Below are 72089 nucleotides of genomic sequence, written 5' to 3' on the forward strand. Positions count from 1 at the left end.
CACACCCCTCTGGTAGAGAGTACACACACACACACCCCTGGTAGAGAGTACACACACACACACAACACGGAGTAGAGAGTACACACCCCCTGGTAGAGAGTACACACACACCCCTGGTAGAGAGTACACACACACACCCCTGGTAGAGAGTACACACACACACCCCCCTGGTAGAGAGTACACACACACACAACACGGGGTAGAGAGTACACACCCCCTGGTAGAGAGTACACACACACACACACACCCCTGGTAGAGAGTACACACACACCCCTGGTAGAGAGTACACACACACCCCCCTGGTAGAGAGTACACGCATTGGGGTGCTGGAGTTGAAAGTAAAGACGTACCTCTTACAGCGGTATGCCTCTTATAACGCCTTTACAACGCTCTTTTGGAAGCTAGTGGGGGGCGTGCCTCTGCCCATATATGGCAGATAGGGGGAGGAGCGTGTCTCTGCCCATATATGGAAGATAATGGGGGGGGGGGGCATGCTTCTTCCCATATATGGAAGATAGTGGGGCGGGCCTCTGCCCATATATGGGAGATAGTGGGGGGGCGTGCCTCTTCCCATATATGGAAGATAGTGGGGCGGGACTCTGCCCATATATGGAAGATAGAGGGGCGTGCCTCTGTATCGGTTGCTGCTCACAGTCGATCCGACAGCCACGTCAGGGGGTCGATTCCACCGAGGGGTTTAATCGCCGCATCGATTCCACTGGCAGGCGATCCATGGATCGAGTCATCCCATTGGCTGGTGCTGAGCTTCCCGCAGAAACGTGCGTTTAGGATGAGCACGTAACTTATTGTATGAATTTTCGTGTCGTTATCGTTAAAAGTGTATTTATTTATTTATAAATTATTTATAAGTTTATCACGTACACAGCATCATCACGAAGGCTGTTACCGACACCCCCAATGAAACGCTCATTTATCGTTTTGTAACACAACTCCATTGGGAACCGTGTTATAGTGACCTCCTATAGCGCTGTTTCCTATAGCGCTGTCTGTAACGCATCTCCATTGGGAACCGCGTTATAGTGACATCCTATAGCGCTGTTTCCTATAGCACGGGCTGTAACACAACTCCATTGGAATCATGTTATAGTGACCTCTGATAGCGCTGTTTCCTATAGCGCTGTCTGTAACGCATCTCCATTGGGAACCGTGTTATAGTGACCTCTGATAGCGCTGTTTCCTATAGCGCTTTCTGTAATACATCTCCATCGGGAACCATGTTATAGTGATCTCCTATAGCGCTGTTTCCTATAGCGCTGTCTGTAACGCATCTCCATTGGGAACCGTGTTATAGTGACCTCCTATAGCGCTGTCTGTAACGCATCTCCATTGGGACCATGTTATAGTGACCTCCTATAGCGCTGTTTCCTATAGCGCTGTCTGTAACGCATCTTCATTGGGACCATGTTATAGTGACCTCCTATAGCGCTGTTTCCTATAGCGCTGTCTGTAACGCATCTCCATTGGGAACCATGTTATAGTGATCTCCTATAGCGCTGTTTCCTAAAGCGCTGTCTGTAATACAACTCCATTGGGAACCATGTTATAGTGACCTCCTATAGCGCTGTTTCCTATAGCGTTGTCTGTAACGCATCTCCATTGGGAACCGTGTTATAGTGATCTCCTATAGCGCTGTTTCCTATAGCGCTGTCTGTAACGCATCTCCATTGGGAACCATGTTATAGTGACCTCCTATAGCACTGTTTCCTATAGCGCTGTCAGTAACGCATCTCCATTGGAATATGTTATAGTGATCTCCTATAGCGCTGTTTCCTATAGCGCGGGCTGTAATACAACTCCATTGGGACCCGTGTTATAGTGACCTCCTATAGCGCTGTTTACTATAGCACGGGCTGTAACACAACTCCATTGGGACCATGTTATAGTGACCTCCTATAGCGCTGTCAGTAATGCATCTCCATTGGGAACCGTGTTATAGTGACCTCCTATAGCGCTGTTTCCTATAGCGCTGTCTGTAATACAACTCCATTGGGAACCATGTTATAGTGACCTCCTATAGCGCTGTTTCCTATAGCGCTGTCTGTAACGCATCTCCATTGGAATCATGTTATAGTGACCTCTGATAGCGCTGTTTCCTATAGCGCTGTCAATAACGCATCTCTATTGGGAACCGTGTTATAGTGATCTCCTATAGCGCTGTTTCCTATAGCGCTGTCTGTAACGCATCTCCATCGGGAACCATGTTATAGTGACCTCTGATAGCGCTGTTTCCTATAGCGCTGTCTGTAACGCATCTCCATCGGGAACCATGTTATAGTGACCTCTGATAGCGCTGTTTCCTATAGCACGGGCTGTAACACAACTCCATTGGGACCATGTTATAGTGACCTCTGATAGCGCTGTTTCCTATAGCGCGGGCTGTAACACAACTCCATTGCAACCATGTTATAGTGATCTCCTATAGCGCTGTTTCCTATAGCGCTGTCTGTAACGCATCTCCATTGGGAACCATGTTATAGTGACCTCCTATAGCGCCGTTTCGCACAGCGCTACGTTTGCAACAGAGCGCATCCTGGAGTGCTATTGGAGGTATGCCTGTACACGGGAAAGCGGAGAGTGCACGCCACGGGGATTAGGGAGTACACGGGCACACGGGGGGCACACGTGGCATGCACAGAGAGGGGTGGGTAGTACACGTGGGGAGTACACACAGCGCGCATGCCGTGTACATGCATAGTCCACACAGGGGTGCATGCGGTGAGTGCACGCAATACACACGGGGTGTACACATGGTGTACACACAGAGAAGTGGAGGACTGCACACACACACACATAGGAGAGTACACGCATGTACATGGTATACACACAGAGAAGTGGAGTGCACACACACACATGAGAGTACACGCATGTACATGGTGTACACACAGACAAGTGGAGTACACACACACATAGAGTACACGCATGTACATGGTGTACACACAGACAAGTGGAGTGCACACACACATAGAGTACACGCATGTACATGGTGTACACACAGACAAGTGGAGTGCACACACACACAGAGTACACACATGTACATGGTGTACACACAGACAAGTGGAGTGCACACACACACATAGAGTACACGCATGTACATGGTGTACACACAGATAAGTGGAGGACTGCACACACACACATAGGAGAGTACACGCATGTACATGGTGTACACACAGACAAGTGGAGTGCACACACATAGAGTACACGCATGTACATGGTGTACACACAGATAAGTGGAGGACTGCACACACACACATAGGAGAGTACACGCATGTACATGGTGTACACACAGACAAGTGGAGTGCACACACACACACAGAGTACACGCATGTACATGGTGTACACACAGAGAAGTGGAGTGCACACACACACACATAGCAGAGTACACGCATGTACATGGTGTACACACAGACAAGTGGAGTGCACACACACACATATGAGAGTACACACATGTACATGGTATACACACAGAGAAGTAGAGTGCACACACACATAGCAGAGTACACACATGTACATGGTGTACACACAGACAAGTGGAGTACACACATGTACGCTCACACTCACGCGTACCGTTCGCTCCCCCCATCACAGCCGTGATGGAGAGTACGCAGGAGTGTCCGTACATCGGGGGATACACACATTGGAGTACACACACACACAGAGTACACACACACAGAGTACACACACACACAGAGTACACACACACACAGAGTACACACACACACATTGGAGTACACACACACAGAGTACACACACACACAGAGTACACACACAGAGTACACACACAGAGTACACACACATAGTGCACACATAGTACACACACAGAGTACACACACACACAGGAGTACACACACACAGACACAGAGTACACACACAGAGTACACACACACGGAGTACACACACACACACAGAGTACACACACACACAGAGTACACACACCCATAGTACACACATAATACATACACACACTTTGAGTACACACATAGTACACACACACACTTTGAGTACACACACACATAGTACACACACACACACATAGTACACACACACACACACAGTACATACACACACTTTGAGTACACACACACATAGTACATACACACACACATAGTACACACACACACTTTGAGTACACACACACATGAGTACACACACATAGTACACACACACACACATAGTACACACATAGTACACACACACTTTGAGTACACACACACTATGAGCACACACACACATAGTACACACACACATAGTACACACACACACACATAGTACACACACACACATAGTACACACACACTTTGAGTACACACACATAGTACACACACACATAGTACATACACACACTTTGAGTACACACACACAGAGTACACACACACACATAGTACACACACACATAGTATACACACACACATAGTACACACACACTTTGATCACACACACACATAGTACACACACACACATAGTACATACACACACTTTGAGTACATACACACAGAGTACACAACAGCAGCACGCGCCTCCCATACCCAGGTCACGTGACTTCAGGGCGAGGTGTCACGTGACTTCAGGGCGAGGTGTCACGTGACCACAAAGACAGTCCCGACAGTATGCATACGTAACTACACAGACAGTACACAACTCCATGTACACAATATACAATGTAACACACACACACAGACTCTATATAGAGTATACTTATCCAATAGAATCCAGACTCTCTTACTAAACAGTCGAGACTCTCGTCTATATAACAGTCTAGACAATATCCCGGTCCAGAACATCTCTACATATATACACACACACAAAGTTTATATAATGTGAGCATACAGTCCAGAGGGTCTGTACAGACGGTATATATGAAGAGTTGGCAGTCTTATATATAGGCTGTACAGTATGCACAGTATATACAGTCTACATATAGACTGTACATACTGTACACTCCACGTATAGACTGTACATACTGTACAGCCCACAGACTATACACACTGTAAGTCAATATATAGACTGTACAGACTACATACTGTAAGTCAATATATAGACTTATAGACTGTACAGTCCATACAGTATGTAGTCTATATAGACTTACTGTATAGTATATACAGACTATAGACTGTGCAGTCCATATACTGTACAGTCGATATATAGACTGTATAGTATATATAAAGACTGCATACTGTATATACTGTACAGACTATATATACTGTACAGTCTGTATATATACTGTAAGTCTGTATATAGACTTACAGTCTATATACAGACTGTACAGTATATACGTCTAAATATGGGCTGTACAGTCTATACAGTATATAGTCTACAGATAAGTCTATACAGTATATACAGTCTACAGAGACAGTCTATACAGTATACAGAGACAGTCTATACAGTATATATACAGTCTATACAGTATATATATACCGTCTATACAGTATATATATATACAGTCTATACATTATATACAATGCGGTGCCTGCGATGTTCATCCTCGACTTAGCACAGAAGAGATCCTCGGTTTAGAGCCGACAGGGATGTGTGCAGTTTATGCAGTCCCGTACAGGACATACAGTACATACAGTAGATACAGTATACACTGTAGCTACAGTACGCGCTGTATATACAGTATGCACAGCGGGCACGGTGCGTACAGTGCGCACAGTGGATACAGTATACACCGTAGACACAGTATATACAGTGTACACAGTAGATACAGTATATGCAGTCTACGCAGTAAATACATTATATTATATGCAGTAGATACAGTATACGCAGCACAGTATGGACGCGCATACCGTATACACAGTGCATACAGTACATACAGTATACGCAGCACAGTATAAGCGCGCATACTGTACACACAGTATATACAGTATACGCAGCGCAGTATGGACGCGCGCACTGTATGCACAGTACATACAGTACATACAGTGTATGCAGTCTATACGATATACACGGCATTTACAGTAGAGACAGTATATACAGCACACGCAGTACGCACGTGCGCGCGCAGTAGACAGTGCATACTGTACGCAGCATGCACAGTATACAAGTACACACGGTAGCTAAAGTATACACGGTGTATGCACGCGTGCACTGTATATACAATATACGCAGCGTATACGGTAGGCGCGGTGCGTACAGTGCGTACAGTACGTACAGTGCGTACAGTACGCACAGTGCGTACAGTACGCGCAGCACATGCAAGTACCCCCCCGTGCAGTCTGCTGCTGATTTGCTACCCCCATGCATGAATCCGCTGTATGGCATGACTTAAAACCCTCAATCCCTTTGGGAACCTTTGACCCCTACGCGGACACCCCCCCCCACCACCTCCCCCCCACCCTCCCCCCCACCACCTCCTCCCCCCCACCACCTCCTCCCCACCACCTCTCTACTGCCTTAAAACTCGAAACCCCAAGCCCGACGCAGATGGACGTGAGAGAGCCTGAACTCCCTCCTATAGCTTTAACCGCACCCCAGACCTATACACACACACAGCCATTAGTAACACCCGCAGTCCTGATTGATCCCCTACCCCTTCTAAGCCCCAGCCCCCCTGAAACCCTGAAATCCTCTAAGCCAGAACCCACAGCCCTAACCCCTACCCACAGCCCTAACCCCTACCCTCCCTCTAAGCCCTAACCCACAGCCCTAACCCCTACCCTCTAAGCCCTAACCCACAGCCCTAACCCCTACCCTCTAAGCCCTAACCCACAGCCCTAACCCCTACCCTCTAAGGCGTAACCCCTACCCTCCCTCTAAGCCCTAACCCCTACCCTCTAAGCCCTACCCCTACCCTCCCTCTAAGCCCTAACCCACAGCCCTAACCCCTACCCTCTAAGCCCTAACCCACAGCTCTAACCCACAGCCCTAACCCCTACCCTCTAAGCCCTAACCCACAGCCCTAACCCCTACCCTCTAAGCCCTACCCCTACCCTCCCTCTAAGCCCTAACCCACAGCCCTAACCCCTACCCTCTAAGCCCTAACCCACAGCCCTAACCCACAGCCCTAACCCCTACCCTCTAAGCCCTAACCCACAGCCCTAAGCCCTAACCCACAGCCCTAACCCACAGCCCTAACCCCTACCCTCTAAGCCCTAACCCCTACCCTCTAAGCCCTAACCCACAGCCCTAAGCCCTAACCCACAGCCCTAACCCCTACCCTCTAATCCCTAACCCACAGCCCTAACCCCTACCCTCTAAGCCCTAACCCACAGCCCTAACCCTGAAACCCTCTAAGCCAGAACCCACAGCCCTGAACCCCTACCCTCTAAGCCCTAACCCCTACCCTCTAAGTCCTAACCCACAGCCCTAACCCCTACCCTCTAAGTCCTAACCCATACCCTCCCTCTAAGCCCTAACTTATATCACCACAACCGTAACCCCCCCTACCCTTGAGCCCCTAACCCACAGCCCCCAAGATGAAATCGTTTAACACCAACTCCGAACCCCCTAACCTCGAAGCCCAACTCTTATAGTAAAGCTCAAAACCCCAAACCACCCCCAAAACCCCCTAACCCCGCACCCATAACCCCGAAATCCTAAACCGTCACTTTTACTCTCGAACCCGTATAACCCTTGCCCCTAATTGTAACTTATAACCCTAAACCCGAGTAATAACCCCGATCCCTATGACAGAGCCGCGAGCCGTGAAGCTAACCCCGTAGCCCTAACTTTTACACCCCGATTCTAAGTTCTGACCCCTAACCCCTAACCAACCTATGACCCTGAACCCGTGCCCTAGCTCTACCACCTAGGCCTAACTCTATCTCCGAGGCCTAACGCTAACCCCTTGTCCCAGCACGTGCCCGCACGTGCTGGCGCGGCAGTTGGGGCAATAGGGAATTGTTGCAGTAGGGTGTGGAAGGTTGGGTTGTAGGGTGTAGAGTGTTGGGGTGTCGGGGCGTAGAGGGTTGTGGTGTTTGGTACGCAGCGTTGGGGTGTAGGTGGTTGGGGTGTAGGGTGGAGTTTTAGGGTGTAGGTGGTTGGGGTGTGTAGGGCTTTTGGGGGTGTAGGCGGTTGGGGTGTAGGCTGTAGGCTGCCTGTACATACAATCAGAGTTGACCCTGGCATGACTGCATGAACAAGAGCTAACGTCTGAATGTAGAGAATTTACTCCATCGGGAACCCTCAGGCCACCGGTACTGTGTGTGAGTACTCACACACACACACAGACGGGTACTCGTGTGAGTACGCGCACACACACACACACACACGCGCGTGTGGTTACTCGTGCACACAGATAGGAACTCGTGTGAGAACTTGCACACACACACACACGCACGCGGGGATACTCCCGTGAATACTCGACACGTGGGTGGTAAGCGCGTACGCGCGTACCCACGCACGGGCGGGTACTCGCAAACGGGCGACACGCGGGAGCGCCAGCGTGCGGGCACACGAACGCGAGTTACCCGCCACACACACACACGCACGCACGTGGCGAGTACTCACACACACGCGCGTGTCTAACACGCGCTGGCGTCTACACGCGCGAGTGCTCACACCTGTGCCCATACGCGGGGCGTTGCCCACGTGGGAAGCGAGCACGTGCGACGAGGTCCAATGAGAGAGCCGGAGCCGCCGGGGCGTCATAACGCGACTGGTGGAGGGGCCCATCGGACGTTCGCCCGACGTCCAACGAACGTTCCGCCAACGAGCTTGAACGGAGCGAGTGGCACAACGGCCGGAGTGTAGGGACGAGCTTCTGCTTTGCGAGCGAGTTAGGTTCCAGAGGCAGTGTTCGTGAGCCGATTTCATTCGTGGGTCCCGACTTTAACTCCGTCGGTTCCAAACGCGTTGTTACGGCGTGTACGCTAAACACGGGGATTGGCTTTAAGAGTTGCGTGATCTCCTGTCGACGTAGATGCCACTGGTTGTTCGCTTTCTGCAGACGTAGATGCCACTGGTTCTTCACGTTCTGCAGACGTAGATGCCACTGGTTCTTCGCCTTCTACAGATGTAGATGCCACTGGTTCTTCACTTTCTGTAGATGCCACTGGTTCTTCGCGTTCTGCAGATGTAGATGCCACTGGTTCTTCGCGTTCTGCAGATGTAGATGCCACTGGCTCTTCACGTTCTGCAGATGTAGATGCCACTGGTTCTTCACGTTCTGCAGATGTAGATGCCACTGGCTCTTCACGTTCTGGAGATGTAGATGCCACCACCACCACCACCACCGCCATCTATTTTGTGGTGATTGAACTCACGACTCCCGGTCTGAACGGGCGACTGGATACAACGGGACGGGGTTTGTTCGTGTCTACGAAAGTTTGTCAGTCGAACGTTCGAACATTCGCGTGGAGGAGTCCCTGTGCCGGAGTGGTGCGCTAAACCCACACCCCGCCGATGGGGCTCCCATCCAGCGACCCCCTTGCCCAGGGATCTCCCCCCACAGAGCTATGGAGGAGAGGGGTCGTTGCTCGAAACGTCGGCCATGGTACGGGGTGGGCGGGGGTGGGGGGTGGTGGCGCGGATTTGTGCCGAATAGTTGTGCAGGGTGGGGCGGTGGCTCTGTGGTTGGACCTCGTGTGTTGACCCCACGTGGTCTGCTACGACGCACGGAGTTAGGGGCGGCCTGTGTGGGCAGTGGGCTACCCCACGTGGTAGCCCGCCACGTGGGCCGTAATAGATCACGTGGCCTGCAGCCTGCTCATGCCCACGTGGGACTGCTGCTACCCACGTGGTAGCCCGCCACGTGGGCCGTGATAGATCACGTGGCCTGCAGCCTGCTCCTGCCCACGTGGGCCTGCTACTACCCACGTGGTAGCCCGCCACGTGGGCCGTGATAGATCACGTGGCCTGCAGCCTGCTCCTGCCCACGTGGGACTGCTGCCGCCCACGTGGTAGCCCGCCACGTGGGCCGTGATAGATCACGTGGCCTGCAGCCTGCTCCTGCCCACGTGGGACTGCTGCCGCCCACGTGGTGCACCGCCACGTGGGCCGTGATAGATCACGTGGCCTGCAGCCTGCTCCTGCCCACGTGGGACTGCTGCCGCCCACGTGGTAGCCCGCCACGTGGGCCGTGATAGATCACGTGGCCTGCAGCCTACTGCTGCCCACGTGGGCCTGCTACTACCCACGTGGTAGACCACCACGTGGGCCGTGATAGATCACGTGGCCTGCAGCCTGCTCCTGCCCACGTGGGCCTGCTACTACCCACGTGGTAGACCGCCACGTGGGCCGTGATAGATCACGTGGCCTGCAGCCTACTGCTGCCCACGTGGGCCTGCTACTACCCACGTGGTAGACCACCACGTGGGCCGTGATAGATCACGTGGCCTGCAGCCTGCTCCTGCCCACGTGGGCCTGCTACTACCCACGTGGTAGACCGCCACGTGGGCCGTGATAGATCACGTGGCCTGCAGTCTGCTCCTGCCCACGTGGATGCTCGCGTGGGTCCGCCTGTTGTTGTGGGTCCGCCTGTTGTTGTGGGTCCGCCTGTGCGTGTGAGTGAGTGCTCGCACGCGCCTGCGAGAGGGTACATGCTGGCGTGTGTGTGTGTCTGTGTGTGTGTGTCTGTGTGTGTGTGTCTGTGTGTGTGTGTCTGTGTGTGTGTGTGTCTGTGTGTGTGTGTGTACACACACGCGCGAGTACGCAAGGCTCCCCGACTCCCCTCTCCCGATCTTACCGCTCGTTATCGTTCTATAGTAGAGGGGGGATGGGGAGAGAGAGGGGGGGGGGTGTTGCGTAATGGCCGACTGCGCGGTGACGTCACTCCTTCCTGCGTCTTCCACGTGCAGAGGCCGCTGGGGTCGCGACCCACCGTGGCGGGGGGCGGGGCGGGGGGGGGGAGGGGGGGGTCACCGGGTCGTGACCTCCATGGCCCAATGACCCCAACCTACCCTCCTAAGAGGTCGTGGCCTCGCCAGGTCACGACCCTTTGACCTCTTTGTCGTTTTTTTTACCGAAGATTTCGCGTTTACGACTACATATCAAGCGGCATGGCCGCCGCCGCCTCCTCCTCCTCCCCCCTTTGTCTCCCGTGTCATCTCACGGTCTCCCCCGTGTCTCCCCCGTGTCTCCCCCGTGTCTCCCCGTGTCTCCCCCGTGTCTCCCCCGTGTCTCCCCGTGTCTCCCCCGTGTCTCCCCATCTCTTCACGTCTCCCCCGTGTCTCCCCGTGTCTCCCCCGTGTCTCCCCCGTGTCTCCCCGTGTCTCCCCATCTCTTCACGTCTCCCCCGTGTCTCCCCGTGTCTCCCCCGTGTCTCCCCCGTGTCTCCCCGTGTCTCCCCAGTGTCTCCCCCGTGTCTCCCACGTGTCTCCCCGTGTCTCCCCGTGTCTCCCCGTGTCTCCCCCGTGTCTCCCCGTGTCTCCCCATCTCTTCACGTCTCCCCCGTGTCTCCCCGTGTCTCCCCCGTGTCTCCCCCGTGTCTCCCCGTGTCTCCCCAGTGTCTCCCCCGTGTCTCCCCCGTGTCTCCCCGTGTCTCCCCCGTGTCTCCCCGTGTCTCCCCCGTGTCTCCCCCGTGTCTCCCCGTGTCTCCCCGTGTCTCCCCATCTCTTCATGTCTCCCCCGTGTCTCCCCGTGTCTCCCCCGTGTCTCCCCCGTGTCTCCCCCGTGTCTCCCCGTGTCTCCCCGTGTCTCCCCAGTGTCTCCCCCGTGTCTCCCCAGTGTCTCCCCGTGTCTCCCCATCTCTTCATGTCTCCCCAGTGTCTCCCCATCTCTTCATGTCTCCCCCGTGTCTCCCCGTGTCTCCCCGTGTCTCCCCATCTCTTCGTGTCTCTCCCTGCGTCTCCCCGTGTCTCCCCATCTCTTCGTGTCTCTCCCTGCGTCTCCCCGTGTCTCCCCGTGTCTCCCCATCTCTTCGTGTCTACCCGTGTCTCTGTGTCTCCCCCGTGTCTCCCCGTGTCTCTGTGTCTCCCCACGTCTCCCCATCTCTTCGTGTCTCCCCGTGTCTCCCCGTGTCTCCCCCGTGTCTCCCCCGTGTCTCCCCGTGTCTCTGTGTCTCCCCCCGTGTCTCCCCGTGTCTCCCCCGTGTCTCCCCATCTCTTCGTGTCTCTCCCTGCGTCTCCCCGTGTCTCCCCCGTGTCTCCCCGTGTCTCCCCAGTGTCTCCCTGCGTCTCCCCGTGTCTCCCCCGTGTCTCCCCCGTGTCTCCCCGTGTCTGTGTGTCTCCCCACGTCTCCCCATCTCTTCGTGTCTCTCCCTGCGTCTCCCCGTGTCTCTGTGTCTCCCCGTGTCTCCCCGTGTCTCCCCATCTCTTTGTGTCTCCCCCGTGTCTCTGTGTCTCCCCGTGTCTCCCCATCTCTTCGTGTCTCTCCCTGCATCTCCCCGTGTCTCTGTGTCTCCCCACGTCTCCCCATCTCTTCGTGTCTCCCCGTGTCTCTGTGTCTCCCCCCGTCTCCCCATCTCTTCGTGTCTCTCCCTGCGTCTCCCCGTGTCTCTGTGTCTCCCCGTGTCTCTGTGTCTCCCCCACGTCTCCCCGTGTCTCTGTGTCTCCCCACGTCTCCCCATCTCTTCGCGTCCCCCCGTGTCTCTGTGTCTCCCCCACGTCTCCCCGTGTCTCTGTGTCTCCCCACGTCTCCCCATCTCTTCGTGTCTCCCCGTGTCTCTGTGTCTCCCCCACGTCTCCCCGTGTCTCTGTGTCTCCCCACGTCTCCCCATCTCTTCGTGTCTCCCCGTGTCTCTGTGTCTCCCCCACGTCTCCCCGTGTCTCTGTGTCTCCCCGTGTCTCTGTGTCTCCCCGTGTCTCTGTGTCTCCCCGTGTCTCTGTGTCTCCCCAGTGTCTCCCCCGTGTCTCCCCGTGTCTCTGTGTCTCCCCGTGTCTCCCCGTGTCTGTGTCTCCCCGTGTCTCTGTGTCTCCCCACGTCTCCCCATCTCTTCGCGTCCCCCCGTGTCGTCCGATGATGAAGATAATGACGACAACGATGACGTCGACGATAATGACGACGACGATGACGTCAACGATAATGACGACGACGATGACGTCGACGATAATGACGACGACGATGACGTCGACGATAATGACGACGACGATGATGATAATGACGACGACGATGATGAGGATAATGACGACGACGATTACGACAATGATGGTGATGACGACGATGAAGTTAATAACGACAACGACGATGACGATAACGACAACGATGACGACGACGATGACGACGATGATGACGACAACAACGTGTCTCCCCGTGTCTCACCGTGTCTCCCCATCTCTTCGCGTCTCCCAGTGTCTCCCCGTGTCTCCCTGTGTCTCCCCGTGTCTCCCTGTGTCCACCCGTGTCTCCCCGTGTCTCCCCGTGTCTCCCAGTGTCTCCCAGTGTCTCCCCGTGTCTCCCTGTGTCTCCCCGTGTCTCCCCGCGTCTCCCCGCGTCTCCCCGCGTCTCCCCGAATCTCCCCGTGTCTCCCCGTGTCTCCCTGTGTCCACCCGTGTCTCCCAGTGTCTCCCCGTGTCTCCCAGTGTCTCCCTGTGTCCACCCGTGTCTCCCCATGTCTTCGCATCTCCCCGTGTCTCCCCATGTCTCCCCGCGTCCCCCCGTGTATTTCCGTGTCTCCCCGTGTCTCCCAGTGTCTCCCTGTGTCTCCCCGTGTCTCCCAGTGTCTCCCTGTGTCTCCCAGTGTCTCCTTGTGTCCACCCGTGTCTCCCTGTGTCTCCCAGTGTCTCCACGTGTCTCCCCGTGTCTCCCAGTGTCTCCCCGTGTCTCCCTGTGTCCACCCGTGTCTCCCCGTGTCTCCCAGTGTCTCCCCGTGACTCCCAGTGTCTCCCTGTGTCTCCCCGTGTCTCCCTGTGTTCACCCGTGTCTCCCCGTGTCTCCCAGTGTCTCCCAGTGTCTCCCCGTGTCTCCCTGTGTCCACCCGTATCTCCCCGTGTCTCCCCGTGTCTCCCCGTGTCCACCCGTGCCTCCCTGTGTCTCCCCATGTCTCCCTGTGTCCACCCGTGTCTCCCCGTGTCTCCCAGTGTCTCCCCGTGTCTCCCTGTGTCTCCCCGTGTCTCCCTGTGTCTCCCTGTGTCCACCCGTGTCTCCCAGCGTCTCCCTGTGTCCACCCGTGTCTCCCAGTGTCTCCCCGTGTCTCCCAGTGTCTCCCCGTGTCTCCCTGTGTCCACCCGTGTCTCCCTGTGTCCACCCGTGTCTCCCTGTGTCCACCCGTGTCTCCCCGTGTCTCCCAGTGTCTCCCCGTGTCTCCCCGTGTCTCCCTTTGTCTCCCTGTGTCTCCCTGTGTCCACCCGTGTCTCCCCGTGTCTCCCTGTGTCCACCCGTATCTCCCCGTGTCTCCCTGTGTCCACCCGTGTCTCCCCGTGTCTCATTGTGTCTCCCCGTGTCTCCCTGTGTCCACCCGTGTCTCCACGTGTCTCATTGTGTCTCCCCGTGTCTCATTGTGTCTCCCCGTGTCTCATTGTGTCTCCCCGTGTCTCATTGTGTCTCCCCGTGTCTCATTGTGTCTCCCCGTGTCTCCCCATGTCTCATTGTGTCTCCCCGTGTCTCACCGTGTCTCCCCGTGTCTCCCCGTGTCTTCCCATGTCTCATTGTGTCTCCCCGTGTCTCATTGTGTCTCTCAGTGTCTCCCCGTGTCTCCCCATGTCTCACCATGTCTCATTGTGTCTCCCCGTGTCTCCCCCGTGTCTCTCCCGTGTCTCCCCGTGTCTCGTCTCAATTGTCACCTGAGCCCTAAAACTGTGCCAATACAGCATGACCCATGTGACCCCTCTTAACTCTAACCCCCACTCATTCACCCACCAACCACTCATTCACCCACCACCCACTCATTCACCTACCAACCCACTCATTCACCCACCCATTCATTCACTCACCCACTCATTCACTCACCCACTCATTCATTCACCCACCACCCACTCATTCACCTACCACCCACTCATTCACCCACCCACTCATTCACTCACCAACTCATTCACTCACCCACTCATTAATTCACCCACCCACCCGCCCACTCATTCACCCACCACCCACTCATTCACCCACCCACTCATTAATTCACCCACCCACCCGCCCACTCATTCACCCACCACCCACTCATTCACCCACCCATTCATTCACCCACCCACCCGCCCACTCATTCAACCACCCACTCATTCACCCACCCACTCATTCACCCACCCAACCATTCATTCACCCGCCCACTCATTCAACCACCCACTCATTCACCCACCCACCCATTCATTCACCCACCCACCCGCCCACTCATTCACCCACCCACTCATTCACCCACCTACCCACTCATTCACCCACCCACCCACTCAGTCACCCACCTACCCACTCATTCACACACCCACCCACTCATTCACCCACCCACCCACTCATTCACCGACCTACCCACTCATTCACTCACCCACCCACTCATTCACCCACCCACTCATTCACCCGCCCACTCACCTACTCACTCACCCACTCACTCTTTGGTTCTATTCACTTACACACCCATTCACACACACATCCATTCACTTACACACCCATTCACACACACATTCACTTACACACCCATTCACACACACATCCATTCACTTACACATCCATTCACTTACACACCCATTCACTTACACACTCATCCATTCACTTACACACTCATCCATTCACACACACACATTCACTTACACACCCATTCACTCACTCATCCATTCAACCCACATACACACTCACCCACTCACTCACCCACTCACCCATCACTCACCCACTCACTCACTCATCACTCACCCATCACTCACCCACCCACTCACCCACCCACTCACCCATCACCCACTCACTCATCCACTCACCCATCACTCACCCACCCACTCACCCATCACTCACCCACCCACTCACACACCCACGCATTCACTCTTCCACTCACCCACCCACTCACTCACCCATCACTCACCCATCACTCACCCATCACTCACACACCCACCCACTCACTCATCCACTCACCCTTCACTCACCCACTCACTCACTCATCACTCACCCATCACTCACCCACCCACTCACCCATCACCCACTCACTCATCCACTCACCCACCCACTAACTCACTCACCCATCCACTCACCCACTCACCCACCCACTCACCCACTCACCCACTCACTCACCCACCCACTCACTCAACCACCCACTCACTAAACCACGCACCCACTAACCCACCCACCTACTCACCCACTCACTCACCCACTCACTCACCCACTCACTAACTCACTCACTCACCCACCCACTCACCCACTCACTCATCACTCACCCATCACTCACCCACCCACTCACCCATCCACCCACCCACCCACTCACTAACGAACTCACCCACCCACTCACCCACTCACCCATCCACTCACCCAGCCACTCACCCATCACTCACCCATCACCAACCCACTCACCCACTCACTCACCAACTCACCCATCACCAACCCACTCACCCACTCACCCACCCACTCACCCACCCACTCACCCATCACCAACCCACTCACCCACTCACCCACTCACCCACCCACTCACCCATCGCTCACCCACTCACTCACTCACCCACCCACCCACTCACCCATCACCAACCCACTCACCCACTCACCCACCCACTCACCCATCACTCACCCACCCACTCACCCACCCATCACTCACCCACCCACCCATCACTCACCCACCCACTCACCCACCCACTCACCCATCACTCACCCATTACTCACCCACCACCACCCCCCACAATCATCACCCGTGAACCCTGACCCCGTCACTCGGGCATGCCATTTTTATGCAAGGAAGCATGTCAATGTTGTTGTTGATGTTGTTGTTGTTGATGTTGTTGATGTTGTTGTTGATGTTGTGGTTTTCAACTCGGAATTTCTCCTGCGCTGTTCGGCAGCTGGAGTGCAATAATTGATGATGATGATTATGATGATTATACGATTATTATTATTCACACTGCCGCTACTGTATTACTATGGTTACTTATACTACTACTATTATATTATTATACTTACTAGGCTTACGATGAGTATTGTTATTTAATTATGATATTCACCTTCGTTTGTACGACATCTAAACAAATAAACACTGCTATGCCAGAAGCGGGTCGCGTCGGCTTCACTTGCTCCACTCACACAGGGGAAACCAGAAGCCCTAAAAAGCGCTTTGTGAGAGGGGGGCAATGGCTGCCACCCCCCCCCCCAAACTCCCCCCCCCCATCGACACACAAAGACAAAGATCCCCCGTGTAGCCTCTAGCAGGGCTGTAGGGGCAAGTGCTGTTAGTAGCGAGTAGCAGCAGCAGCGCCTATACACAGACAAAGATCCCCCGTGTAGCCTCTAACAGGGCTGTAGGGGCAAGTGCTGTTAGTAGCGAGTAGCAGCAACACCTATACACAAAGATCCCCCGTGTAGCCTCTAGCAGGGCTGTAGGGGCAAGTGCTGTTAGTAGCGAGTAGCAGCAGCACCTATACACAGACAAAGATCCCCCGTGTAGCCTCTAGCAGGGCTGTAGGGGCAAGTGCTGTCAGTAGCGAGTAGCAGCAGCACCTCTACACAGACAAAGATCCCCCAGGTAACCTCTAACAGGGCTGCAGGGGCAAGTGCTGTTAGTAGCGAGTAGCAGCAGCACCTATACACAGACAAAGATCCCCCGTGTAGCCTCTAACAGGGCTGTAGGGGCAAGTGTTGTTAGTAGCGAGTAGCAGCAGCGCCTATACACAGACAAAGATCCCCGTGTAGCCTCTAACAGGGCTGTAAGGGCAAGTGCTGTTAGTAGCGAGTAGCAGCAACAGCAGCACCTATACACAGACAAAGATCCCCCGTGTAGAGACCCATACAGACCCATAGAGACAAATCGAGATATATAGAAATTCATAGAGACCCATAGAGATACATATACCCATAGAGACCCATAAAGACCCATAGAGTAATATAGAGACCGATAGAGATACATAGAGATACATAGAGACCCATAGAGATACAAAGAGACCGATAGAGACCCATAAAGACCCATGGAGTTACACAGAGACCCATAGAGATACAGAGAGACCCATAGAGATACATAGAGACCCATAGAGATACTCAGAAACCCATAGAGATACATAGAGACCCATAGAGATACATAGAGACCCATAGAGATACATAGAAATACATAGAGACCCATAGTGATACATAGAGACCATAGAGATACATAGAGACCCATAGGGACCCATAGAGATACATGAGACCCATAGAGATACATAGAGAACCATAGAGATACATAGAGACCCATAGAAACCCTTAGAGATACATAGAGACAAAAATATATACATAGAGATACATAGAGATACATAGAGACCTATCGAGATACATTGAGATACATAGAGACCCATAGAGATACATAGAGATATATAAAGACCCACAGATATACATAGAGACCCATAGAGCCCCTTAGAGATGCATAGAGACCAATAGAGATACACAGAGACCCATAGAGACCCATAGAGATACATAGAGACCCATAGAGATACACAGAGACCCATAGAGACCCACAGAGACGAATAGAGATACATAGAGACCCATAGAGACCCATAGAGATACATAGAGATACATAGAGACCCATAGAGATACATAGAGACCCATAGAGACCCATAAAGACACACAGAGACCCATAGAGACACATAGAGATACATAGAGACCCATAGAGACACACAGAGACCCATAGAGATACATAGAGACCCACAGAGATACATAGAAATTCATAGAGACCCATAGAGACACATAGAGATGCATAAAGACCCATAGAGATGCATAGAAACCCATAGAGACCCATAGAAACTGAGAGACCCTTAGAGATACATAGAAACCCATAGAGACCCACAGCGATACTTAGAGACCCATAGAGATACATAGAGCCCCATCGAAACTGTGAGATCCATAGAGACACATAGAAACCCATAGAGACTTTTAGAGATACATAGAGACCCATAGAGATACATAGAGACCAATAGAGACCCATAGAGACCCATATAAACTGAGAGACCCTTATAGATACATAGAAACCCATAGAGATCCATAGAGATACATAGAGACACATAGAGACCCATAGAAATCCATAGAGATCCATAGAGATACATAGAGACCTCTAGAAACTCATAGAGACCCACAGAGTTCCATAGAGATGCATAGAGACCCATAGAGATACATAGCCATTCATAGAGACCCATAGAGACACATAGAGATGCATAGAGACCCATCGAGACCCATAGAGACCCATAGAGACCCATAGAAACTGCGAGACCCTTAGAGATACATAGAAACCCATAGAGACCCAGAGATACATAGAGACCCATAGAGATACATAGCGACCCATAGAAACTGTGAAATCCATAGAGATACATAGAGACCCATAGAAACCCATAGAGACCTATAGAGATTCATAGAGACCTATAGAAACTCATACAGACCCACAGAGTTCCATAGAGATACATAGAGACCCACATAAACCCATGACAATACATAGAGACCCATTGACACTCATAGAGACCCACAGAGATACATAGAGATACATATAGACGCACAGAAACCCATAAAAATACATAGAGATCCATAGAAACTCATAGAGACCTATAGAGATACACAGAGACCCATAGAAACTCATAGAGAACCACAGAGATACATAGAGATACATAGAGACCCAAAGAGATACAGAGACCCATAGAGATACATAGAGAACCACATAAACTGTGAGATCCATAGAGATACATAGAGATACATAGCCATTCATAGAGACCCATAGAGACACATAGAGATGCATAGAGACCCATAGAAACTCATGGAGACCCATTGAGATACATAGAGACCCATAGAAACTCTTAGAAACCCACAGGGATACATAGAGATACACAGAGACCCATAGAGATACACAGTGACCCATAGAGATACACAGAGACCCATATAAACTGAGATCCATAGAGATACATAGAGATACATAGAGACCCATTGAAACCCATGGAGACCTATAGAGATACTTAGAGACCCATAGAAACTCATGGAAACCCATTGAGATACATAGAGACCCATAGAAACCCTTAGAGACCCACAGGGATACATAGAGATACATAGAGACCCATAGAGATACACAGAGACCCATTTAAACTGAGATCCATAGAGATACATAGAGAAACATAGAGACTCATAGAAACCCATAGAGACTTTTAGAGATACATAGAGACCCATAGAGATACATAGAGACCCATAGAGACCCATAGATACCCATATAAACTGAGAGACCCTTATAGATACATAGAAACCCATAGAGACCCACAGAGATACATAGAGACCCATAGAGATACATAGAGACCCATAGAAACTGTGAGATCCATAGAGATACATAGAGATACATAGAGACACATAGAAACCCATAGAGATCTATAGAGATACATAGAGATATTTAGAGACCCATAGAAACTCATCGAGACCCACAGAGATACGTAGAGACCCATAGAAACCCATAGAGACCCACAGAGATACATAGAGATACATAGAGACCAACAGAAACACATATAGATAGATAGAGACCCATAGAGATACATACAGACCCTTAGAGATACATAGAGACCCACAGAGATACATAGAGACCCATAGAAACTCATAGAGACCCACACAGATACATAGAGACCCATAGAAACTCATGGAGACCCATGGAGATACGTATAGACCCATATAAACCCATAGAGACCCGTAGAGATACATAGATACCCATAGAGACCCATAGAGATACATAGAACCCCATATAAACTGAGATCCATAGAGATATATAGGGATACATGGAGACCCATAGAAACCCATAGAGACCTATAGAGATACATATAGACCCATAGAAACCCATAGAGACCCACAGAGATACATAGAGACCCATAGAAACCCATAGAGACCCATAGAGACCCACAGAGATACATAGAGATACATAGAGACCAACAGAAACCCATAGAGATAGATCGAGACCCATAGAGATACATACAGACCCTTAGAGATACATAGAGACCCACAGAGATACATAGAGATACATAGAGACCCATATAAACTCATAGAGACCCACAGAGATATATAGAGACCCATAGAAACTCATAGAGACCCGTAGAGATACATAGATACCCTTAGAGACCCATAGAGATACATAGAACCCCATATAAACTGAGATCCATAGAGATATATCGAGATACATGGAGACCCATAGAAACCCATAGAGACCTATAGAGATACATAGAGACCCATATAAACTTATAGAGACCCACAGAGATACATAGAGATACATAGAGACCCATAGAAACTCATAGAGACCCACAGAGATACATAGAGACCCATATAAACTGAGATCCATAGAGATACATAGAGATACATAGAGACCTATAGAAACTCATAAAGACCCACAGAGATACTAAGAGACCCATAGAAACTCATACAGACCCATAGAGACCCATTGAGATACATAGAGACCCACAGAGATACACAGAGACCCATAGAGATACATAGAGACCCATATAAACTGAGATCCATAGAGATACATAGAGATACAAAGAGACCCATAGAAACCCATAGAGATATATAGAGATACATAGAGACCCATAGAAACTCATAGAGACCCACAGAGATACATAGAGACCCACAGAAACCCTTATAGATACATAGAGACCCACAGAAACCCATAGAGATACATAGAGACCCATAGAAACTCATAGAGACCCACAGAGATACATAGAGACCCATAGAAACTCATAGAGACCCACAGAGATACATAGAGACCCATAGAAACTCATAAAGACCCATAGAGATACATAGAGACCCATATAAATTAAGATCCATAGAGATACATAGAGATACATAGAGACCCATAGAAACCCATAGAGACCTATAGAGATACATAGAGACCCATAGAAACTCATAGAGACCCACAGAGATACATAGAGACCCATAGAAACTCATAGAGACCCACAGAGATACATAGAGATACATAGATACCCACATAAACCCATAGAGCTACGTAGAGACCCATAGAAACTCACAGATACCCACAGAGACACATGGAGATACATATAGACCCACAGAAACCCATAGAGATACACAGAGACCCATAGAAACTCATAGAGACCCACGGAGATACACAGAGACCCATAGAAACTCATAGACACCCATGGAGATACATAGAGACCCATAGAGACCCATAGATACCTGTACCCAAATAACCAAAGAGAATAACGCATGGAGTTCGCGTGACTAGGCTTGCCCCGTGATTCACCATGAAGAATGCGTCCCGTCGATGGGGGTTTTCACCTTCTTGAACAGACGATCTGGGCATGCCTCACCACAAACTCACTCCCTCTGCCCAGAACGGTAATATCGCACCCACAGGGGCTGGCGTGCGTGCACTTGCCCCGGCACTCTGTTAACATCCACACGGGCGATCTTTGTCTGTGTGTGTGTCTGTATGTGTGTGTGTGGGGAGCGGTAGTGTAGCGGTTAGCGCTACGCTGCGCTATGAACCTGGCGACCCGGGTTCGATTCCCGCTCACGGCCAACACCCAGTGACGATTATCTGAACCGGATCCTGGGCCTCCCCTAGGTCGACTCAGCCTCAAATGAATGCCTGGTGCGGTGGATAAAAAAACATTGCCACTGGGGAGACAAAGGCGGTCAGGGCGTGGTGCTGGCCACCCACCCCTTCGTGTGCCGTTCCGGCCTTCATAGGTGCTCGCTAACAGCACTTGCCCCTACAGTCTATTAAGGCTATAAGGGGGATCTCTGTCTTTGTCTGTTTGAGTCTGTGTATGTGTGTCTGTCTGGTTGGAAGCATTTAGGCTAGCCTGCCTACGATCCATCCTGGGTTTAACCAGGCTGGATTGTGTGAGGAGCTCACAAATCCTTGAAAGATCTGGGCAAGGTCCCATCGGTGAGCTCCTCCGGCAGGCAAGGCTGCGTTGGCTGGGTCATGTAGCCCGCATGCCCAGCCACCGCATGCCTAAACAGCTTTTGTTCGGCCGGATTGAGGGGGCTAAACGGGCGCGGCACGGGCTAGAGAAGAGATGGAGTGATGTGGTACAGGAGGACGTGTAGTTGAGTGGACTTGACGATGACTGGTACCAGCGGTGTCAAGATCGGCCTCTGTGGAGGAGGCTCATGAAGGACGCTACTGGGCAGTTGGAGGCAGTCGCCCTCCAACAACAACGGAGGGCGGAGGAGCGACGCTCACAACAACGAGCGGACCGCCGGGTGGCTAAAGCACAGCAGGTTGGCACAGTAGGGGGCACAGGTGGTGCATCAGCCAGTCATCTCAGTCAGTCGATCCGTGGCACCTGGGTCTGCCCCGTGACCTCCTGCCAGCGGGCGTTCGACACTTCACGTGGCCTCAGGGTGCACATGGCCTGGCACAAGCGTCGTGGTGACGTCACCGCCACTTAGTGGCGAATGGCGGTTGTTGTTGTTGTGTGTCTGTGTGTGTCTGTGTGTGTCTGTGTGTCTCTGTGTGTCTGTGTCTGTGTGTGTGTGTGTCTGTGTGTGTGTTTGTGTGTGTGTGTCTGTGTGTGAGTGTCTGTGTGTGTCTGTGTGTCTGTGTGTGTGTGTCTGTGTGTGTCTGTGTGTGAGTGTCGTGTCCGGCAAAACAACTCCCTACCTCCTCGTTGGTGTCAGACGGCAAAGCTGTGGTGAGCGGTGCCATGGTGGGAGGGCCAACTCAGATTGTCCACTCCCCCCATGGCGTTTGTAGCCACAGCAGAGCCCAAATGAGGGCTCTGGACGGGTGCGAGGGGCTGGTCACCCCTCCACTTTCAATTTATTTACCACAAAACCACGTGAAAAATATCCAACTAAGCTTGTGCAGGAGGCCCCGTGGGGACAGGCGTCTATGACGTCTCCTGGCCAAACCCCATTTGGGGGCTCCTCCAGAAACAACAAAAAGCCACTACGGATGACCACGTGGAATGTTCGAACGCTCACTGCGGAGGAGAGGCTGCCACTCCTCTATTAGGAGCTGGACCGGTTCCGCCTGGATCTCTGTGGCATTCAGGAGGTCTGGTGGACCGGTTCTGGCTCCTGCCACCATGAGGGGTGGACAGTCCTCTACTCGGGGCAGGAGACTGCCAAACAACAAGGAGTGGCTCTTCTTCTGAACAAAATAATGAAGGGCGCATGGAATCGTGGCGGTGAGGTGTGGGAAGCTGCAAGCCCCAGGCTACTCTGGGCTCGCCTTCCCATCAACTAGAGGCGAGGAATGGTGGTCGTGGTTACTTATGCCCCCACCGAAGATGAACATCAGTGGCGGGATGCAGGCAAGGCCGATGAGTCAGATGCCTTCTATGACCTGTCGCAGGTGCTGGCTAAAGTGGCCCCTCGGGAAAGAGTCATCTTGTTGGGTGACTTCAATGCCCGAATTGGTCATGATACTGGCACCTGGTCTGGAGTGATTGGAAGGCATGAGCCAGATCAACTAAATAACAACGGTAGGAGGCTGCTAGATTTTTGTGCAGCCCATGGGCTTGTAATTACTAACACGCTGTTCCGGCATCGGCGCATCCATACAACATCATGGATGCATGCCGGGTCCAAGCAAGGACATCTGCTGGACTACATAGTGACGGACCAGCGAATGCGAGCCCATGTCCTTGACACCAGGACCTTCCGTGGAGCTGATCTGCCCACTGACCATCGACTAGTCATCTGTAAGATGCGCCTGCCATTCCTCCACTCCGGTGGTGGGTGTACACCCAGGTCCCCATTCAATCCCTTAAGTGGCCTGGTCTCAGGTATCTGATGAAAGTTGCAAGCAAGAATGTCATCATCGCTTGCGGCTGGGGTTGGCATCGTCCCCCACTCCTTCTGATGTCGAGCGGAAAAGGGCGAGGTTTAGGACTGTGACTCATGCAGCTGCAATGGCTGCCTTGGGTACACGGTCCAGACCTCCCCAGAGACCCTGGCTGACAGAGGAGGTGTTCAGGATGGTTGGGAAAATGCGATAGGCCCACTGTCATCGGCTACAGCATCCCACGTCAGAGAATGAGGAGGCTTACCGCAGCCTTCACTCGGAGGTTCGGAGAGCCGTGAGGCGCTACAAGGATGGGTGGTGGTCGCGGGTTTCTGAGGAGATGGAGTCTGCCTCAGTGGCCCGCGATCACAAATCTCTATTTAACTCCATCAAAAAAGTAACCTGCAGCGCCACACCTATTACCATCATTAGGGGAAAGAACGGTGATCCGATTTCTGACCCCTAAGGACAGGATTTCAGATTTGCTGAACATTTCTGTGAGGTTTTGGAGGAGGGGAAATCCCTCGGCCTGGAAAACATCATGGGGCGAAGTGGAGATGACCCTGCTGAGGCTGCGGTGCCTCAAATATTGGAAGAAGTCACCCCCTGTGGGTGGCTGGCTGAGGTGCTATCTGTTGAGGAAGTACTGAAGGCGATCCGGAGTCTGAGACCAGGAAATGCACCGGGCAGAGATGATCTCCCAAACGATATGCGGAGGGACGGTGACGTTTGTGCACAGACTGCCCTAGATGACATCATAACAACCGTCTGGACCACTGTATGGGTTCCGCAGGATTGGAAGGATGCCCTGGTGGTCCCCCTCTTTAAGAAGGATGACTGCACAGACTGTAACAACTACAGGGGCATCTCACTCCTCAGTGTGCCGGGAAAGGTCCTGGCAAGGATTATACAACATCGCCTTGCCAGGCACGCTGAGGAGAGGCTTGCGGAGCCCCAATGCGGTTTCAGGAAAGGGCGGTCCTGCACAGATGCCATATTTTCTGTATGTCTGCTACAGCAGAGGTGTAGGGAATTCCAACAAGACCTGCATCTCTGCTTTATTGACCTGGTCAAGGCCTATGATACCATCAGTAGGCCTGGGCTCTGGGTTGTTCTTCGTGCTTTTGGAGTCCCTGACCCTCTGCTCACGATCATTAAGGACCTTCATGATGGTAAGCGGGCCTGGGTAAAACTACGTGGCCGGGAGTCGGAGCCATTCCCTGTTCACCTTGGGGTGCGACAGGGATGTCCTCTGGCTCCCTCATTACTTAACATCTATTTTGACCACGTAGTTTGTGAAGCCTTCAATAGCTGTACCGGGGGAATCTCCACCTGGTACAGATATAATGGGAGGTTGATCGATGCCTGGGTGCAGTCAAGGGATGGTTCCCTATTAATCAACTACGTTATGTATGCCGATGATCTTGGAATTGCTGCTCACTCAGAGGAGGAGTTGGAGGTGCTGCTGCTGAACCTGGAGCTTGCCACTAAGAGGTGGGGCCTTACCATCAGCCCCACCAAAACTAAGCACCTGCCTGGGTATTTTGTACCATTGGACACTCCACTCCCACAACTCCCAATCGGTGATGGGGCAGTTGTGGAGAGAGTGGAGAGTTTCCCATACCTGGGCAGTGTGCTCATGACCGGCTCCAGTTTAACAGCAGAGGTCTCACTCCGAATCAGTCGAGCGGCAATATCTTTTCATCAGTTGCGTAACGCTGTGTGGAAGCTTCCTGGTCTGTCGCTCTGCACGAAGCTTCAGGTCTTCTCGGCCACGGTCATTCCCTCCCTTCTCTACGCTTGCGAAACGTGGACCCCCCCTAATAGAGCATCTTCGCCGGTTAGAAACATTTAGGCTGGCCTGCCTACAATCCATCCTCGGTTTAACCAGGCTGGATTGTGTGAGGAGCTCACAAATCCTTGAAAGATCTGGACAAATTCCCATTGGTAAAATCCTCCGGCACGCAAGGCTGCGTTGGCTGGGTCATGTAGCCCGCATGCCCAGCCACCGCATGCCGAAACAGCTTTTGTTCGGCCGGATCGAGGGGGCTAAACGGGCGCGGCACGGGCTAGAGAAGAGATGGAGTGATGTGGTACAGGACGACGTGGAGCTGAGTGGACTTGCCGATGACTGGTACCAGCGGTGTCAAGATCGGCCTCTGTGGAGGAGGCTCGTGAAGGATGCTACTGGGCAGTTGGAGGTAGTCGCCCTCCAACAACAACGGAGGGCGGAGGAGCGACGCTCACAACAACGAGCGGAGCGCCGGGTGGCTAAAGCACAGCAGGTTGGCACAGTAGGGGGCACAGGTGGTGCATCAGCCAGTCATCTCAGTCAGTCGACCCGTGGCACCTGGGTCTGCCCCGTGACCTCCTGCCAGCTGGCGTTCGACACTTCACGTGGCCTCAGGGTGCACATAGCCTGGCACAAGCGTCGGGGTGACGTCACCGCCACTTAGTGGTGAATGGCGGTTGTTGTTGTGTGTGAGTGTGTGTGTGTGGGGTGTGTGAGTGTGTGGTGTGTGTGAGTGTGTGGTGTGTGTGAGTGTGTGTATGTGGGGTGTGAGTGGGTGTGAGTGTGTGGTGTGTGTGAGTGTGTGTGTGTGGGGTGTGAGTGGGTGTGAGTGTGTGGTGTGTGTGAGTGTGTGTGAGTGGGTGTGAGTGGGTGTGAGTGTGTGTGTGTGGGGTGAGTGTGTGTGAGTGTGTGGTTTGAGTGTGTGTGAGTGGGTGTGAGTGTGTGTGGTGTGTGTGAGTGTGTGTGTGTGGGGTGTGAGTGTGTGTGTGTGGGGTGAGTGTGTGTGAGTGTGTGGTTTGAGTGTGTGTGAGTGGGGGTGAGTGTGTGTGGTGTGTGTGAGTGTGTGTGGGGTGTGTGTGTGTGGGGTGTGTGTGTGTGGGGTGTGTGTGTGAGTGTGTGAGAGTGTGTGTGAGTGTGTGTGGGTGTGTGTGTGTGAGTGTGTGTGAGTGTGTGTGAGTGGGTGTGTGTGTGTGGTGTGTGTGTGAGTGGGTGTGAGTGTGTGTGGGTTGGGTTTTCCCCCGAGTTGCGGGCTAGGCTGAGTGTGCCGAGTTGAGTTTAAGTTGGGCGGTTACTTGGGGATAGATTCAGTTGAGAGAGACACACAGACAGACACACACAGAGAGAGAGACACACACACAGACACAGAGAGAGACACACACAGATGCACACAGATACACACAGACACACACAGAGACAAAGAGAGACACACATAGAGAGACACACAGCCACAGAGACAAAGAGAGACACACATAGAGAGACACACATAGAGAGACACACAGCCACAGAGACACACACAGAGACACACATAGAGAGACACACATAGAGAGACACACAGCCAAAGAGACACACACAGAGACAAGAGAGACACACACAGAGACAAAGAGAGACACACATAGAGAGACACACATAGAGAGACACACAGCCACAGAGACACACACAGACAGACGGCGAGAGAGCCATGCGTCACACCGTGTGTTGTGTGGTGGTGGTGGTGGTTTGCAGCGTGTGTCTGGGTGGTGCAGCCTCGGAGGAGCAAGGTAGGACACGTGTGTGTGTACACGTGTGTGTGTACACGTGTGTGTGTACACGTGTGTGTGTGTGTACACGTGTGTGTGTACACGTGTGTGTGTGTACACGTGTGTGTGTGTGTACACGTGTGTGTGTACACGTGTGTGTGTGTGTACACGTGTGTGTGTACACGTGTGTGTGTGTACACGTGTGTGTGTGTGTACACGTGTGTGTGTACACGTGTGTGTGTGTGTACACGTGTGTGTGTACACGTGTGTGTGTGTGTACACGTGTGTGTGTACACGTGTGTGTGTGTGTACACGTGTGTGTGTACACGTGTGTGTGTGTACACGTGTGTGTGTACACGTGTGTGGGTGTACACGTGTGTGTGTACAGGTGTGTGTACACGTGTGTGTCTACACGTGTGTGTACACGTGTGTGTGTACACGTGTGTGTGTACACGTGTGTGTGTGCAGGTGTGTGTGTGTACACGTGTGTGTGTGTACACGTGTGTGTGTACACGTGTGTGTGTGTACACGTGTGTGTGTACACGTGTGTGGTGTACACGTGTGTGTACACGTGTGTGTGCAGGTGTGTGTGTGTACACGTGTGTGTGTTTACACGTGTGTGTGTGTGTACACGTGTGTGTACACGTGTGTGTGTACACGTGCGTGTGTACACGTGTGTGTGCAGGTGTATGTGTGTACACGTGTGTATGTACACGTGTGTGTGTACACGTGTGTGTGCAGGTGTGTGTGTGTGCAGATGTGTGTGTACACGTGTGTGTGTACACGTGTGTGTGTGTACGTGTGTGTACACGTGTGTGTGTACATGTGTGTGTGTGTACACGTGTGCGTGTGTGTGTGCAGGTGTGTAGGTGTGTGTGTGTAGGTGTGTATGTGTGCAGGTGTGTGTTTGTGTGCAGGTGTGTGTTAGTGTGTGTGTGCAGGTGTGTGTTTGGGTGTGTGTTTGTGTGCACACGTGTGTGTGTGTGTGTACACGTGTGTGTGTAGGTGTGTGTTGGTGTGTTTGTGTGTGTGTGTTTGTGCGTGTGTTTGTGTGTGTGTAGGTGTGTGTGTGTGTTTGTGCGTGTGTTTGTGTGTGTGTGCAGGTGTGTTTGTGTGCAGGTGTGCGTGTGTGTGGTGGGTGTGTGCAGGTGTTTGTGTGTGTGTGTTTGTGTGTGCGTGTTGGTGTGTGCAGGTGTGTGTGTGTGGAGGTGTGTGTGTGTGCAGGTGTGTGTGTGTGGAGGTGTGTGTGTGCAGATGTTTGTGTGTGTGTGTTTGTGTGCGTGTGTTTGTGTGTGCAGGTGTGTGTGTGTGGAGGTGTGTGTGTGTGCAGGTGTTTGTGTGCGTGCGTTTTTCGGTGCAGGTGTTTGTGTGTTTGTGTGCGTGTGTTTGTGTGTGCAGGTGTGTGTGTGTGTTTGTGTGTGCGTGTGTTTGTGTGTGCAGGTGTGTGTGAGTGCAGGTGTTTGTGTGCGTGTGTTTGTGTGTGCAGGTGTTTGTGTGTTTGTGTGCGTGTGTTTGTGTGTGCAGGTGTTTGTGTGTTTGTGTGCGTGTGTTTGTGTGTGCAGGTGTGTGTGTGTGTGTGCAAGTGTTTGTGTGTGTGTGTTTGTGTGTGTGTGTCTGTGTGTGTGTGGGGAGCGGTGGGTGTAGTGGTTAGCGCTACGCTGCGCTACAACCCCGCCGACCCGAGTTCGATTCCCGCTCACGGCCAGCACCGCCAGTGACGATTATCTGAACCGGTCCTGGGCCTCCCCTAGGTCGACTCAGCCTCAAATGTTTACCTGGTGTCGCGGTAGTGTAGTGAACATCGCCACCGGGGAAACAAAGCCGTGTTAGAGGCTACACGGGGGATCTTTGTCTGTGTATAGGTGCTGCTGCTACTCGCTATTAACAGCACTTGCCCCTACAGCCCTGTTAGAGGCTACACGGGTGATCTTTGTCTGTGTGTAGGCGCTGCTGCTACTCGCTACTAACAGCACTTGCCCCTACAGCCCTGTTAGAAGCTACACGGGGGATCTTTGTCTGTGTATAGGTGCTTGCTACTACTCGCTACCAACAGCACTTGCCCCTACAGCCCTGCTAGAGGCTACACGGGGGATCTTTGTCTGTATATAGGTGCTGCTACTACTCGCTACTGCTAACAGCACTTGCCCCTACATCCGTGTTAGAGGCTACACGGGGGATCTTTGTCTGTGTATACGTGCTGCTGCTACTCGCTACTAACAGCACTTGCCCCTACAGCCCTGTTAGAGGCTACACGGGGGATCTTTGTCTGTGTGTAGGCTCTGCTGCTACTCGCTACTAACAGCACTTGCCCCTACAACCCTGCTAGAGGCTACACGGGGGATCTTTGTCTGTAGGTGCTGCTGCTACTCGCTACTAACAGCACTTGCCCCTGCAGCCATGTTAGAGGCTACACGGGGGATCTTTTTCTGTGTATAGGTGCTGCTGCTACTCGCTACTAACAGCACTTGCCCCTACATCCCTGTTAAAGGCTACACGGGGGATCTTTGTCTTTATGTAGTTGCTGTTGCTACTAACAGCACTTGCCCCTACAGCCCTGTTAGAGGCTACACGGGGGATCTTTGTCTGTGTATAGGTGCTGCTACTCGCTACTTACAGCACTTGCCCCTGCAGCCCTGTTAGAGGCTACACGGGGGATCTTTGTCTTTATGTAGTTGCTGTTGCTACTAACAGCACTTGCCCCTACAGCCGTGTTAGAGGCTACACGGGGGATCTTTGTCTGTGTGTAGGTGCTGCTACTACTCGCTACTGACAGCACTTGCCCCTGCAGCCCTGTTAGAGGCTACACGGGGGATCTTTGTCTGTGTGTAGGTGCTGCTGCTACTCGCTACTAACAGCACTTGCCCCTACAGCCCTGTTAGAGGCTACACGGGGGCTCTTTGTCTGTGTATAGGTGCTTCTGCTACTCGCTACTACCAGCACTTGCCCCTACAGCCCTGCTAGAGGCTACACGGGGGATCTTTGTCTGTGTATAGGTGCTGCTGCTACTCGCTACTAACAGCACTTGCCCCTACAGCCCTGCTAGAGGCTACACGGGGATTTTTGTGTATAAAGTGAGGGAAAACATTATTTGATCCCCTGCTGATTTTGTACGTTTGCCCACTGACAAAGAAATGATCAGTCTATAATTGTAATGGTAGGTTTATTTGAACAGTGAGAGACAGAATAACAACAAAAAATCCAGAAAAACGCATGTCAAAAATGTTATAAATTGATTTACATTAAGTATTTGACCCCCTCTCAATGTGTCTCTATGTATCTCTACGGGTCTCTATGTATCTCTATGGGTCTCTATCTCTGTGGGTCTCTATGTATCTCTATTTATCATTATAGGTATATATAGGTCTCCATGTATCTATATGTATCACTATCTATCTCTAAGGGTCTCTGAGTTTCTATGGGTCTCTATGTATCTCTGTGGGTCTCTGTGGGTCTCTATGTATTACTATAGGTATATATGGGTCTCCATGTATCTATATGGGTTTCTGTGGGTCTCTGAGTTTCTATGGGTCTCTATGTATCTCTGTGGGTCTCTGTGGGTCTCTATGTATTACTATAGGTATATATGGGTCTCCATGTATCTATATGGGTTTCTGTGGGTCTCTGAGTTTCCATGGGTCTCTATGTATCTCTGTGGGTCTCTATGTATTACTATAGGTATATATGGGTCTCCATGTATCTATATGGGTTTCTGTGGGTCTCTGAGTTTCTATGGGTCTCTATGTATCTACAGTGAGGGAAAAATCTTGTCCCTGACATCCTTGGAGAGCTCTTTGGTCTTGGCCATGGTGGAGAGTTTGGAGTCTGATTAATTGATTGCTTCTGTGGACACGTAACAAGCTGAGATTAGGAGCACTCCCTTTAAGAGTGTGCTCCTGATCTCAGCTCGTTAGCTGTATAAAAGACACCTGGGAGCCAGAAATCTTTCTGATTGAGAGGGGGTCAAACACTTATTTCCCTCATTAAAATGCAAATCAATTTATAACATTTTTGACATGCGTTTTTCTGGATTTTGTTGTTGTTATTCTGTCTCTCACTGTTCAAATAAACCTACCATTAAAATTATAGACTGATAATTTCTTTGTCAGTGGGCAAACGTACAAAATCAGCAGGGGATCAAATACTTGTTTGTCCCTCACTGTATGAAGGCTACCGGCACTTCGGCACACGAGGGGGTGGGTGGCCAGCACCACGCCCGGCCGCCTTTGTCTCTCCCCCAGTGCTAGCGATGTTTACTACACACCGCACCAGGTACTCATTTGAGGCTGAGTAGACCTAGGCGAGGCACAGGGACCGGTGCAGATGATCGGGAATCGAACTCGGGTCGCGCTAACCACTGTCCCACCGCTCCCACTAAGTGGCGGTGACGTCACCGCGGCGCTCGTGCCAGGCTGGGTGCACCTAGAGGCAGTCACGTGACGTGTCGAACGCCCGCTGGCAGTAAGTCACAGGGCAGACCCAGCAGGTGCCACGGGTCGACCGACTGAGATGAGTGGCCGATGCACAACCTGTGCCAGGCTAGGTGCACCAGGAGGTCACGGGGCAGACCCAGCAGGTGTCACGGGTCGAACGACTGAGTTGAACGGCCGATGCACCACCTGTGCCAGGCTAGGTGCACCAGGAGGTCACGGGGCAGATCCAGCAGGTGCCACGGGTCGACCGACTGAGATGACTTACCCGATGCACCACCTGTGCCAGGCTAGGTGCACCAGGAGGTCACGGGGCAGACCCAGCAGGTGTCACGGGTCAACCGACTGAGTTGAGTGGCCGATGCACCACCTGTGCCAGGCTAGGTGCACCAGGAGGTCACGGGGCAGACCCAGCAGATGCCACGGGTCGACCGACTGAGTTGAACGGCCGATGCACCACCTGTGCCAGGCTAGGTGCACGTCCTGTGCCCCCTACTGTGCCAACATGCTGTGCTTTAGCCACCCGGCGGAGGCTCCTCTCGTTGTTGTGAGCGTCGCACACTCACACAACAACAACAACAACCGCCATTCGCCACGAAGTGGCAGTGACGTCACCACGACGCTTGTGCCAGGCTATGTGCACCCTGAGGCCACGTGAAGTGTCGAACGCCCGCTGGCAGGAGGTCACGGGGCAGACCCAGGTGCCACGGGTCGACTGACTGAGATGACTGGCTGATGCACCACCTGTGCCCCCTACTGTGCCAACCTGCTGTGCTTTAGCCACCCGGCGCTCCGCTCGTTGTTCTGAGCGTCGCTCCTCCGTCCTCCGTTGTTGTTGGAGGGCGACTGCCTTCAACTGCCCAGTAGCATCCTTCACGAGCCTCCTCCACAGAAGCCGATCTTGACACCGCTGGTACCAGTCATCGGCAAGTCCACTCAGCTCCACGTCCTCCTGTACCACATCACTCCATCTCTTCTCTAGCCCGTGCCGCAGCCGCTTAACCCCCTCAATCCGGCCGAACAAAAGCTGTTTCAGCATGCGGTGGCTGGGCATGCGGGCTACATGACCCAGCCATCGCAGCCTTCCTCGCCGGAGGAGCTCACCGATGGGACCTTGCCCAGATCTTTCAAGGATTTGTGAGCTCCTCACACAATCCAGTCTGGTTAAACCCAGGATGGATCGTAGGCAGGCCAGCCTAAATGTTTCTAACCGGCGAAGATGTTCCATTAGGGGGGTCCACGTTTCGCAAGTGTAGAGAAGGGAGGGAATGACCGTGGCCGAGAAGACCTGAAGCTTAGTGCGGAGTGACAGACCAGGTAGCTTCCACACAGCGTTACGTAACCGATGAAAAGATATTGCCGCTCGACTGATTCGGAGTGAGACCTCTGCTGTTAAACTGGAGCCAGTCATAAGCACACTGCCCAGGTATGGGAAACTCTCCACTCTCTCCACAACTGCCCCATCACCGATTAGGAGTTGTGGGGGTGGAGTGTCCGATGGTACAAAATGCCCAGGCAGGTGCTTAGTTTTGGTGGGGCTGATGGTAAGGCCCCACCTCTTAGTGGCACGCTCCAGTCTCAGCAGCAGCGTCTCCAACTCCTCCTCTGACTGAGCAGCTATTACCAAATCATCAGCATACATAACGTGGTTGACCAATAGGGAGCCATCCCTTGACCGCACCCGGGCATCGATTAGCCTCCCATTATATCTGTACCATATGGAGATTCCCCCGGTACAGCAATTGAAGGCTTCACGAACTACGTGGTCAAAATAGATGTTAAATAATGTGGGAGCCAGAGGACATCCCTGTCGCACCCCAAGGTGTACAGGGAATGGCTCTGACTCCCGGCCACGTAGTTTTACCCGGGCCCGCTCACCATCATGAAGGTCCTTAATGATCGTGAGCAGAGGATCAGGTACTCCAAAAAGCACGAAGAACGACCCAGAGCCCAGGCCTACTGATGGTATCATAGGCCTTGACCAGGTCAATAAAGCAGAGATGTAGGTCTTGTTGGAATTCCCTACACCTCTGCTGTAGCAGACGGACAGAAAATATGGCATCTGTGCAGGACCGCCCTTTCCTGAAATCGCATTGGGGCTCCGCAAGCCTCTCCTCAGCGTGCCTGGCAAGGCGATGCTGAATAATCCTTGCCAGGACCTTTCCCGGCACACTGAGGAGTGAGATGCCCCTGTAGTTGTTACAGTCTGTACGGTCCCCCTTCTTAAAAAGGGGGACCACCAGGGCATCCTTCCAATCCTGCGGAACTCGTCCAGTGGTCCAGACTGTTGTTATGATGTCATATAGGGCAGTCTGTGCACAAACGCCACCCTACTAACACACACACTAACACACACACACTAATAACACACTAATAACACACACTAACACACACTAATAACTCACTAACACACACACTAACACACACTAACACACAGACAATAACACACACACTAACACACACACTAACACACACACTAACACACACTAACACACAGACACTAACACACACACTAACACACACTAACACACAGACACTAACACACACTACTTAACACACACACACACACTAACACACACACTAACACATACACACTAATAACTCACTAACACATGCACACTAACGCACACTAACACCTACACACACTAACACACACTAATAACACACAGACACTAACACACACTAATAACACACTAATAACACACTAATAACACACCTACTAACACACACTAACACATACACACTAACACACACTAACACCTACACACACTAACACACACTAATAACACACAGACACTAACACACACTAATAACACACTAATAACACACTAATAACACACCTACTAACACACACTAACACATACACACTAACACACACTAACACCTACACACACTAACACACACTAATAACACACAGACACTAACACACACTAATAACACACTAATAACACACCTACTAACACACACTAACACATACACACTAACACACACTAACACCTACACACACTAACACACGCTAATAACACACAGACACTAACACACCTACTAACACACTAATAACACACTAATAACACACCTACTAACACACCTACTAACACACACTAACACATGCACACTAACACACACTAACACCTACACACACTAACACACACACTAACACACCTACTAACACACAGTGACAGCTACCGAACGAGCGAGCGAGCTGCATTCCTCCGCGGCTCCAGGAGCCCGCCCGGGCACGCGAAGCCGCCGCCGCTTTAACACCACGGGGACAGCAGCAGCAGTGGTGGTGGGTGGTGGTGGGTGGTGGTGGTGGTGGGTGGTGGTGGTGGGTGGTGGTGGTGGGTGGTGGGTGGTGGGTGGTGGTGGTGATGGTGGGTGATGGTGGGTGGTGTTGGTGGTGGGTGGTGGTGGTGGTGGGTGGGGTTGGTGGTGGTGAGTGGTGGTGGTTGTGGGTGGTTGTGGGTGGTGGTGTGGGTGGTGGTGTGGGTGGTAGTTGTGGGTGGTGGTGGTGGTTGTGGTTGGTGGTGGTAGTTGTGGTTGGTGGTGGTGGTTGTGGTTGGTGGTGGTTGATGGTTGTGGGTCGATTGGGGTGGTGATTAAACTTGTGTAACAATTTTGTTTGTCCCTGGGTAGTAAAGTGTTATTTCCTAATTGCTTATGCCTCTAAAGTACAGAAAGTGTCTTAGAATTATTATTATTCCCCACAAACCTTGCTTGTGTGACCAGAACAGTGATAATTTTAAATTCACCTCTGTTCCGGGACATTCCAGATAGATTAGTATAGTATACAATGCATTGTCCTTGAAACTGATTGGTCCACACCAAGGGACGGCTTTCTTTTGAGCCTCGACCCAATTGGTGCTCGACCAGATGACGCCAAAAGGCGTCACTCTGTCTCCTCCAACATGGAAACACCAAACAGAAATGTTTGGTGTTTGACGCCAAAAGGCGTCATCTGGTCGAGCACCAATTGGGTCGAGGCTCAAAAGAAAGCCGTCCCTTGGTGTGGACCAATCAGTTTCAAGGACAATGCATCATGTATATTATCATAGTGTGTGTGTTTTGTTTGCATTTTGATTGCAGGTATTTGTGGTTAATGAATCCTTGTTAAAAAGGTTTCAGTTTTGTTGCCAGAAATAAGTGGAAACACCCTTATTATTATTATTATTACATTTTGGTACTGGCAAAGGAGGTCTAATGATGTAGATGCTCACCCCGAGCCCTCATTACTTTGATAGCGGCATTGTCTTTGAGCTGTGTAAACGCCTTCTGGCGTCATCTGGTCGAGCACCAATTGGGTCGAGGCTCAAAAGAAAGCCGTCCCTTGGTGTGGACCAATCAGTTTCAAGAACAATGCATTGTGTATATTATCATAGTGTGTGTGTTTTGTTTGCATTATGACCGCAGGTTATTGTGGTTAATGCAGTAAATATGAATCCTTGTTAAAAAGGTCTCAGTTTTGTTCCCAGACAAAAAGGGAAAAACCCCTATTATTATATTGGTTTCAGTTATTGTTGCAGGACAAAAGGCGGGGAAAATTTCCCCTATTATTACATTTTGCTACTGGCAAAGGAGGCCTCATGATGTCAGTGGAGCTTGTTGGACGAAAGTGTGCAGGTCACAGATCAGAGGAAGCCGTCACCAACCTTTTCGCAGCTTCTTCACCCACCAAGATGGGGCTCTGCTTCTGCCACAATGTGACCAGTCCGCTCGAGGCAATCGCAATCGCCTGTAACCGGAACGGGTGGCGCCTCTTCATTGACAGCTTGTCACCCGTGCTCCGTCATGGTAACAAGTACCCGTCCCTTGCCCCTGGCTCACTCGGTGCACCCTCGAAGGGGATCACAACGGCATCGAGACCTTGCTTGGACGCCTCGCGAGTATGGGGAGCACGGCTGGGAGGGTCATCGGAGACTTCAAAATGGCCGCATCCCTGATGGGTCTCCAGGGCGGGTTTCGCCAAGTTCCCCTGCTCGCCTCGCCTTCGGGACAGCGGGGACACCAAGGCGCACTACCCCAGGCGGTACCGGCCACGCTGCGGACCGAAGTTCTCTCTGGGGAGGAGGAACAACGTCAAGCGGGAGCCGCTGGTGGACCCCCGCAAGGTGCTGGTCGGCGGACTTCAAGTTACCTTCAAGACTTCTTCCCGACGCTGTCCGAGGCAAAGGTCAAAGCCGGTGCCTTGGTCGTAGCGCAGATAAAGACGATCCTGGAGTGCAATGAGTTCTCCGAGAAGCTCGCTCGTAAGGAGAGAGCTGCTTTGAACAGCTTCGTCGCAGCGGTTCGTGGCTGCCTGGGCAATCGCAAGTTCGAAAACTGCGTGGCGCCGGTTGTGACCCTGGTGAAGAACTACGGCACAATGGGCTCTAGGATGTCCCTCAAAGTCCACGTCCTTGATGCTCATCTTTATCAAATTCAAGGAGAACACGGGAGCGTACTCGGAGGAGCAAGGCGAGCGCCTCCACCAGGATACGCTGGACTTTGAACGCCGCTACCCAAGGGCAGCGGAACGAGAACACGATGGGAGACTACATTTGGGGGCTGATTCGTGAATGTGATTTTCAGTATAATCGCGAATCTCGAAAAAGCTGCTCGCTTCTCAATATTCTGTCGTCATTTTTGCGTGACTTTAGGATGAATACGTGTTAATTTTGATTCGTACGTTGTTATTTTCTAGCTTTAGGTGAACGGAAAGACACACATTCGCCCGTTTTCTCATTGAAAAGAGGTACAATTCAAAATATCACTGTCCTGGTCACAAAAGCAAAGTTTGTGGGTCATAATAATAGCCGCTTCCTGTACTTTTGAGGCATCAACAATTAGAAAATAACACTTTCTACAGTGTTATGAGCCAAAGGGTGGGGTTTATTGGCAACTGTTGGAACACACGTACATATATATAACTGGGTGTGTGTGTGGGTGTGTGTGTGGGTGTGTGTGGGTGTGTGTGTGGTTGTGTGTGGGTGTGTAGGTGTGTGTATATTTTTATGTCCGTCTGCTACAGCAGAGGTGTAGGGAATTCCAACAAGACCTACATCTCTGCTTTATTGACCTGGTCAAGGCCTATGATACCATCAGTAGGCCTGGGCTCTTGGTTGTTCTTCGTGCTTTCGGAGTCCCTGGCCCTCTGCTCACCATCATTAAGGACCTTCTTGATGGTGAGCGGGCCCGGGTAAAACTACGTGGCCGGGAGTCAGAGCCATTCCCTGTACACCTTGGGGTGCGACAGGGATGTCCTCTGGCTCCCACATTATTTAACATCTATTTCGACCACGTAGTTCGTGAAGCCTTCAATAGCTGTACCGGGGGAATCTCCATTTGGTACAGATGTAATGGTCGATTTGACGCGGACAACTTTCTTGTTTTCTCCGACACCACTTTTATTACAACTCTTCACATTACGTCCGTGACTCCGTCAGTCCTCTTAGCCGCAGCTCGCTCGCGAGCGCTCCACCCGTCTCGCTCACTCCGCTTCCTCCCCTATCCCTCACTGTCACTCTGCGTCGTCCCTGTCTCCCTCCGTCGCTCGATGTCTCTGTCACTCGCTGTCTCTGTCTCACGCTGTATCTCTGTCTCTCTCCCGCTGTCTCTGTCTCTCTCCCGCTGTATCTGTGTCTCTCTCCGTCGCTCGATGTCTCTGTCTCTCGCTGTATCTCTGTCTCTCTCCCGGTGTCTCTGTCTCTCTCTCTGTCTCTCTCTCTGTCTCTCGCTGTATCTCTGTCTCTCGCTGTATCTCTGTCTCATGCTGTCTCTGTCTCTGTCTCACGCTTTGTCTCACGCTGTGTCTCTGCTCATCTCTGCTTCTGCCTCTCTCTCTCTGTCTCTCTCTGCTTGTCTCTGCTTGTCTCTGCTCATCTCTGCTTCTCTCTGTTTGTCTCTGTCTCCGGTGTCTTCGCTCCGGTTCTCCCCGACCTGCTTCGCTCCAGTCCCAGCGACAACTCAACTCCCCTCGTTCTTCCCGTCCCCCCGAATATATCCCCGTTCTCATTACCAGCCAATGGATTAGGCCTCGTGCCACCGACGCCCCGCGTCCCCCTCCCTCCCCCCCGCACCTGTTACTTGCCCCCCTCTATTCCCAGACATCCCGGCGCCACTCCGCCCTTGACAACAACCCCAGCCAATCACAGCCGTACATCGCTCCCCGGCTTAATTGGCCCGTCATTACCGCACAGTTAACCCGCCACCACACCTGGCCGGCCCATTCGTTGAGACCACTGTCCATAACTCGCGCGTCTTTACCATTCCCCCCCCCCCCCCCCTGTATGCGCGTGTTAATCCACTACACACTTATTGATGGGAGGCTGATCGATGCCCGGGTGCGGACAAGGGATGGCTCCCTATTGCTCAAACATGTTAAGTATGCTGATGATTTGGTAATAGCTGCTCAGTCAGAGGAGGAGTTGGAGACGCTGCTGCTGAACCTGGAGCTTGCCACTAAGAGGTGTGGGGCCTTACCATCAGCCCCACCAAAACTAAGCACCTGCCTGGGTATTTTGTACCATCGGACACTCCACCCCCACAACTCCCAATCGGTGATGGGGCAGTTGTGGAGAGAGTGGAGAGTTTCCCATACCTGGGCAGTGTGCTTATGACCGGCTCCAGTTTAACAGCAGAGGTCTCACTCCGAATCAGTCGAGCAGCAATATCTTTTCATCGGTTGCGTAACGCTGTGTGTAAGCTACCTGGTCTGTCGCTCCGCACTAAGCTTCAGGTCTTCTCGGCCACGGTCATTCCCTCCCTTCTCTATGCTTGCAAAACGTGGACCACCCTAATGGAACATCTTCGCCGGTTAGAAACATTTAGTCTGGCCTGCCTACGATCCATCCTGGGTTTAACCAGGCTGGATTGTGTGAGCTCACAAATCCTTGAAAGATCTGGGCAAGGTCCCATCGGTGAGCACCTCCGGCAGGCAAGGCTGCGTTGGCTGGGTCATGTAGCCCGCATGCCCAGCCACCGCATGCCGAAACAGCTTTTGTTCGGCCGGATCGAGGGGGCTAAACGGGCGCGGCACTGGCTAGAGAAGAGATGGAGTGACGTGGTACAGGACTTGCTGATGACTGGTACCAGCGGTGTCAAGATCGGCCTCTGTGGAGGAGGCTCGTGAAGGACGCTACTGGGCAGTTGGAGGCAGTCGCCCTCCAACAACAACGGAGGGCGGAGGAGCGACACTCACAACAACGAGCGGAGCGCCGGGTGGCTAAAGCACAGCAGGTTGGCACAGTAGGGGGCACAGGTGGTGCATCAGCTAGCCATCTCAGTCATCTCAGTCAGTCGACCCGTGGCACCTGGGTCTGCCCAGTGACCTCCTGCCAGCGGGCGTTCGACACTTCACGTGGCCTCACGGTGCACATAGCCTGGCACAAGCGTCGTGGTGACGTCACCGCCACTTAGTGGCGAATGGCGGTTGTTGTTGTTGTTGTGTGTGGGTGTGTGTGGGTGTGTGTAGGTGTGTGTGTGTAGGTGTGTGTGTGGGTGTGTGTGGGTGTGTGTGTGTAGGTGTGTGTGTAGGTGTGTGTGTGTGGGTGTGTGTGGGTGTGTGTGTAGGTGTGTGTGTGTGGGTGTGTGTGGGTGTGTGTGTAGGTGTGTGTGTGTGGGTGTGTGTGTGTGTATGTGTGTGGGTGTGTGGGTGTGTGTGTGTAGGTGTGTGTGTGGGTGTGTGTGTGGGTGTGTGTGGGTGTGTAGGTGTGTGTGTGTGGGTGTGTGTGTGTAGGTGTGTGTGTGTGGGTTTGTGTGTCTCCGTGCTTGTCTCTGTGTCACCATACGTGTCTCCGTGTGTCTCCGTGTGTCTCCGTGCGTGTCTCCGTGCGTGTCTCCGTGCTTGTCTCTTTGTCTCCGTGTCCCCGTGTCCCCGTGTCTCCATGCGTGTTTCCGTGTGTGTCTCCGTGTGTGTCTCTGTGTGTGTAACCGTGCGTGTCTCCGTGTCACCGTGTGTGTCTCCGTGCGTGTCTCCGTGTCCCCGTGTCCCCGTGTCTCCGTGCGTGCCGTTCGTCGCTTTGCAGAGCCCCAGAATCCGTTGCTGACCGTCCAGCAGATTATTGAGGATCCCTTCCCAGGGCTGCCATTCTCGCCACACCTCCACACTCACGAGGGCTGCCTGCAAGGTCAGGAGATGTTGACTACCTCGCCTGGTCTACAGGAGGTCGTGGGTTCAATAATGTCCCTGAGAGATGTTAACTACCTCGTCTGGTCTACAGGAGATCGTGGGTTCAATCATGTCCCTGAGAGATGTTGACTACCTCGCCTGGTATACAGGAGGTCGTGGGTTCAATCATGTCCCTGAGAGATGTTGACTACCTCGCCTGGTCTACAGGAGGTCGTGGGTTCAATCATGTCCCTGAGAGATGTTGACTACCTCGCCTGGTCTACAGGATGTCGTGGGTTCAATCATGTCCCTGAGAGATGTTGACTACCTCGCCTGGTCTACAGGAGGTCGTGGGTTCAATCATGTCCCTGAGAGATGTTGACTACCTCGCCTGGTCTACAGGAGGTCGTGGGTTCGATCCCAACCCCTGTCGCTGTGGTGGCTATGAGATGTTGACTACCTCGCCTGGTATACAGGAGGTCGTGGGGTTCGATCCCGACCCCACGGTTGACTAGGAGATGTTGACTACCTCGCCTGGTCTACAGGAGGTCGTGGGTTCGATCCCGACCGCACGGTTGACTAGGAGATGTTGACTACCTCGCGTGGTCTACAGGAGGTCGTGGGTTCGATCCCAACCCCTGTCGCTGTGGTGGCTATGAGATGTTGACTACCTCGCCTGGTCTAGAGGAGGTCGTGGGGTTCGATCCCGACCCCACGGTTCACTAGGAGATGTTGACTACCTCGCCTGGTATACAGGAGGTTGTGGGTTCGATCCCGACCCCAGGGTTGACTAGGAGATGTTGACTACCTCGCGTGGCCTACAGGAGGTCGTGGGTTCGATCCCGACCCCACGGCTGGCTACGAGATGTTGACTACCTCGCCGGGTCTACAGGAGGTCATGGGTTCGATCCCGACCCCAGGGTTGACTAGGAGATGTTGACTACCTCGCCTGGTCTACAGGAGGTCGTGGGTTCGATCATGTCCCTGAGAGATGTTAACTACCTTGCCTAGTTTACAGGAGGTCGTGGGTTCGATCCCGACCCCACGGTTGACTAGGAGATGTTGACTACCTCGCCTGGTCTACAGGAGGTCGTGGGTTCGATCCCGACCCCACGGCTGGCTACGAGATGTTGACTACCTCGCCTGGTATACAGGAGGTCGTGGGTTCGATCCCAACCCCTCGGTTGACTAGGAGATGTTGACTACCTCGCCTGGTCTACAGGAGGTCGTGGGTTCGATCCCGACCCCTCGGTTGACTAGGAGATGTTGACTACCTCGCCTGGTCTACAGGAGGTCGTGGGTTCGATCCCGACCCCTCGGTTGACTAGGAGATGTTGACTACCTCGCCTGGTCTACAGGAGGTCGTGGGTTCGATCCCGACCGCACGGTTGACTAGGAGATGTTAACTACCTCGCCTGGACTCCAGGAGGTCGTGGGTTCGATCCCGACCCCACGGTTGACTAGGAGATGTTGACTACCTCGCCTGGTCTACAGGAGGTCATGGGTTCAATCCCGACCCCACGGTTGGCTAGGAGATGTTGACTACCTCGCCAGGTCTACAGGAGGTCGTGGGTTCGATCCCAACCCCACGGTTGACCAGGAGATGTTGACTACCTCGCCTGGTCTACAGGAGGTCGTGGGTTTGATCCCGACCCCTGTCGCCGTGGTGGCTAGGAGATGTTAACTACCTCGCCAGGTGTCCAGGAGGTCGTGGGTTCGATCCCGACCCTGACTGATTGGTTCACCACCAGAGACAGCTTTCTCGCGACCCTAGTCTCAAACGGTGTGACACCAGAGGACGCCAAAAGTCGTACGAAAAAACGGGAACAACCTATTCTCGTATTTTGGGACTGGCAAAGGAGGTCCCATTAATTGGTAACTAGTTACAGCGCTGTGTCGGCTGTGTGTTCGAAAGTAAATCCCACCGCTGCGACGTTTACAATTTGAATAGCCCTGCCGTTTCACCAGCAACTCAGCATCATCAGGTGGACAGCCACAGACTATTGGGGCAAGTGCTGTTAGTAGCGAGTAGCAGCAGCACCTATACAAAGACAAAGATCCCCCGTGTAGCCTCTAGCAGGGCTGTAGGGGCAAGTGCTGTTAGTAGCGAGTAGCAGCAGCACCTATACACAGACAAAGATCCCCCGTGTAGCCTCTAACAGGGCTGTAGGGGCAAGTGCTGTGAGTCGCGGGTAGCAGCAGCGCCTATAAAGAGACAAAGATCCCCCGTGTAGCCTCTAACAGGGCTGTAGGGGCAAGTGCTGTTAGTAGCGAGTAGCAACAGCACCTATACAAAGACAAAGATCCCCCGTGTAGCCTCTAACAGGGCTGTAGGGGCAAGTGCTGTTAGCGAGCATCAGCTATGAAGGCTGCCAGACACTGTGGCACACGAGGGGGTCGGTGGCCAGCACCACGTACGCCCGGCCGCCTCTGTCTCCCCCCAGTCACGACGTTTACCACACGCCCGCGCCGGGCACTCACCCGAGGCCTAGTCGACTTAGGGTAGGCCCAGGACCGGTTTCAAATAACCGGGATCATAGCGCCAGTGCGAGCGCCAGCGCCACTACCGCCCCCCTTCTCTCCCCACCTCGCCCACGCCGCCCAGAGCCCCCGCCCTCCGTGCCCGCGGTGGACTTCCCGGCCGGCCGACCGAGCGCGGAGAACCTGGAGAGCGTGTGCCGGGCGGGCCGTGGCCTGAACCTGCGGGCGGGCGTGCGGGCGCCCGCCTCGGGCCACGGGTGGCTCGTGCGCCGCCTCGACTCGCTGCGCCGCCTGGAGCGCGCCCTCGAGCGTTGCTGCGAGCGCGGCCACGGGCAGCTGCGGTGCGCCGGCAAAGCGGTGAGCAACCCGGACGGACCCCCGGCGAGTAACCCGGACGGACCCCCGGCGAGTAACCCGGACGGACCCCCGGCTAGTAACCCGGACGGACCCCCGGCTAGTAACCCGGACGGACCCCCGGCTAGTAACCCGGACGGACCCCCGGCTAGTAACCCGGACGGACCCCCGGCTAGTAACCCGGACGGACCCCCGGCGAGAAACCCGGACGGACCCCTGGCTAGTAACATGGACGGACTCACGGCAAGTAACCCGGACGGACTCCCGGCAAGTAACCCGGACGGACCCCCGGCGAGTAACCCGGACGGACCCCCGGCGAGTAACCCGGACGGACCCCCGGCGAGTAACCCGGACGGACCCCCGGCGAGTAACCCGGACGGACCCCTGGCTAGTAACCCGGACGGACCCCCGGCTAGTAACCCGGACGGATCCCTGGCTAGTAACCCGGACGGACCCCCGGCGAGTAACCCGGACGGACCCCTGGCTAGTAACCCGGACGGACCCCCGGCTAGTAACCCGGACGGACCCCCGGCGAGTAACTCGGACGGATCCCTGGCTAGTAACCCGGACGGACCCCTGGCTAGTAACCCAGACGGACCCCCGGCTAGTAACCCGGACGGACCCCCGGCGAGTAACCCGGATGGACCCCCGGCGAGTAACCCGGACGGACCCCCGGCTAGTAACCCGGACGGACCCCCGGCGAGCATCCCGGAGTAGTTAACCACCGACTGGAGTAGTTAACCACCGACTCCTCTTTACGATGCTAATTGCCTTACACCACATCTGTCGTTGAGATACCACGTCAAAGGCTTGATTCGTTCCGATAGCAATCGAAAGATTATCCCGTTTCTCCAACCCGAACCCAATGTACTTTATAATATACAAGCAATGGATACTATTGGACAAAGGGGCCGTCCATAAATGACGTCACGTGGGGGGGGGGAGGATCAGACATTTGTGACGATGCGTGACGAGGGGGGGGGGGAGGGGGTGTTTGAGAAATGTGACGTCACATCAAAATGCGCAACTTTAAATTAATACATAATTGTTACAACAACACTCCTACAACTTCAGAGTTGCAGCGCCACGTTAAGTACGCAACTACAGTGACGATATTTTGAAGTGATTTGAAGCGTGTTTTATTTTCAAAATGGAAATATGGTTTTGGGGGGGGGGCAGAGCTTTGTGACGTCATACTTGAGGGGGGGGGGTGTCTGACTCTTTGTGACGCCGTGTGACGATGTGGGGGGGGGGGGGGTCAAATCTTCCAGGGTGTCTGGGGGGGGGTTTCTTACCCAGAAAATAATAACCAAAGTTTAAACTAATTTCCTGCCTAAAATATAAAAAAAAAATTCACCAACGTATGAGATGGACTTTTTCCTTATTTTTTGACAATAATGTCTCATAGTTAATTGCTCTGTTTTTACTTTTTTTTTTTTACCATGTCTTCTTTAATTGTATGTCATGGCAGAGATTAGGGATTGATAAAGCACAACCATAACCACAATCATATCAACAGAAATCTACGCATTGATTTATATGAAGACAAGTCCTAGATATTGTGGCCAAGGTTTAGCGAAATAGTTTTTTTTTTTACATAGCATAGCAATTATATATATATTTTTTACAGCAATATATTGGGAGGAGGGGGGGGGGGACATTTTGAGCATATTTGTGCTGGATGTGTCCCCCCAATATACATTATAATCACGGCCTTGGCGTGAACACATCATTCTCTCCATTTCTCCCATCCCATCCCAACCCCACCCACCCCAACCCACGTCACTCCGCGTGCCAGTGGGAGCGCTCCATGGACGCGTTCTGCGCGGAGGAGGCGATGGTGAAGGCCCGGCAGCACCGCTGCTGCGTGGAGCACGCCGCCCGCGTGGCCCCGCGCTACGCCTGCTTCGCGGCCGAAGCCCCCGACCCGGCCTACAGCCTCCGCGGAGCCCACGCGGCCAAGGAAAGCCGCGGCCGACACCGCGGTGCCCGCGATGTCGGCCGCGCAGGCAAACGCGGCCGCTGCCGTGGATGCGGCCGCCGCCTCCGCGGAGGCAAGGACACCGCACGGGGGCCTCGGGCATTGGGAGTGGAACTAACTGGGCACCCGGGACCACTCGACCGTAATTAAACTGGAGGGCTAAGTTTCGATTGAAAGCTTTCGTGACTGCAAGGATTCATCTGCTTTGGTTCTTTCGGTAAAGTCACCACCACCACCACCACGTAGAGTGAGAATAAAAACGCAAGCGGCGTTGTGGCCGAAACGTCGTGAGAATGTTATCGTGTTATTTTATTCTCATTCTACGTGGTGGTGACTTTACTGAAAGAACCAAAGAAGATAGATGGCTGAACCGAAACTAGAAATGACGTAGTACAAATAAAACGTAATAAAATAAAATTCTCACGACGTTTCGGCCACAACACAAGCAGCCTTCCTCGGGTGAAGAAACAGAACTGTCGGGAAGACCGTTCTGCTACTTGTGTTGTGGCCGAAATGTCGTGAGAATTTTATTGTTTTATATTTTTATTATTTTATTGTTTCCCTTCTACGTGGTGACTTTACCGGAAGAACCAAGAAGATGAATCCCTGCAGTCACAAAAGCTTTAAATCGAAAAAAATAAAATAAACTATGAACTAAACTATCAACTAGGCTATAAACTAAGCTATCAACTAAGCTATCAACTAAGCTATCAACTAAGCTATCAACTTAACTATCAACTAAGCTATCAACTTAACTATCAACTAAGCCATCAACTAAGCTATCAACTAAGCTATCAACTAAGCTATCAACTAAGCTATCAACTTAACTATCAACTAAGCTATCAACTTAACTATCAACTAAGCTATCAACTTAACTATCAACTAAGCCATCAACTAAGCTATCAACTAAGCTATCAACTAAGCTACGAACACAACTAAATTTAACTATGAACCCGACAAACAAGGTACTTAAAAAATATTGAAACAATGGACGCAAATAGATACACTAACGAAATTATAAACGCATACTAGAGTCGATAAACCATCAACATTTGTTCCGATAGCATCGAAAGTTACTCCGTTTTTTTCAGGCGAAAAAAATGTATTATGAGACCTCCTTTTGCAGTAGCAAGATATAATAATAGGTTTGTTAACCCTTTTATCTGGCAAACAAAACTGATACCTTTTTACAAGGGATCATGCTTTGCATTAACCACAATACTTGCGGTCAAAATGCAAACAAAAAGACAACATATCTTGATTTAAAGCTTTCGTGACTGCAGGGATTCATATTCTTGGTTCTTTCGGTAAAGTCCCCACCACGTAGAAGGGAAACAATAAAATAATAAAAGTATAAAACAATACAATTCTCACGACGTTTCGACTGCAACACAAGCAATCATCATCAGGTGTGAAAACCACAGCAAGAAAATTTGAAAAAAGTGGTGTTTTTTTTAACGTTAGCACCACGGAGAGCGATGTGGCAGTCATTCAGATGGACGAGTCCATCTGTGTTCGGAAAACAGGAGGGGGGAGACGAAAATAATGGATGCGGTCTGAAAGCCACCGTAAGCGTGAACAATCAATTAAGACCCGAAATGGTTTATCAAATCCTTCCAATGATTGCTAAGCCAGAATCCATCTTCTCGGTTGAAATTGTCTCTGTGTTTGTATATGTGGATAGCCTCATGAACGAATCTCTCATGGTAGCCAGAGGCAACACTGATAATGTATTGGCACTGTACAGTTTTGGTAGGACAGCACTGGATTGACCAGACAGTCTCGTCCCTTCACCTGATGAAGGCCGCTTGTGTTGTGGCCGAAACGTCGTGAGAATATTATTGTTATTTTATTTTATCAATTTATTATTTTATTCTCATTCTACGTGACTTTACCGAAAGAACCAAAGAAGATTGACTTTTTAAACAAGTGTTTTCTCCTACATCAGAGCGCAGGGCCGCATTAAATACGCGCTACAATGACAATAGTTTAAAGCCATTTGAAGCATGTTTTATATTTTTTCTGGGGGGGGGGGGGCAGAGCTTTGTGACGTCATATTTGAGGAGGGGGGGCTGACTTTTGTGACGCCGTGTGACGTCATTTATGTACGGCCCCAAAGATAACAATGACGTCATAAACACGTGGCATTGTCGCAATTCCCGTGCCAGCGTCTCCCCCGTGCGCGTGCCTCTGTCTGTCTTGCAGGTTCTTAAAGTCACGGTGGATGGGGGCATCCTGAGAGGCGCCATAATCATCATCATCAACATCATCATCAACATGATCAATAACATCATTAACATCATCATCAATTAACATCATGATCAACATCATCATCAACATCATTATCATCATCATGATCATCATCAACATCAACATTATCATCGTCAACATCATTAACATCAACATGGTCATCATCATCAACATCATGAATAACATCATTAACATCATCATTAACATCATTAACATCATCAACACCTTTATTATCATCTTCATTATCATTAACATAATTAACGTCATCATCAACGTCGTCATCACCAACGTCATTATCAACATCGTCATCATCAACATCGTCATTATCAACGTCGTCATCATCAACATCGTCATTATCAACGTCGTCATCATCAACATCATCATTATCAACGTCGTCATCATCAACATCGTCATCATCAACATCGTCATCATCAACATCGTCATTATCAACATCGTCATCACCAACGTCATCGCCGGGTTCAGTCTACACACGTAGACATACACACACGTAGACACACACACATGTACACACACGTAGACACACACACGTAGACACACACACGTAGACACCAACACGCAGACACACACACACGTAGACACACACAACAACCGCCATTCGCCACTAAGTGGCAGTGACGTCACCACGACGCTTGTGCCAGGCCATGTGCACCTTGAGGCTACCACGTGAAGTGTCGAACGCCCGCTGGCAGGAGGTCACGGGGCAGACCCAGGTGCTACGGGTCGACTGAGATGGCTGGCTGATGCACCACCTGTGCCCCCTACCGTGCCAACCTGCTGTGCTTTAGGCACCCGGCGCTCCGCTCGTTGTTGTGAGCATCGCTCCTCCACCCTCCGTTGTTGTTGGAGGGCGACTACCTCCAACTGCCCAGTAGCATCCTTCACGAGCCTCCTCCACAGAGACCGATCTTGACACCGCTGGTACCAGTCATCGGCAAGTCCACTCAGCTCCACGTCCTCCTGTACCACATCACTCCATCTCTTCTCTAGCCCGTGCCGCGCCTGTTTAGCCCCCTCGATCCGGCCGAACAAAAGCTATTTCGGTATGCGGTGGCTGGGCATGCGGGCTACATGACCCAGCCATCGCAGCCTTGCCCGCCGGACGAGATCACCGATGGGACCTTGCCCAGATCTTTCAAGGATTTGTGAGCTCCTCACACAATCCAGTCTGGTTAAACCCAGGATGGATCGTAGGCAGGCCAGCCTAAATGTTTCTAACCGGCAAAGATGTTCCATTAGGGGGGTCCACGTTTCGCAAGCGTAGAGAAGGGAGGGAATGACCATGGCCGAGAAGACCTGAAGTTTAGTGTGGAGCGACATACCAGGTAGCTTCCACACAGCATTACGCAACCGATGAGCCCCCGTTTAGCCACTGTGGTGGTCACAGACGCCATGAGAGGAGAGGCCAATCGGAATTGGCCCCTCCCCCCACAGCACTGTCCACGACAGAGTTGCCCGTCCGGCACCGCGAGGAGACACACGCGTAGACACACACACGTAGACCCACACACATGTAGACACACACACACGTAGACACACACACGTAGACACACACACGTAGACACACACACGTAGACACACACACGTAGACACATACACACACGTAGACACACACGGCACACTGCATGGCCACGCATATGATAGTCACTCCGGCGTGCGATCTTCTAGACCAGGGGTGGTGAACGTCCGGCCCGCGAAATCATTGGGTGTCTGGCCCTGCCAAGGCAACCGCAGGCGGGGACTCGAAATTCAATAAATCTAGGAGCAAACCTGGATAAGCAGTTGCGAGTAGCAACATCGTCAATACCAGCTAACATCACCAATACCAGCTAACATCATTAATACCAGCTAACATCGTCAATACCAGCTAACATCACCAATACCAGCTAACATCACCAATACCAGCTAACATCACCAATACCAGCTAACATCGTCAATACCAGCTAACATCACCAATACCGGCTAACATCATCAATACCAGCTAACATCATCAATACCAGCTAACATCACCAATACCAGCTAACATCATCAATACCAGCTAACATCATCAATACCAGCTAACATCGTCAATACCAGCTAACATCATCAATACCAGCTAACATCATCAATACCAGCTAACATCATCAATACCAGCTAACATCACCAATACCAGCTAACATCATTAATACCAGCTAACATCGTCAATACCAGCTAACATCACCAATACCAGCTAACATCACCAATACCAGCTAACATCACCAATACCAGCTAACATCATTAATACCAGCTAACATCATCAATACCAGCTAACATCAATACCAGCTAACATCAATACCAGCTACCATCGTCAATACCAGCTAACATCGTCAATACCAGCTAACATCGTCAATACCAGCTAACATCGTCAATACCAGCTAACATCGTCAATACCAGCTAACATCGTCAATACCAGCTAACATCACCAATACCAGCTAACATCATCAATACCAGCTAACATCATCAATACCAGCTAACATCGTCAATACCAGCTAACATCACCAATACCGGCTAACATCATCAATACCAGCTAACATCAATACCAGCTAACATCAACCAATACCAGCTAACATCGCCAACACCAGCTAACATCAATACCAGCTAACATCGTCAATGCCAGCTAACATCACCAATACCAGCTACCATCGTCAATACCAGCTAACATCGTCAATACCAGCTAACATTACCAATACCAGCTAACATCACCAATACCAGCTAACATCAATACCAGTTAACATCACTAATACCAGCTAACATCATCAATACCAGCTAACATCAATACCAGCTAACATCAATACCAGCTACCATCGTCAATACCAGCTAACATCGTCAATACCAGCTAACATCGTCAATACCAGCTAACATCGTCAATACCAGCTAACATCGTCAATACCAGCTAACATCGTCAATACCAGCTAACATCACCAATACCAGCTAACATCATCAATACCCAGCTAACATCGTCAATACCGGCTAACATCATCGCCATGCCTCGCCAAAGAGAAGCAGTTCCAGCCATCGCATTAGGGGCGAGTTCATTAAATGTTTGACCGAAATATAACGGGCAAATTTTTTACTTGATCATTTTAAATATCCAAATGGCCCTTGGCAGAAAAAAGGTTCCCCACCCCTGCCTCTAGAGCCTCCTCAATGCCATCGCTGACGCGACGCCGCTTTTAGGCTTGCCAGTACCAGTAGGGGCTTAGTTGTCGCGTCAAAGGTCCGTCCACAACATCGCCACCCACCCCCCCTCCCATCCCACCTCTTGTTGTTGTCGCTGGTGTCGGTTATCAAAGCGTCCTCTGGGCCTTTCGGTAAGGTCACAGCAAGATGGGTTGAATGAGAACGTCGGAAGAACCACGGACGTTTCGATCGCGACACACGAACACGATCGTCGTCAGGACGATCGTGTTCGCGTGCCGCGATCGATTACGCTATTTATATTCCAAGGCTCTTTCGGTGAAGTCGCGTAGACAGAAAACAGAATCAATACAAAATAATCTCGATTTGAAGCTTTGCGTGACTGCAGGAATTTGTAATCTTCGGCTCTCTCGGCACCAACGTTACTTTACCGAAAGAAACGAGGAATACAAAATGAAGCCGTTAAAAAATATCACGCAAGCGGTCGTTCCTGATGACGAACGCTTGCGTTGCGATCGAAACGTCGTGATGCTTTTTTTTTAGTCACCTTATTTCTACTTATTTTTTTTTTATCTAGCTACGTAACTTTACCGAAATTACCACAGGGTGTGAATTCCCGGAGTCACGAAAGCTTCAAGTCAAAAAAGTCGTGGCTTTTTGGTTTGTTATTTTCTTTGAAACAATCGACGTTACTTTCCCGAAAGACCCAAAGAATATTAATTCCTGCGGCCACGAAAGTTTCGAGTCAAAAGCTATCAAAAGTGCCCTGGCCAAAAAAATGACCCCAAGACACAATTGAACCTTGCGGCGGGACCCCCGGGTGTCCCGTAAGCCCCCGGCTCTCGCATCAACTGCGTCGCGACGTCATTTTTACGCCTGTTGAAGGCGAGCGGCACGTCGATCTATTCCTCCTCTCGACGAGCTCTGCACGATGCGCTGATCAAAGTTGCAAAGTTTTGTTTGCGACTACGGGACTATTGGCAACGGCGCGACAACGGAATGATCCGCGCCAGGCGGGTACGCAGCATTTACGTGCGCGGTGGGACGGAGTCGCCAAAAATACATAAAGATTACCACTTTGACTTCCTTTCGAGATTTGAAGGTTTCGTGACTGCAAGGATCCATACTCTTTGGTTCTTATTCGGTAAAGTCACGTAGGTAAAAATAAAATAACAAAAAATCACGACGTTTGGGCCACAACACAAGTGGCCTTCATCAGGTGAAGGGACTGGACTGTCCAGAGGACAGCGTTGGAGTGAAGACAGCAAGCCCAGGTCGCGACAACAAGCTTAAAGGACGCAACCTGGGCATGCTGTCTTCACTCCAACGCTGTCCTCTGGACAGTCCAGTCCCTTCACCTGATGAAGGCCACTTGTGTTGTGGCTGAAACGTCGTGATTTTTTATTTTTTTACCTACGTGACTTTACCGAATAGAACCAAAGAGTATTTTGACTTCCGTTGATTCGGAGGTCAAAATTGCCATGAGGTTCATTCAACGGCTATTTGAAAAATAAACTAAGCGTCTCCCATTGGAGGAAAGAGGCCTCCCCGGTGATTGGTCGAGAGGACCGACTCTTAAAAAGGGATTGGAGAATGAGGGGGGTTGAAGCAGGGAAAACACGAAAAGGATCCGTTGAAGGGAAAAGGATGGAGATCGGCATGGGGAAATAGGGTGAGGGGGCATTCCAGAAAGGGGGGCTGAGGGAGATATAAGGGGGAGAGTACGAGGAGTGGGGGATGCTCGGAGGACGATACAAGCTGGGAGACAGGCCAAGAAGCCTCACGTCCCATGGGTGTGTAATCCATAGTTGGGTTCCTTATGGTGCAACTAATGAAACGTGGCTCTTATATTATTGTCGTTGGGAGTCATTACACCTGGTACACCTCCTGGTAGCCAGCACGGGGAGAACACGCAAACTTGTACAGCGGGCGTCAGAATCGAACCCACGACCTCTTGCACAGCAGGCAAGGGAGTTCACATCTCCTAGGCCCCCTTACCTGGAGGAGGGAGCTGTGGATGCAGGGAGCTGTGGATGAAGGAGGGAGCTGTGCATGGAAGGAGGCAGCTGTGGATGAAGGAGGGAGCTGTGGATGGAAGGAGGCAGCTGTGGATGAAGGAGGGAGCTGTGGATGGAAGGAGGCAGCTGTGGATGGAAGGAGGCAGCTGTGGATGAAGGAGGGAGCTGTGGATGGAAGGAGGCAGCTGTGGATGAAGGAGGGAGGCTGTGACGGGAGGGTGGTGGAATAAACGGATCAGAACGCTTGCCTGTCTCCGCGTGTTGGTGAACAGAGTCTGCGGCGGTGTGAAGCCCGAGGATATGTGAACTTATTTCGTGCACCGCACGGGGACAGCCGTGCCAACCGGAGGTGCGGGGGAAGCATAAATAGCGGTTCTAAAGAAGGGCGTTCTCAACGGAGTATCATGTGGTCATGTATTGCAGCGGAGTGTACAATTGTGTAGTGTATAACGTAGCGTAGCGATCGGTGCCTGGATGGGTGGTGGTTGAGGCGGCGGCGATTGTGGTGGTGGTGGTGGTCGGTGGTCGAGGCGCTGGTTGTGGCGACGGCGGTTGTGGCGATTGTGGAAGGCGATTGGGGCGGCGGCGATTGAGCTTGCGGTGGTTGTGGGCGCACACAATTGAAATCGTTCTTCTGCAGGCGCGTCCGTGGGTCCGACCGCGACTACCGGCCATTTATTTAATTTACAACGAGACGTACCGAACATCGACTTCGAACCAAAACAACAACATCAACAACAACAACAACAAATCCGCGTCGCATGCCGGGCAGCCTCCATCGCGACGCGCCGACGGCGGTTCGGGACGGATGCTCGGGAAGGCCGCCGGGTTTCGTGGTCGGCAGCCGCAATGGCGACGCGCAATCCGGAGGTCGCAGGCTCGAGGCCCATCTCCCAAGTGATGATGGGGGAGGGAGGAGGGGGGGTGGGGGGGCGCGGGGAAGAGAGCCAAAGATCCCCCCCCACCCCCCGCCCCCGTGTAGCCTTATCAGACTGTTGGGGAAAGTGCCGTGAGGGAGTAACTGCACCTGTGAAGGCCGCCGCTACGGTACACGAGGTGGGGTCGGTGGCCAGCGCCGCGTCTACTCCACGCCGCGCCTGGTGCTCATTCTGAGGCCGAGTCGACCTCGGGGGGGGAGGCCAAGAACCGGCTGAGGTGATCGTCGCCGGGAATCGGACTCGGGTCGCCAGGTTGGCAGCGGCGCGAAGGGTTGCAACAGAGGGCCGCCATGCGATAGGCCACTTCGCTGAGCCATCGAGTTGTGATGGCCTGGTAGCTTTAACAAAAAAATTAGCGATTCCTTTTGCCTCTCCCGGACTGTGCACTCCTGATTTAAAGCTTTCGTGACTGCAGTAATTCATATTCTCAGCTCTTTCGGTAAAGTCACGTTGAAGGGAAACAATAAAATAATTAAATATATTGTTATATATATATTTTATTATTTTATTGTTTCCCTTCAACGTGACTTTACCGAAAGAGCTGTTGAATATGTGCACTCCTGGTCGCGCCTGTCGTCGTTGACTGCCTCCCACGCCTCACCCGCCTTGCCCCCACTCGACCACATCGACCACAGCGACGCCCGTGACAAACGAATGCATTCTCGAGCATCATTTAAACTTTTCGCTACTCTGTCCGTCCGCTTAGTTTTTAACCGGGGGGGGGGGGGGGGGGGGCCATTGACCCCCCCCTCCCGCCCCGCCCCGCCCCGCCCCCTGGCACCCCCAGCACCCGCCCGCCCGCCCGCCCGCCCACGATTACCAACGCGGATCTTCGAGAGTCGACTGGGTCTGGGTATCGCCCCCAACAAAGATCAGAAATTGCCAACAACTTGAACCCGGAGAGATTCGCTCCTCCTCCTCCTCCTCCATCATCATCATCATCATCGTCGGCGGAAGCGCCCACAGCTAAAACTAGGGTGGCCGTTGCTCATTAACGGGCGACGTCACTTCCTGTCCGCTCCCGCGCGATGACATCACTTCCCGTGACATCACTTCCCGTGTGCTCGCCGCCGGACTGCGACGTCGCTTCCTTTGCCACCACCCCCCATCCCCCCCCCATCCCATCCCCCCCTCCCCCCCGGAGTGCGACGTCACATTCCTGGCTTTGTGACCCGGCGATCGGAGAGAGCCAATCGGAGGCCACCTCCGATTGGCTCCGCCGACAAGGCCACGCGCAGTCAAAATCCTCTGCGCGCGTTGCACGTGTGTGTGTGTGCGGCACTGGATACTGGCCTCTCTGCAATAGGCATCTCTGTAATTACCAACACGGTCAACGTGACGCCCACGCGCGACCGGCACCGGCACCGGCACTGCCTCCCCCACCGAAAACGTTGCCGTGTTGGGCACAGCCACCCGGGCCCGTGGCTCCCAGGGGCTCCGCTTCGACCACTGGAAACGGGGGGGGGGGCGACGAGTCGGGGATGCGGAGCGTCTGCCTACGAGCGTCTACCCCCGTGGGGGGTTCCCCCCAACGACGTGGTGCCGAACCGGATACATGCGCGTATAAATAACGCGGCGGCGAATGCACAGGGTGCTCCAAACAAAACGTTAACGCTCACACGGGACTGTCGTTGTCGGTGGCAAAACGGGTAACAAGCGTACCGCGAACAGCTTCGTGAAGTCACAGAGTCTCCCGCTTAGCTGGCCAGCGTCGTCAACGCACGCCTGGGATCTCCAGAGCCCGTGGGGGGCACGGTTTCCCCGTGTTAATCGTTGCAAATTCTCGGAAGTGTCACCATCTTTTCCAAGCACCCTGTGCGTGCGCGTGTGCGCGTGCGTGTGTGTGTACAAAGAAACAATGCGACAGCGGCAAATGCATTACAGGGGAGCACGTACATCATTATTTTTTACTTTTTTTTTACCCAGCGAATGCGGATGTGGATACGCAGCGCAATCGGGCTAACGGAACTACGTCGCAGCGCGAGCGGGAAAAAGCGGTCCAAGCTTCGCGGCCGCCCTCGGCGCGGCATCGTCATCGTCATCGTCGCTCGGGGCTTCTAGACGCTACCCTACACCGCCGCGCGCCATCGGAGTATCCGTGAAGCCTGCGTCACGCAACCCGCGCGCTACAATGTTGCATGTTACTCATCATGACGCGATTATTTTTTTCCCCCACAACGCAGCGTTCTTCAGCGACGCGAACACCGCCGCGTTGCAGGAGAACAGGCCGTGCACGCACGTGTGCTGAACCTCTTTCGCGCCGCCGTACGTAGCCACGCGTGCAAAGCAGAGGTGCGCGGGGTGGGGATGAAAACCTATGGGTCTCCGCGCGAGTCTATGGGTCTATGGGTCTCTGCGTGAGTCTATGGGTCTCCGCGCGAGTCTATGGGTCTATGGGTCTCTGCGTGAGTCTATGGGTCTCTGCGTGAGTCTATGGGTCTCTGCGCGAGTCTATGGGTCTATGGGTCTCTGCGTGAGTCTATGGGTGTCTGCGCGAGTCTATGGGTCTCTGCGTGAGTCTATGGGTCTATGGGTCTCCGCGTGAGTCTATGGGTCTATGGGTCTCTGCGTGAGTCTATGGGTCTCTGCGCGAGTCTATGGGTCTATGGGTCTCTGCGTGAGTCTATGGGTCTCTGTGTGAGTCTATGGGTCTATGGGTCTCTGCGTGAGTCTATGGGTCTCCGTGTGAGTCTATGGGTCTATGGGTCTCTGCGTGAGTCTATGGGTCTCTGCGCGAGTCTATGGGTCTCTGCGTGAGTCTATGGGTCTCTGCGCGAGTCTATGGGTCTATGGGTCTCTGCGTGAGTCTATGGGTCTCTGCGCGAGTCTATGGGTCTCTGCGTGAGTCTATGGGTCTCTGCGTGAGTCTATGGGTCTCTGCGCGAGTCTATGGGTCTATGGGTCTCTGCGTGAGTCTATGGGTCTCTGCGTGAGTCTATGGGTCTATGGGTCTCTGCGTGAGTTTATGGGTCTCTGCGCGAGTCTATGGGTCTATGGGTCTCTGCGTGAGTCTATGGGTCTCCGTGTGAGTCTATGGGTCTATGGGTCTCTGCGTGAGTCTATGGGTCTCTGCGCGAGTCTATGGGTCTCTGCGTGAGTCTATGGGTCTCTGCGTGAGTCTATGGGTCTCTGTGTGAGTCTATGGGTCTCTGTGTGAGTCTATGGGTCTCTGTGCGAGTCTATGGGTCTATGCGTGAGTCTATGGGTCTCTGCGTGAGTCTATGGGTCTCTGCATGAGCCTATGGGTCTCTGCGTGAGTCTATGGGTCTCTGCGTGAGTCTATGGGTCTCTGCGTGAGTCTATGGGTCTCTGCGTGAGTCTATGGGTCTCTGCGTGAGTCTATGGGTCTCTGCGTGAGTCTATGGGTCTCTGCGTGAGTCTATGGGTCTCTGCGTGAGTCTATGGATCTCTGCGTGAGTCTATGGGTCTCTGCGCGAGTCCCATGTTCTCCAAGCTGTGTGCAGTGCTCCCGTGTCCCGTAGGACAAAACTTAATGCCCATGTCTTCACACTTGTAGAGTGTACTACGCGTCCGGTACACGCAGATCTACTACACGTCCAGGTGTCCTGTACACCACGTACTGCTCGCTTGACTACTCCTCTGCCCATCTGTGTAACATGTCCTGCATGCTGCATACAATATCCCGTGTCCTGTATTATGCTGTGTGCTATAATGTAACTCCTGGATCATGTTGTTTATTATATCCTACCTCCTATATTATGCTGTAATCTTATATCCTGTGTTATGTATGCTGCTGTCGGCTATATTCTGTGTCCTGTATGATGCCGTGTACTATATCCTGTGTCCTGTATGATGGCGTGTACTATATCCTGTGTCCTGTATGATGGCGTGTACTATATCCTGCGGCCTGTATGATGCCGTGTACTATATCCTGTGTCCTGTATGATGGCGTGTACTATATCCTGTGTCCTGTATGATGGCGTGTACTATATCCTGCGACCTGCATGATGCCGTTTACTATATCCTGTGTCCTGTATGATGGTGTGTACTATATCCTGCGGCCTGTATGATGCTGTGTACTATATCCTGTGTCCTGTATGATGCCGTGTACTATATCCTGTGTCCTGTATGATGGCGTGTACTATAACCTGTGTCCTGTATGATAGCGTCTACTATAACCTGTGTCCTGTATGATGCCGTGTACTATATTCTGTGTCCTGTATGATGGCGTCTACTATATCCTGTGTCCTGTATGATGCCATGTACTATATCCTGCGGCCTGTATGATGGCGTGTACTATATCCTGTGTCCTGTATGATGCCGTGTACTATATCCTGTGTCCTGTATGATGCCGTGTACTATATCCTGCGGCCTGTATGACGCCGTGTACTATATCCTGCGACCTGCATGACGCCGTGTACTATATCCTGTGTCCTGTATGACGCCGTGTACTATATCCTGTGTCCTGTAAGACGCCGTGTACTATATCCTGTGTCCTGTATGATGCCGTGTACTATATCCTGCGGCCTGTATGACGCCGTGTACTATATCCTGTGTCCTGTATGATGCCGTGTACTATATCCTGTGTCCTGTATGATGCCGTGTACTATATCCTGTGTCCTGTATGATGCTGTGTACTATAACCTGTGTCCTGTATAATGCCGTGTACTATATCCTGTGTGCTGTATGACGCCGTGTACTATATCCTGTGTCCTGCATGACGCCGTGTACTATATCCTGTGTCCTGTAAGACGCCGTGTACTATATCCTGCGGCCTGTATGACGCCGTGTACTATATCCTGTGTCCTGTATGACGCCGTGTACTATATCCTGCGGCCTGTATGACGCCGTGTACTATATCCTGCGCCCTGCATGACCCCGTGTACTATATCCTGTGTCCTGTATGACGCCGTGTACTATATCCTGCGACCTGCATGACGCCGTGTACTATATCCTGCGCCCCGCGATGATTATTTGTGCTACATCCCGCGTCCTGTAATGATGCCGTGTACTACGTATATACGTGCACGCCCCCCCGTGCTCGCTCCGCTGCCCTACTGCTGCACGTGCACATGCCCTGCCCCGCCGGCCACACCGTCGTCGCCGGCCGCCACCGCCCCCGGCCTACCACCGCCCCCACTGGCATCGTCCGCGGGCAGGGAGTGGGGGTGTCCGTGGGCGTGGCCGTGGGCGGGGTCGGGGTGTCCGTGGGCGCGGCCGTGGGCGGGGTCGGGGCGTCCGTGGGCGTGGCCGTGGGCGGGGTCGGGGTGGCCGTGGGCGTGGCCGTGGGCTGGGTCGGGGTTTCCGTGGGTGTGGCCGTGGGCTGGGTCGGGGTGGCCGTGGGCGTGGCCGTGGTCGGGGTGACCGTGGGCGTGGCCGTGGGCGGGGTCGGGGTGGCCGTGGGCGTGGCCGTGGGGGCAGTGGGCGTTGCCGCAGCTGCCCCCACCCTCGTCCGTCTCGCTGTCGGAGGAGCTCTCGCCGAAGTCGCGCGGCTTCTGGTAGACGCAGCAGCCTGCCGTACACACGCACACACAGATACACACACACACAGATACACACACACAGATACACACACACACAGATACACACACACAGATACACAACAACAACAACAACCGCCATTCGCCACTAAGTGGCGGTGACGTCACCACGACGCTTGTGCCAGGCTATGTGCACCCTGAGGCCACGTGAAGTGTCTAACGCCCGCTGGCAGGAGGTCACGGGGCAGACCCAGCAGGTGCCACGGGTCGACTGACTGAGATGACTGGCTGATGCACCACCTGTGCCCCCTACTGTGCCAACCTGCTGTGCTTTAGCCACCCGGCGCTCCGCTCGCTGTTGTGAGCGTCGCTCCTCCGCCCTCCGTTGTTGTTGGAGGGCGACTGCCTCCAACTGCCCAGTAGCATCCTTCACGAGCCTCCTCCACAGAGGCCGATCTTGACACCGCTGGTACCAGTCATCGGCAAGTCCACTCAGCTCCACGTCCTCCTGTACCACATCACTCCATCTCTTCTCTAGCCCGTGCCGCGCCCGCTTAGCCCCCTCAATCCGGCCAAACAAAAGCTGTTTCGGCATGCGGTGGCTGGGCATGCGGGCTACATGACCCAGCCATCGCAGCCTTGCCTGCCGAAGGAGCTCACCGATGGGACCCTGCCCAGATCTTTCAAGGATTAGTGAGCTCCTCACACAATCCAGTCTGGTTAAACCCAGGATGGATCGTAGGCAGGCCAGCCTAAATGTTTCTAACCGGCGAAGATGTTCCATTAGGGGGGTCCACGTTTCGCAAGCGTAGAGAAGGGAGGGAATGACCGTGGCCGAGAAGACCTGAAGCTTAGTGCGTAGCGACAGACCAGGTAGCTTCCACACAGCGTTACGCAACCGATGAAAAGATATTGCCGCTCGACTGATTCGGAGTGAGACCTCTGCTGTTAAACTGGAGCCAGTCATAAGCACACTGCCCAGGTATGGGAAACTCTCCACTCTCTCCACAACTGCCCCATCACCGATTGGGAGTTGTGGGGGTGGAGTGTCCGATGGTACAAAATACCCAGGCAGGTGCTTAGTTTTGGTGGGGCTGATGGTAAGGCCCCACCTCTTAGTGGCACGCTCCAGTCTCAGCAGCAGCGTCTCCAACTCCTCCTCTGACTGAGCAGCTATTACCAAGTCATCAGCATACATAACGTGGTTGAGCAATAGGGAGCCATCCCTTGACCGCACCCGGGCATCGATTAGCCTCCCATTATATCTGTACCATATGGAGATTCCCCCGGTACAGCTATTGAAGGCTTCACGAACTACGTGGTCAAAATAGATGTTAAATAATGTGGGAGCCAGAGGACATCCCTGTCGCACCCCAAGGTGTACAGGGAATGGCTCTGACTCCCGGCCACGTAGTTTTACCCGGGCACGCTCACCATCATGAAGGTCCTTAATGATCGTGAGCAGAGGGTCAGGTACTCCAAAAGCACGAAGAACGACCCAGAGCCCAGGCGTACTGATGGTATCATAGGCCTTGACCAGGTCAATAAAGCAGAGATGTAGGTCTTGTTGGAATTCCCTACACCTCTGCTGTAGCAGACGGACAGAAAATATGGCATCTGTGCAGGACCGCCCTTTCCTGAAACCACATTGGGGCTCCGCAAGCCTCTCCTCAGCGTGCCTGGCAAGGCGATGCTGAATAATCCTTGCCAGGACCTTTCCCGGCACACTGAGGAGTGAGATGCCCCTGTAGTTGTTACAATCTGTGCGGTCCCCCTTCTTAAAAAGGGGGACCACCAGGGCATCCTTCCAATCCTGCGGAACCCGTCCAGTGGTCCAGACTGTTGTTATGATGTCATATAGGGCAGTCTGTGCACAAACGCCACCCTCCCTCAGCATTTCGCTTGGGAGATCATCTCTGCCCGCTGCCTTTCCTGGTCTCAGACTCCGGATCGCCTTCAATACTTCCTCAGCAGATGGCACCTCAGCCAGCCACTCACAGGGGGTGACTTCATCCAATATTTGAGGCACCGCAGCCTCAGCAGGGTCATCCTCGCTTTGTGCCACGATGTTTTCCTGGCTGAGGGATTTTCCCTCCCCCAGGACCTCACAGAAATGCTCAGCAAATCTGCGAACCTGTTCCTGGGGGTCGGAAATTGGATCACCGTTTTTTCCCCTAATGATGGTAATAGGTGTGGCGCTGCAGGTTACTTTTTTGATGGAGTTAAATAGAGATTTGTGATCACGGGCCACTGAGGCAGACTCCATCTCCTCAGCAACCCGCGACCACCACCCATCCTTGCAGCGCCTCACGGCTCTCCGAACCTCCGAGCGAAGGCTGCGGTAAGCCTCCTCATTCTCTGACGTGGGATTCTGTAGCCGATGACAGTGGGCCTGTCGCTTTTTCTCAACCATCGTGAACAACTCCTCTGTCATCCAGGGTGTCTGGGGAGGTCTGGACCGCGTACCCAAAGCAGCCATTGCAGCTGCATGAGTCACAGTCCTAAACCTTGCCCATTTACCCTCGACATCAGGAGGAGTCGGGGACGATGCCAATCCCAGCCGCAAGCGATGATGAAATTCTCGCTTGCAACTTTCATCAGATAACTGAGACCAGGCCACTTTAGGTTGGAATGGGGTCCTGGGTGTACACCCACCACCGGAGTGGAAGAATGGCAGGCGCATCTTACAGATGACTAGTCGATGGTCAGAGGGCAGATCAGCTCCACGGTAGGTCCTGGTGTCAAGGACATGGGCTCGTATTCGCTGGTCCGTCACTATGTAGTCCAGCAGATGTTCTTGCTTGGACCCGGCATGCATCCATGATGTTGTGTGGATGCGCCGATGCCGGAACAGCGTGTTGGTAATTACAAGCCCATGGGCTGCACAAAAATCTAGCAGCCTCCTACCGTTGTTATTGAGCTGATCTGGCCCATGCCCTCCAATCACTCCAGACCAGGTGCCAGTATCATGACCAACTCGGGCATTGAAGTCACCCAACATGATGACTCTATCCCGAGGGGCCACTTTACCCAGCACCTGTGACAGGAGGTCATAGAAGGCATCTGACTCATCGGCTTTGCCTGCATCCCTCCACGGATGTTCATCTTCGGTGGGGGCATAAGTAACCACGACCACCATTCCTCGCCTCCGGTTGATGGGAAGGCGAGCCCAAAGTAGCCTGGGGCTTACAGCTTCCCACACCTCACCGCCACGCTCCCACGCCCCCTTCATTCTTTTGTTCAAAAGAAGACCCACACCCTGTTGTTTGGCAGTCTGCTGCCCCGAGTAGAGGACTGTCCACCCGTCATGGTGGCAGGAGCCAGAGCCGGTCCACCGGACCTCCTGAATGCCGCATAGATCCAGGCGGTACCGGTCCAGCTCCCGACAGAGGAGTGGCAGCCTCTCCTCTGCAGTGAGCGTTCGAACATTCCACGTGGCCAACCGTAGTGGCTTTTCGTTGTTTCTGGAGTAGCCCCGAGGGTAGGTATTCAATCTCCTGGCTCCGCCAATTGGGGTTTGGCCAGGAGACGTCATAGACGCCTGGCCCCCCGGGGCCTCCGGCACAAGCTTAGTTGTTACATATTTCAGTTTAATTCGTAGTTTCGTGGTAATTAATTGAAGGTGGAGGGGTTACCAGCCCCTCGCACCCGTCCAGAGCCCCCGTTTAGCCCCTGTGGTGGACACATATGCCATGAGGGGAGGAGCCAATCAAAATTGGATCTCCCCCCACAGCGCTGTCCACGACAGAGTTGCCCGTCCGGCACCGCGAGGAGGTAGGGGGTTGTTTTGCCACACACAGATACACACACACACAGATACACACACACAGATACACACACAGATACACACACACACAGATACACACACACAGATACACACACAGATACACACACACACACACAGATACACACACAGATACACGCACACACAGATACACACACACACACACACAGATACACACACACACACACACAGATACACACACACAGATACACACACACAGATACACACACACACAGATACACACACACAGATACACACACACAGATACATACACACAGATACACACACACACAGATACACACACAGATACACACACACAGATACATACACACAGATACATACACACAGATATACACACAGATATACACACACACACACACAGATACACACACACACAGATACACACACACACACAGATACACACACACAGATACACACACACACACACAGATACACACACACACACAGATACACACACACACAGATACACACACACACAGATACACACACACACAGATACACACACACAGATACACACACATACACACAGATACACACACACAGATACACACACACAGATACACACACACACACAGATACACACACACACAGATACACACACACACACAGATACACACACACACACAGATACACACACACACACAGATACACACACACACACAGATACACACACACACACACAGATACACACACACAGATACACACACACAGATACACACACACACACAGATACACACACAGATACACACACACACACACACAGATACACACACACACACACACAGATACACACACACACAGATACATACACACAGATACACAAACACACAGATACAAACACACAGATACACACACACACAGATACACACACACACAGATACACACACACAGATACACACACACACACACACAGATACACACACACACATAGATACACACACATAGATACACACACACACACACAGATACACACACACAGATACACACACATACACAGATACACACACACAGATACACACACACAACAACAACAACCGTCATTCGCCACTAAGTGGCAGTGACGTCACCACGACGCTTGTGCCAGGCCATGTGCACCGTGAGGCCACGTGAAGTGTCGAACGCCCGCTGGCAGGAGGTCACTGGGCAGACCCAGGTGCCATGGGTCGACTGACTGAGATGACTGGCTGATGCACCACCTGTGCCCCCTACTGTGCCAACCTGCTGTGCTTTAGCCACCCGGCGCTCCGCTCGTTGTTGTGAGCGTCGCTCCTCCGCCCTCCGTTGTTGTTGGAGGGCGACTGCCTCCAACTGCCCAGTAGCATCCTTCACGAGCCTCCTCCACAGAGGCCGATCTTGACACCGCTGGTACCAGTCATCGGCAAGTCCACTCAGCTCCACGTCCTCCTGTACCACATCACTCCATCTCTTCTCTAGCCCGTGCCGCGCCCGCTTAGCCCCCTCAATCCGGCCAAACAAAAGCTGCTTCGGCATGCGGTGGCTGGGCATGCGGGCTACATGACCCAGCCATCGCAGCCTTGCCTGCCGGAGGAGCTCACCGATGGGACCCTGCCCAGATCTTTCAAGGATTTGTGAGCTCCTCACACAATCCAGTCTGGTTAAACCCAGGATGGATCGTAGGCAGGCCAGCCTAAATGTTTCTAACCGGCGAAGATGTTCCATTAGGGGGGTCCACGTTTCGCAAGCGTAGAGAAGGGAGGGAATGACCGTGGCCGAGAAGACCTGGAGCTTAGTGTGAAGCGACAGACCAGGTAGCTTCCACACAGCGTTACGCAACCGATGAAAAGATATTGCCGCTCGACTGATTCGGAGTGAGACCTCTGCTGTTAAACTGGAGCCAGTCATAAGCACACTGCCCAGGTATGGGAAACTCTCCACTCTCTCCACAACTGCCCCATCACCGATTGGGAGTTGTGGGGGTGGAGTGTCCGATGGTACAAAATACCCAGGCAGGTGCTTAGTTTTGGTGGGGCTGATGGTAAGGCCCCACCTCTTAGTGGCACGCTCCAGTCTCAGCAGCAGCGTCTCCAACTCCTCTGACTGAGCAGCTATTACCAAATCATCAGCATACATAACGTGGTTGAGCAATAGGAAGCCATCCCTTGACCGCACCCGGGCATCGATTAGCCTCCCATTATATCTGTACCATATGGAGATTCCCCCGGTATAGCTATTGAAGGCTTCACGAACTACGTGGTCAAAATAGATGTTAAATAATGTGGGAGCCAGAGGACATCCCTGTCGCACCCCAAGGTGTACAGGGAATGGCTCTGACTCCCGGCCACTTAGTTTTACCCGGGCCCGCTCACCATCATGAAGGTCCTTAATGATCTTGAGCAGAGGGTCAGGTACTCCAAAAGCACGAAGAACAACCCAGAGCCCAGGCCTACTGATGGTATCATAGGCCTTGACCAGGTCAATAAAGCAGAGATGTAGGTCTTGTTGGAATTCCCTACATCTCTGCTGAAGCAGACGGACAGAAAATATGGCATCTGTGCAGGACCGCCCTTTCCTGAAACCGCATTGGGGCTCTGCAAGCCTCTCCTCAGCGTGCCTGGCAAGGCGATGTTGAATAATCCTTGCTAGGACCTTTCCCGGCACACTGAGGAGTGAGATGCCCCTGTAGTTGTTACAGTCTGGGCAGTCCCCCTTCTTAAAAAGGGGGACCACCAGGGCATCCTTCCAATCCTGCGGAACCTGTCCAGTGGTCCAGACTGTTGTTATGATGTCATATAGGACAGTCTGTGCACAAACGCCGCCCTCCCTCAGCATTTCCCTTGGGAGATCATCTCTGCCCGCTGCCTTTCCTGGTCTCAGACTCCGGATCGCCTTCAGTACTTCCTCAACAGATGGCACCTCAGCCAGCCACTCACAGGGGGTGACTTCTTCCAATATTTGAGGCACCGCAGCCTCAGCAGGGTCATCCTCACTTTGTGCCACGATGTTTTCCTGGCTGAGGGATTTTCCCTCCCCCAGGGACCACGTACCCAAAGCAGCCATTGCAGCTGCATGAGTCACAGTCCTAAACCTCGCCCATTTACCCTCGACATCAGGAGGAGTCGGGGACGATACCAATCCCAGCCGCAAGCGATGATGAAATTCTCGCTTGCAACTTTCATCAGATAACCGAGACCAGGCCACATTAGGTTGGAATGGGGTCCTGGGTGTACACCCACCACCGGAGTGAAAGAATGGCAGGCGCATCTAACAGATGACTAGTCGATGGTCAGAGGGCAGATCAGCTACACGGTAGGTCCTGGTGTCAAGGACATGGGCTCGCATCCGCTGGTCCGTCACTATGTAGTCCAGCAGATGTTCTTGCTTGGACCCGGCATGCATCCATGATGTTGTGTGGCTGCGCCGATGCCGGAACAGCGTGTTGGTAATTACAAGCCCATGGGCTGCACAAAAATCTAGCAGCCTCCTACCGTTGTTATTGAGCTGATCTGGCCCATGCCCTCCAATCACTCCAGACCAGGTGCCAGTATCATGACCAACTCGGGCATTGAAGTCACCCAACATGATGACTATCCCGAAGGGCCACTTTAGCCAGCACCTGTGACAGGAGGTCATAGAAGGCATCTGACTCATCGGCTTTGCCTGCATCCCTCTACGGATGTTCATCTTCGGTGGGGGCATAAGTAACCACGACCACCATTCCTCGCCTCCGGTTGATGGGAAGGTGAGCTCAAAGTAGCCTGGGGCTTACAGCTTCCCACACCTCACCGCCACGCTCCCACGCCCCCTTCATTATTTTGTTCAAAAGAAGAGCCACACCCTGTTGTTTGGCAGTCTGCTGCCCCGAGTAGAGGACTGTCCACCCCTCATGGTGGCAGGAGCCAGAGCCGATCCACCAGACCTCCTGAATGCCACATAGATCAGGGCGGTACCGGACCAGCTCCCGACAGAGGAGTGGCAGCCTCTCCTCCGCAGTGAGCGTTCGAACATTCCACGTGGCCACCCGTAGTGGTTTTTCGTTGTTTCTGGAGGACCCCGAGGGTAGAGATTGAATCTCCTGGCTCCGCCAATTGGGGTTTGGCCAGGAGACGTCATAGACGCCTGGCCCCCCGGGGCCTCCGGCACAAGCTTATTAGTTAATTCGTGGTTTAGTGGTAATTAATTGAAGGTGGAGGGGTTACCAGCCCCTCGCATCCGTCCAGAGCCCCCGTTTAGCCCCTGTGGTGGACACATATGCCATGAGGGGAGGAGCCAATCAAAATTGGACCTCCCCCCCACAGCACTGTCCACACACAGATACACACACACAGATACACACACACAGATACACACACACACAGCTACACACACACACAGATACACACACACAGATACATACACAGATACACACACACACACAGATACACACACACAGATACACACACACAGATATATACACACACACACAGATATACACACACACACAGATACACACACCCAGATACACACACACACACATTCACACACACAGACACACACACACACAGATACACACACACAGATATACACACACACAGATATATACACACACACACAGATACACACACACACACAGATACACACACAGATTCACACACAGATTCACACACACAGATACACACACACACACAGATACACACACACAGATACACACACACAGATACACACACACACAGATACACACAGACAGATACACACACACAGATACACACACACACACAGATACACACACACAGATACACACACACGCACATGCACAGATACACTCACGCACACAGATACATACACACGCGCATACACACACACGCAATCTTGTCCCTGACATCCTTGGAGAGCTCTTTGGTCTTGGCCATGGTGGAGAGTTTGGAATCTGATTGATTGATTGCTTCTGTGGACAGGTGTCTTTTATACAGGTAAAAAGCTGAGATTAGGAGCACTCCCTTTAAGAGTGTGCTCCTAATCTCAGCTCGTTAGCTGTATAAAAGACACCTGGGAGCCAGAAATCGTTCTGATTGAGAGGGGGTCAAATACTTATTTCCCTCATTAAGATGCAAATCAACTTATAACATTCTTGACATGCGCTTATCTGCATTTTGTTGTTGTTATTCTGTCTCTCACCGTTCAAATAAACCTACCATTAAAATTATAGACTGATCATTTGTCAGTGGGCAAACGTACAAAATCAGCAGGGGATCAAATACTTGTTTGTCCCTCACTGTATGAAGGCTACCGGCACTTCGGCACACGAGCGGGGGTGGGTGGGCCAGCACCACGCCCGGCCGCTTTTGTCTCCCCAGTGGCGATGTTCACTACACACAGTGGGCAAACGTACAAGGGGGAGATCGTAAACGTCTCCTAGCCCAGCGTGACGATGAGAAAAACGGGAGTCGCAGGCTCCAAAAACGCAGCCGGAGACGGGCGTCAAAACAGCCGGAAGATCGATCCCGCGGCCTCCCGTCGCACTACAGGCGAGGGAGCCGACAAACCGAGACACTCACACTTGGAGGAGCGACGTCCCAGGTGCTCGTTGTCAATCGTGTCGCTGGTCCACACGACCCTCCGCTCCGCGCGTGGCCTCGTCAGCCGCAGGGTGAGGCCGTGGTCACCTGGCTGAGAGACGGCGGGGGGGGGGGGGGGGGTGGTGTAGCGGTCAGCGCCGCTACCAACCTGGGGAACCCGAGTTCGATCCCCGCTAGCGGGCAAGGTTCGGTGGCGATTGTCCGAACCGTTCCTGGGCCTGCCCTGGGTCGGCTCGGCCTCAAGATGAGCACCCGGTGCGGTGTGGCTAGTGAACATCGCCGCTGGGGGAGACAAAGGCGGCCGGGCGTGGTTGCTGGCCACCCGCCCCCCACTCGTGTGCCACGGTGCCGGGGGCCTTGGCAGGTGCTGCTCGCTAACAGCACTTGCCCCTACAGCCCTGCTAGAGGCTACGCGGGGGATCTTTGTCTGTGAATAGGTGCTGCTCGCTAACAGCACTTGCCCCTACAGCCCTGCTAGAGGCTACGCGGGGGATCTTTGCCTGTGTATAGGTGCTGCTCGCTAACAGCACTTGCCCCTACAGCCCTGCTAGAGGCTACGCGGGGGACCTTTGTCTGTGTATAGGCGCTGCTGCTACTCGCTACTAACAGCACTTGCCCCTACAGCCCTGCTAGAGGCTACACGGGGGATCTTTGTCTGTGTATAGGTGCTGCTGCTACTCGCTACTAACAGCACTTGCCCCTACAGCCCTGTTAGAGGCTACGCGGGGGATCTTTGTCTGTGTATAGGTGCTGCTGCTACTCGCTACTAACAGCACTTGCCCCTACAGCCCTGCTAGAGGCTACACGGGGGATCTTTGTCTGTGTATAGGTGCTGCTGCTACTCGCTACTAACAGCACTTGCCCCTACAGCCCTGTTAGAGGCTACACGGGGGATCTTTGTCTGTGTATAGGTGCTGCTGCTACTCGCTACTAACAGCACTTGCCCCTACAGCCCTGCTAGAGGCTACACGGGGGATCTTTGTCTGTGTATAGGTGCTGCTGCTACTCGCTACTAACAGCACTTGCCCCTACACCCCTGCTAGAGGCTACCTGGGGGATATTTTTTTGTTTGGGGTCAATGCGAGCGGAGGGGGAGGGTCCATCATTGGGGTCTGTCCCCTTACTCCTGTAGGCGACCAGGGGTTAGCTTGTGGGCTAACTCATTGTGGATACTAGGGGGTTAGAGCTTGTGGGCTTACTCATCGTGGCTACTAGGGGTTAGCTTGTGGGCTAACTCATTGTGGCTACTAGGAGTTAGCTTGTGGGCTTACTCATCGTGGCTACTAGGGGTTAGAGCTTGTGGGCTAACTCATCGTGGCTACTAGGGGTTAGAGCTTGTGGGCTTACTCATCGTGGCTACTAGGGGTTAGAGCTTGTGGGCTTACTCATCGTGGCTACTAGGGGTTAGAGCTTGTGGGCTTACTCATTGTGGCTACTAGGGGTTAGAGCTTGTGGGCTAACTCATCGTGGCTACTAGGGGTTAGAGCTTGTGGGCTTACTCATCGTGGCTACTAGGGGTTAGAGCTTGTGGGCTAACTCATCGTGGCTACTAGGGGTTAGAGCTTGTGGGCTTACTCATCGTGGCTACTAGGGGTTAGAGCTTGTGGGCTTACTCATCGTGGCTACTAGGGGTTAGAGCTTGTGGGCTTACTCATTGTGGCTACTAGGGGTTAGAGCTTGTGGGCTTACTCATCGTGGCTACTATGGGTTAGAGCTTGTGGGCTTACTCATTGTGACTACTAGGGGTTAGAGCTTGTGGGCTTACTCATTGTGGCTACTAGGGGTTAGAGCTTGACTAGGGATTAGAGCTTGTGGGCTTACTCATCGTGCCTACTAGGGGGTTAGAGCTTGTGGGCTTACTCATCGTGGCTACTAGGGGGTTAGAGCTTGTGGGCTTACTCATCGTGGCTACTAGGGGGTTAGAGCTTGTGGGCTTACTCATCGTGCCTACTAGGGGTTTAGAGCTTGTGGGCTTACTACCAAAACTGAGACGAGTTTCGCAGTGCGGCAAAGAGTCGCGGACTGAAATGGTCAATAAGAAAAACAATTTGGGCGGGGGGCCACGTGCGGATCTCACCGCCGCTCACCTCCTGCAGGCCCGGGGGTTGGGGACCCCCCCCCCCCCCTGGGGACCCCCCCCCCGCCTGCTTTAGACAGAAGCCAAACTCACGACGCCGCCTAGCGGCGGAGGAGAGCGCGGTGGAGGGGAGGCTGGGCTCACGCGAGTTGGCGTCCGAGAATTAGTTCTCACGTGGGCCGCTTCCTCGCGGGGCGAAGGGACTCCCCACCCCCCCCCACCCCACCCCCACCCCACCCCGCGTGCCCCCCACGTGCTTCTCCTAACCAGCTTGGTACGAGATAATTAACAAAACAAAATGAACGAACGAGACGGAGCAGATTTCCTCCTCCGGATGACCGCTGCAAAGT

The 72089-nt window shown here is 52.8% G+C and overlaps 2 protein-coding genes and 2 long non-coding RNA genes across 8 annotated transcripts in view; 1 reads left to right on the forward strand and 3 right to left on the reverse strand.

Annotated features, from left to right (window-relative positions):
* Positions 1 to 284, reverse strand: part of LOC142907658 (uncharacterized) — a 337-nt gene extending 53 nt beyond the window's left edge. The window contains exons 1-2 of the long non-coding RNA XR_012931180.1: positions 244 to 284; positions 36 to 139 (exon numbers count right to left, since the gene is read on the reverse strand). This is a non-coding gene — a long non-coding RNA (uncharacterized LOC142907658). The remainder of the gene's footprint in view (positions 1 to 35; positions 140 to 243) is intronic.
* A 1339-nt stretch (positions 285 to 1623) lies between these two features.
* LOC142907657 (uncharacterized) lies at positions 1624 to 2150 on the reverse strand. Its single transcript, XR_012931179.1, has 2 exons — positions 2030 to 2150; positions 1624 to 1908 (listed from the first exon to the last, which is right to left on the reverse strand). It is a non-coding gene; the product is annotated as an uncharacterized LOC142907657 (long non-coding RNA).
* Positions 2151 to 27671: 25521 nt separating this feature from the next.
* Positions 27672 to 54211, forward strand: ECM1 (extracellular matrix protein 1). The gene is made up of 5 exons (XM_076057261.1): positions 27672 to 28216; positions 41625 to 41726; positions 44313 to 44545; positions 46341 to 46596; positions 48729 to 54211. Exons 1-5 carry the CDS (start codon positions 28138 to 28140, stop codon positions 48734 to 48736), a joined length of 678 nt encoding a protein of 225 aa, XP_075913376.1. The 5' UTR covers positions 27672 to 28137; the 3' UTR covers positions 48737 to 54211.
* A 2557-nt stretch (positions 54212 to 56768) lies between these two features.
* Positions 56769 to 72089, reverse strand: part of PPP1R11 (protein phosphatase 1 regulatory inhibitor subunit 11) — a 26647-nt gene continuing 11326 nt past the window's right edge. For all 5 annotated transcript variants that reach the window (XM_076057266.1, XM_076057265.1, XM_076057263.1 and 2 more), the window contains exons 3-4: positions 69642 to 69753; positions 56769 to 60376 (exon numbers count right to left, since the gene is read on the reverse strand). In XM_076057266.1, the coding sequence (XP_075913381.1) occupies positions 59919 to 60376; positions 69642 to 69753 (570 nt within the window). In that variant the 3' untranslated portion in view covers positions 56769 to 59918. The remainder of the gene's footprint in view (positions 60377 to 69641; positions 69754 to 72089) is intronic.

The sequence above is a fragment of the Petromyzon marinus genome, chromosome 80 (genome assembly GCF_048934315.1).
Source record: "Petromyzon marinus isolate PM22_M1 ecotype Great Lakes invasive population chromosome 80, UKy_Petmar_22M1.pri1.0, whole genome shotgun sequence".
Taxonomy (NCBI): Eukaryota; Metazoa; Chordata; class Hyperoartia; order Petromyzontiformes; family Petromyzontidae; genus Petromyzon; species Petromyzon marinus.

Coding starts and splice junctions, on each gene's coding strand:
- ECM1 (XM_076057261.1), top strand. CDS start 28,138: ATGCGTCACACCGTGTGTTGTGTGGTGGTGGTGGTGGTTTGCAGCGTG. Junction 28,217..41,624: donor TGCAGCCTCGGAGGAGCAAG/GTAGGACACGTG, acceptor GTCGCTTTGCAG/AGCCCCAGAATCCGTTGCTG. Junction 41,727..44,312: donor TCACGAGGGCTGCCTGCAAG/GTCAGGAGATGT, acceptor CACGCCGCCCAG/AGCCCCCGCCCTCCGTGCCC.